At 48.1% G+C, this 71,688-nt stretch overlaps 1 protein-coding gene and 1 long non-coding RNA gene across 3 annotated transcripts; one reads left to right on the top strand and one right to left on the bottom strand.

The window, feature by feature from the left end:
* Positions 1 to 4,677: 4,677 nt before the first annotated feature.
* Positions 4,678 to 49,127, bottom strand: UBE2QL1 (ubiquitin conjugating enzyme E2 QL1). 2 transcript variants are annotated; one of them, XR_011430282.1, is made up of 3 exons: positions 47,753 to 49,127; positions 26,718 to 27,805; positions 4,678 to 6,053 (listed from the first exon to the last, which is right to left on the bottom strand). XR_011430282.1 is itself a non-coding variant. In XM_023625868.2 (2 exons), the coding sequence occupies exons 1-2, from the start codon at positions 48,536 to 48,538 to the stop codon at positions 5,922 to 5,924; spliced, it is 918 nt and encodes a 305-aa protein (XP_023481636.1). In that variant the 5' UTR covers positions 48,539 to 49,126; the 3' UTR covers positions 4,678 to 5,921. The 2 variants fall into 2 exon arrangements, 1 of the variants encoding a protein (XP_023481636.1); XM_023625868.2 differs by lacking the exon at positions 26,718 to 27,805 and having other exon boundaries at positions 47,753 to 49,126.
* On the top strand, positions 41,338 to 46,051 carry LOC138919759 (uncharacterized). The gene is made up of 2 exons (XR_011430283.1): positions 41,338 to 41,676; positions 45,790 to 46,051. It is a non-coding gene; the product is annotated as an uncharacterized lncRNA (long non-coding RNA).
* Positions 49,128 to 71,688: the final 22,561 nt, after the last annotated feature.

Here is a 71,688-nt window from a genome sequence, read left to right on the forward strand (position 1 = left end):
GCTTAGGATCTGTGAAAATCATCACTTTCCAGAATTACTACTCTCTAAGGGCTTTGCAGAGAAGAGTCTCTGTAATTCAGCATCAGATAAGGCTACAGTATTGTGCTAAGCACACAATTTCAATTATGCGGAGAAACTTTAATGGGAATCTTTGGCAAACATGTTTACAAATCTTTATAATGCAAATGGCAGCGGAAGGAGAAATCTTCCAGATCACACTGAGCTTAATTAGATTTGGTTCAGTTACATTTCATTGATTTTTATAGAGAATACCCATGACATGCTTCAAAGTTTTCATTTGGCAAACCACAAATAAATCAAAGCACAGAAGATCAGAGGATACCACACGACACAAAGCTACTCACAATGGGCCACAGAGAATAAAACATACGGAAATCCAGAGAAATCCTGACAAATACCTAACACAGACCGTGCAAGGACGCAACAAACATTCCATAGAAACACATTTATTGGTTCTAAAATCTTGCTTTTCAGAATCACTGTTTTTCTCATTGGGACAGTGCCGCTAGATTATTGGACTCATGCATTCATTGGCTTCCAACTGTCAACATTTCTTCCCTGTTTATTTTATGGCACATGCAATTTTACCCCCTCTCCTTTTGAGGATCACAGACTAGGACAACTTTGGCAAGAGTATACACCAAAGCCTCAATTTGAATTTTGGTGATAGTCTGCAAGTTTCCAGTAGCCCATTGCATACAGATCAGCACCCTGCCGTGGTCATAACGGCAACAACGTCCATGAAATAAAACCACGTCAGCAGAGGAGGCAAGCAGGACTGAGAGCAAGCACTTCAGGTTACAGCAGCTCTATTTTAGCTCTATCAGTGTCAACACTAGGGCTTTCTCAAGATCTAGAGACACAAAGTGACTGTTTGTCTACAAAGTAGGACGGCCACTTAATTTACCTCCAGGAGAAGAAATGGGAAGCATCCTTCTTCAACTCTGCAGGAGAAGCAGGGTGAATTCGCAGTGGGAAGCAGTGCGAGAATTTTTTCCCTCACTACATGCTGCCTTACCGACTCCAGAGGATGACCTCGGAGCCCAACTTCCCCAGTCCACTCTGCTATTTGTCTAGCCCTGCCGTGACCTTGAAAGCAAACATTGCTTCCCCTTGGATCTACATTCAGTTCCAATACTCTGTCTTGATCATGTCTCCTTGGCAGGCACACTTTGCCCCTGTGCTTCTTCTGGAACCAAGCTGACGTGGCTTATTGCCTTCCCAGTGTTTGTTTGACTTTTCCAGTCCGTTGGCCACGTCTTGTGAGAGTCGGATGGCCCTAGGGTGAACGATACTCAATACTATGTAAACTGGAGGCTGCAAAAATCAGAAAGATAAGGTAGAACATAGCATAAAGCTAAGGAATGGAGCTGCAAATTATTTACTGTCTTTGAAGAAAAAGAACTATTGATTGTGATCATGTGAGCTGAGCTCCAAGCCCCTTGCTACAGTTCCCCGAAGCAGTCAGGAGTGGAAACTCTGCCCTTTGCACCAACTTGCGTTTGACACGTAAGGGATCATCTTTGGTGGTTCCTAGCCAGCTTGGAAGACGGACCTGTGGCTCTACTGCCCCAGTGGTGGGCTGAGAAGTGTGTGCTGGGATGTGGACCATGTGAATTGCCAAATGGTCTGTGGGAAGCATCATGAGGGATCAGAAAGCACCAGCAAGACAGGGGCCTTGGCTTCAGCCCTCCAGTTGACTTTGGAAAAGACACTCAACCTCTCTGGGCTTGTTTTCCCACTATAGAGTGAGTGTATAAAGGTAGACTAAGTGGGCTCCCGGATTCAATGGTTCTACCTTCACTCTAGTTGGGAAGGAAGCTCTGCCTCTGTAGGAAGCAAATCCCATTAAAATTTTGCACGCTGTTCGAAAGGTTCAGGCAAAACACTGAAATATGGCTCTTAGGTAAGAGGCCAGCCCCACACGCCATGGGAGCCTGTGAGGTTGGACTGCTTACTGCCTCCTGAAATCAGATCTACGGACAGGGCCCCCACAGGTGAGAAGTGGCAAGGAGCTGCCAGCCTCCCCTCCAGGCCCAGTGTGGATGAGACCATGCCCTCTACCCGGGCGTCCCTCTACCCGGGCGTCCTCAGCCCTTCCCCTTCTCCACACTGTCCTCTTCCCTCTCGCCCAGCCATACCTCAAACCTGACTTACTCAGTGAAATCTTCCCTGGTTACCAATCAGGAAAACTCTGGGTCTGCACAGAGTCTGCACTTTCTGCAGTGCAATTCGGCATTTAGTTATCTTTCATCTCGACTCACTTGTTGCTTGTTCTTGGGTGTTATTCTCGTCTTATGAGTTCCTCCAGGGAAGGAGACACGTCTTAAACGTCCACATTCTCTGTATCTGAGTGAGTGGGGAGATGGTCAATAAAGTTTGGTTGATCGACTTAAGGGGGATGGGGACAGAAAGCTGGTATACGATTACAAGGTCATTGTTTTTGAACCACTGTAATTGTTCAATCTGAGCCTTTATCCAAGTGTGTTCTAATTAAAGCCTGTTGTTGTAATAGAAATTTCCCAGTACTATAAAAACGACATGTAAATTTCCTATGACAACTTTTGGTTTCCCAAGTACTTTCTTTCATAGTTTCGGTCAATTCCCACACCGATCCCATAGGAATTTACAGCCAGGGAAACTGAGGCTCAAGCAGATGAAATGAGCTGCCAGAGTCCAACAGACATAGTGGGCAATTGTCTTTCTATCCCAGGCTTTTTTCACTAGTCCACATATTTTCCTCTCAAAAAGTAAAGTTGAGTTTTGTTAGATGGAGTGAATTTTGGGAACTGGAAAATTTAGGCCTAAACCCTGTTTCCTCTGAGTAATGGATTTTAGAGATTGTGAATCTTCTAAGGACTTTGCGTGTGTGCATGTGTGTAGGTGTGTGGGGACCTGGGGCAATCGCCTTGCTGCTCATGTGGAACTTCCTAGGGCATAAGCAATTGTCCGTCTTCAGAAAGTGAGCCAATAACCCGCGTGCGGTTCTTACCCACAGTGGAGGGGACAGCAAAGAGGAGGGGCGACCAGGCCAGGAAAACGGGTGGACAGGAAGGAGTTTTGCACCGATGGAAAGAAAGCACACGTGTGTCTGTAGCTTTTTCTTCCTTTGGTTCTGTGGCTTCTGGCTGGACTTGGGTTCCTGCAGATCAGTGAGGGTGTGGAGCTGGAGGGACGAGGACATCGGCACCCTCGTCTGACTCCTTCCCTGCTGTCTGTCTGAAGAGGGATGATTTCTCAGCCTGCGTGGGAACATGACCTCAGCCGGCAGGCTTGCTGGCTCTTGGGCGAGCCTCCCTCCCACACGGGGCTCCGGAGGCAGGTGCCCACTTCAGAGGAGGGACGAAACTGCAGGCAGGACCCACCCATGGGAGTCATGGGGGCACGTCCACAGCCAGGCCTGGCTGTTTGACAATACCCCGTGCTTGCCTGTGACACCTCCAGCCACGAGGAAGGGAGTTCTTGCTTCCAACTAAGAGTCAAAGCAACAGTTGAGTTATAAATTATTCCCCACTGCTTTTAAAATGAGAAATTCTTACCCATTTAAATGAAAAAATGGCATTTCACTAAAGAATAGATTTCTTCTATAACTTCTAGTTTCTAACAAGCCTAATGGAAATACCATGTGAAAGAAATCGATTTCAGGGTGTATGGAGAGGTGGAAATGGAGCCAAATATCTCCCCCGTTGCTGTCGGCTGTAACCGAGTATCCCTGCGGATTATAACATCTCCCGGCTGCACCTTGAGTGGGGCAGCCTGTGGACAAGCTCTCCAACCAGCTCCAAGAAACAGCACTGAAGTGACCCAGCTTTGCTCTGTAACTCCAAATATATGCCTATGTTTCCTAAAAGAAAGTTGCTTTTAATTTTACATTAGACAAGGAAAATATTTGGAAAGAAGTAAACTCAGGTGCTTTCCATAGCAAACTATTTCTGTCTTAGCTCTTTAATGCCCACGTGTAATTCCATTATGATGAACAGCATGAGGGTCCAAGACCATCTGCTAAATGCCAGGTTTCCAGGATGGAGAATTCTGCCACAGAGAATCAGATGAGTGAACGCTTTAAGTTCATTGTCATCAAATTTCATGACCCTTATTACTCAGAGGGAACATAAGCAGGAAGTCATGCATTCTCAGTACACTGCCATTTTGGCTGGACAGAGCTGCCTGTGTATTTGGGGCACATAAGAAAGTGGTAAAAAAAATAAAAGCATCAATAAAGGGCAGATTTGGTGAATGGCCCATCGTGCTGGGAGGAGCCGACTCCCATCCTTTGAGGTGAGGTCTCTCAGATCTCTGACAATACTGGAACAGGTCCCCAAGTAGCCAAAACTGCCTGAAGAATTTTCTATAATCAGCAAAGAAGAATTTTTTTTCCTTCATAGTGGTAAAATAAAGTTGGCAACATTTGGATTTGGCCAAATCATCCCTTAATGATTTCGGTTAATTTCTAATTGTCTCCCTGGTCACATCTGGGAACGGTTTTAATCCACTGGCTTTTTGCAAAGACCATGAGTTCCTAAGACTCATTTCCTGTACCTTCCTGCAGAATGCTATCATGGTATTGGTGGGACTTGAAATACTAAATTTTTAAAATAGATTAAATATTTTGAATGGAAGGATAGCCCACAATGATTGGATTCTTGAGGCAGTGTCTCAGGTATGCACGATTTTATTTAAAATGTGTCCAATAAGATTTTCCACTTGGAATGAACATTTTTACCTCTTTCCGCATATTATTATAAACAGTATTTCCTCATCTCATGGAGTTTCTTAGAAAGTTCTAAGTAACTTAACAGAAGAGAGAAATGAAACTGTGTGGAGATTAAATAACAGGAGGTTTATATCACGGTGAGGGGGCTCACGCATCCCAGCCTCAGGGGACACACAAGTGACTACTGGGTAAAGAAATAAACCCGGTCATGCAAATCGTCGTACGATCACTTGGTACCCTTTGGCAGTTCTGGCATTCCCTAGCACATAGAATAAAATGAGTCAGATGACTTCAGTGAATGGGAAATTGTCTTTTGCTTTTGGTGGCGGGTTGACCAGCGGAGAGAAGACAGGAACACGATGTATGTAGTCATAGGAGCATTTCAGAACATCGGAGGAAACTGTCCACATTTGACCCTCCGGTGCTCTGAGCCCCAGGGAGCGCGCACCTGGCGTCTGCACCGTCGTGTGCCCCATGGTGGCCACAGCACCCCCTGCCTTTCATCAAAGGGCGCTGGTTTCTCTGTGGACAGCCGCGCACCGCAACATCAGCAGAGAGAGCACATTTTAACCAAGTGGGCAGTTGTTGTTTTAAATCACCAGAACCTGGCAATATTAAATTTTTGTTTTCATGAGCCAAAAGTCATAGCACAAATGAGGTCTACATGTCGTCACATGGGGCCACAGAAAGACACACGTCTTCAAGTTATGTTGACCTGCCAGGAAGAGAAACAGGGATACAGAGCACAGCAAACATGTACCGGCTATGTGGGGCGTTCCTATCAAATATGAACGGCGCCATTTACATGTAGATGGGTCGAACAGCAGGCGTTGAGTTTCCTGCCCGCTCTTTGGAGCTGCTGTCATGGAAAGAAGCTCAGGGCGATGTGACTGGGGCGGGCAGAGGGGCAGGCAGGCGGGGACATGTCACCATCTCAACATTTGTTCTAAAGTGACTTAGAGATGATCATTCATTTATAATCGAAACCTAATCCCGAACAGCGTTGGCTCCCTCTTTCTCTCTGTAAACACGTCTGTTCATAAATAACTTAAACGTCTCCTTGGCATTCAGGATTCAGTTCTGGCTGGAGTAAAAAAGGATGGAGGATGCTCAGCGTTGAGGAGAAGATGTCGGGTATCTGTGTGTGTGGAGAGGCGGCTTAAGCGTCTAATGAACGTTGCAAACATCAGCCATCAGAGACGGGAGGGGTGACCCAACCGTACTTTTCATGAGTCTTCACCAAACTCTTAAAGGTCGCTTCTGCTTCCTTGCGACTGAAGGATTTTTTTGATTTGCCGGCTTTTCTACAGATGCGCCCCTGTGTGAGAGGAAAAGAAAAACCAGGTTAGAACCCCAGCAGTAATCCTGTTTCCTGCCCTCTTTGTTAAAACCACACAAAACCATGGGAATTTCTGATGTCTGCGTCAATGTGATGTATTGGCCCAGAGAGATAAGGAGCGTTACAGCTTTGCTACAAAACAGATGGGGGAGGCCAGTGGCTGGCAATCCTTTGGGGTGGGGAGAGAGATGCTTGGGGTGCTGTCTTCACAAACCCACAGCCTTGGCCCTCTGAACCTCCTCATCCATGAGGCTGGAGAGCAACCTCTGCTCCCGTTCCCGAGATGGCGCTGGGAAGGCGAGCTTTAACCAAAGAGCATCTATGCAGAACCGAGCGTGTTGTCCCCAAGGCAAAATACTGTTCTAACTTCCTTTCCCTCCCACCAAAGAATGCCTTTCATTATAACTTTCAGCTCCTCTTCGATAACAGCAGACATATATGTTTATCTATAGATGTGCATATTTATATATTCACACTCATATTTTAAAACTCTTAAAATTTAAGCTCAGAAGCAATCAGTGAAAGTCTTGTAAGTCATGTCGCCTGGGAGCCATTTCATGAGAAGATGGTGGAGCCATTTTCCTGGAGGAGGAAGGCTGTCCTCGAGTCGCGAGGGAAGGGCTAAAGGCGAGGGGCCAATGCTTCCTTAGAAAATCCCGGGAGATGGGGGGGCCTGGGGAGAGTCCCCTCATCCCCACAGTGACCAGTGTGTCTGGCTCGAAGGATGGAGGACTCGGGTGTGCAGTGGACAAGAGGGTCTGATTCGTCTTAGGATGGGCACAGAAGGCTCTAGACCACGAGAGAGAAGGAACCAGAGGACCCTACTGATGTGTCCGTGATTCAGGCCATCGCCACCCTTCCAGAGAGCCATGGGGAATGAGGCTTATTTGACATCAGAGGGAACGAGCAGACTGAAGACAGCAAGCAGTTTGGGCGGTGCTGGGCCCTCAGTCAGATAGAATTGTCGCAGCTCTTATGAGTCCAGCCTCAGTCATTCCTCATTACGCCTCTTGATGGCAGATCAGCTCAAACCCTCTCAGCCTCTCAGCCATTTCCTTGCACTTGACTTCCCTCAGCCCTCCTGGAGAATCTGCTTGTCTTCTTGAGTGTCGCATGCATGCATTTTGCAGGTGGGGCAGAAGTGCCTCCGAAAGCCCCGGCTGAGTCTCCTCCCCTGGCAAGCACATGCACACTATTCTCAACAATCTCTTGCTGTTGATGAGCTTTTGCTGACTATCCTCTCTACACGGGCGCTCTGCATGCCCCATGTGGAATATTTTTGTTATAGCACACCTGCGGGCAGGTGTCACCTGTGTTGTAAGGTGACCTGAATCAGAACCAGGCCTCACCACCAGCGGCCTCACTGGGCCACATCACATACCTGTTCCCTTGGACAGGTACTGAGGGCCTCAGGTCTACGTGGCCATAGGTGCGCAAGGTCCACGGAATCTTAGCTGTCTCTGATAACACACTGATAACTCTGGTGGGAAGACAGCTGTACTGGCCTCTTAAGTCTTGGGGAAAATGGCACTCAACCACTAGAAACTGGGAACAGAAGACTGTTTTGTGTATTTAAATTCAGAGCATATGGTTCCTCTTCCACTACTCAGACCAATGCCCAGTTGAGGAGTCAGAAATCCAGGTTACAGTTCTGGTCTGCCCCTCTCTGCCTCTCTCTAGCTGAACTTGTCCATCTGCCGACCAAGAGCAGGACCACGTCTTCTAATATGCTGCGGAGCTCACATCAGTGAGCTGCTAAAAGGGTGAAGGGGGACTGGAAGAGAAGACAGAAAACTGCGATTCACTGACTTCTAGAAACTTCCCCCCATTTCCCCAGGATATGATTCCTAGTTTTAATTTTATAGCTTCCTGCTTTGCTTAGGTGGTGCAGTTGCTCTTGATGAAAAATGACCACCAAAAGCTCATACGTTTATAATCATCACCATCACGGGCTGAGATCAAAGTGCAAAGTTGTTTCGTTAAACACATGCAAATGCATCTTTGCAGAGATGTCAGCATCAATTTCTACATCAAGCAGGAGCAAATATCAAGGGCTATTTTTCTTGCCTAAATTCATATTCTAACCATCTCTATCATTCTTTTCTATAATACCAAGAATTTATGGTATGATTCGAGAATTCTGAGCTAAAAGCAGCCAGACAAATACAGGCTCACGATAATCTTGAATATTCTGTCCATTTGGGCAGGAACATATACTTTGCCTATTCTTTGTGAAAGTCCCAATTGTTATAAAAAACAACAGACAAAACCCCAAATGAACAGACCACTCTTTGTTGCCTTTTCTTCCCGGGAAGAATTATGAACACAAAGCCCTAGCAGTCAGTCAATTCAGCACCAGGAGACAGAGCTTGCTGCAAGCCCGTCGGCGGTCTCCCGCCTTCTCCGCGCTCAACCGGCCCCAAAGAACGCTCCACTCGTCTCCTAGATCTCACAGCCAACTTTGCAGTTAACAAATATCTTTTCATAAACCGCCTGTCCTCCTCTGATTGGCTGTTTGAATATCACCCAGTGAAACAGTGTGCTTGAAAACCATCACTTACATTTTCTGGCTTTGCCAGGGTGCCTGGGCTGTTTTTGCTGAAATGGCCTTGAGGTGCCCACTGCCCAAGAAGAGCAGGATGGCTCCATCCATCCGGGGCTCCTGACGGTCCATGGCCATTCTGATGCTGAGCTGGCTCCCATTAGACCTTCCAGGGCACAGTCTCCTGGAGTCTGGACTTTGAGGGCACCTTCAGCCTAACTCCTCTGACTCTGTATTTCCTCTATAAAGTAGGGACGATACTCGCTTCACAGCATCATTATGAACATCAGATATGACAGTGAATTTGAAAACACTTTGAGAATTTTAAAGTCTGTACAATTAATTAAGAGCTGTTTTTCTTATTCTCATAGCATTCATATTTCTCCCTTGTCTGCTTCCGTTTAACTAATAATCCGAGTCTCTTCTGTAGATTTTCCTTTGAATAACTCTTGTTTCTCCTAAAATACCTCTACTCGTGTTTAATGCTAAAAGACCTGCATGTGACACTTGACTTGACCCACTGGAACATCTGTGTTATCATTTAGAGTTTAGGTAGGTACACAATCTCTCTCTCCCGAGCCACAGAACGTAAACGGATAGTTAGTTATGAGCAACCATAGGATTTCGCCCTAATAACCTTAAGAATCTCACCAAGATATCGACGCAGAAAGAGCTAACAAGAACGCAGTTCTCCAGGGCTGTGTCTGACAAAACAAAACCCTTAGTTAGTGCTTTGGTTTGACCTTTTTCTTTTCTTCTGGGCTTTTGGGGGCCAATCTCAATGATGCATCATGAAAACATCTCCACACAGCTAATACGCGGCCCCAAACTCAAGTCCTCAGTTCAGCTGCCCGATCTCACGTGGTTTTCATTACTCCTTGTGTACATTGAGTTTCAGCCTGGCTTTGCCACTTCTGCATCCCCCTCATCCACTCATCCACTCATTCATTCATTCATCCTGTATGTTGGGTGCTGGGTTTAAAAAGACACAGTGATCCTGGTCCTTGCCCATAGCAGCTTAGAGTCCATTACGGAAGATAATGGAGGTGTTGTAGCTGCTGAGACGGAAGGCGCACATCAGGGTCTCTCAGCCTCGATACTACTGACGTCCTGGGCCAGATGACTCTCCGTTGTGTGAGGGGCCGTTCTGTGCACTGTGGGATGTTTAGCAGCATCCCTGGCCTCCACCATTAGAGGCGAGCAGCATCCCCTAAGTTATGACAACCACATTGTCTCTAGACATTGCCAAAGGTCCCCTGAGAGGTAAAAGCACCCCCAAATGAGGACCGCTGGGGTGGAGAATAAAGACGGCCCAGGGCAAGGGGGAGTCAGTTCCTTCTCTACTTGTTTAGCAAACAATGGCTGTACGTCTTCCCCGAGTTAGGAGTGGCCTGGCTCCTAGGACTGCTGAGCTTTCCAAGGCGGAAATAATTCTGGTCCTTACAGAACTTACAACTCAGAGAGGAGGATGCAGTCTGCTGTGGGGGAGAGCAAAAGAAAGCGTGAGGGAGAGGGTGGTGGTGGATGGCTGCGCATCCGAAAGATTTCCACGTCTAACGACGCTTGAACTGAGCCTTGAAATATAGGTGGTAGGCGTTTACCAGTCCATGGTGGTGAGGATAAGGGCGTCCCAAACCATAGGCTGAAATATCCGGCTGTATTTAGAGAATGATGGGCAGAAATTTGGGGAAGCTGGAGCATGAAGCATGTGCCTGTGTGTGTGCACATGTGTTGCAGTGGGAGTGCAGAATTCAACAGCTCTGGCTTCAAATCCCTGCTCCAACACTCTCTGGCTGTGTGACCTTGAGTGAGTTACCTAACCTCTCTGAGTCTCAATTTCCTCAGCTGTAAAATAAGCATATAATAGCATCACATGACACTGGATTTTTATAAGGATTTAATATGTTAAAACACATACGATGCTTGGCACAGTGCCAGGCACAGGGTGAACACAATAAATGGGGCTTTTTACTTTCTAAACTATCATAGAGGGTCTTATCCTCTGGCAAAATTGGTTTCATTCTGTTCTCTTAAAAAAATGCACTAAACTTTCTGTCTTTCATGGGCTATCCTATAGTCTATTCATTCAGTCACAAAAATGTCTTCAGGCAAATCCAATATTTTGCATTTACATGGCTAATTTCTCAGCCTTTTCAATAATGTCTGTTTTAACAGGTTGACAAATATATTCATTCTATATTTCCCACTTGATTAGGTTTTTCTTCTTACTCCTTTTTTTTCTTTGCAAACATACTTCGGTGGGATTTTTGTGTTTCATTTGACTATGAATGACAAGCTTCTGCTCCTTTAAAAATACTTAGAATTTCTAGACTCCTGGTGTAAAGTTTTGCGGTTTCTTAACTCATTTCCGGGGCTAAATTATAGAGCTTGTTTTCAAAGTCTTTGAAAGTGTAACTGTTAGGCTAAAAGCTATCACAAACCTTAACTCCTGCGACCAACGCTGGTCTCAACCATTTTAGACTTTCTCCGCAGCTCTGGTACCTGGAGGAGAAACGGAGGCCCCGGACAGAATCCAGGCAGACAGACGCTCAGCGCATCTCTGAAAGGAGGTCCGCTCAGAAAGACAGCAACGATTTCATCTTTCCTCTAAGGTCTAATGTTCCAAGCAGATCGACTTACAAGTCCTAGAGGACAAGAAGACTCTACACCGAGGAGCCTGCTTCCCAGAAACAGGTTCCCAAATGAAAACAATGACGCTGAAGCCAGGGACCAGCGAGGGAGGGGCCTCAGCTGGGTCTGGTCCAAGGAAGCATCGAACACAAGAACCGGAGTGGAAATGCGCGGATTTGATTCTGCAGCCCATCGCCGCGGTCTGTGAAGGCGTGTGTGCATGCCTGTGTGCACAAGGGCATGTTTCTGTGTGCGTGTATATGTTTGCATGTGCACACGTGTGTGCGCGTGTGTGGGTGTGTACCGCTGTTGTGGTGATGTTCAAACTGCAGAGAGAGACGTGAGGTTGTTTCTGGACTGAAGTGACCGCGGACGGGAATCCAACAGGAAGCTCGAGGGAAGCCCCAGGCCGCATGGACCGGCTTGGAGGAGGGTCAGTTTACAGCCTGTTGAGGACGCACCCAGCACCAGCCCCGGCAAGGGCGGCGCAACGCCGAGGGGGCTGGAGAGCAGAAGGGGGAAGGGGCAAAAGGACACGGTGGGCACATGCCGTCCCAGCAAAGGAGCCGCCACGGAGCTGACGTGGGGTGTTGTCAGAGTAAAGGGCCCTGTGATTGCCGGTTCCCCACACAGCCTCTGTCCGCAAGCAACCAGCAGGACGGTAACCCAACCAAGTGCCACTCGCGTGCGGTGCCGACCTGCGGGGGGCAGCCGTTTTCACACAATCTCGTTAGACGTTCACGACAACGCTTCACTCGAGGTGGCTTTGATCATGCAGGCTAGTCAGGAGAGTGAGCTTCCACTAATGGGCTTAGTCCCCACCGAACACAGCGCCTCCCCCAGGTCGCAGGGGGGATGACCGGAGGCGCCACGAGGGGCGCAAGACCAAGGAGACACCGCGTCCCGGGCGCGGGAGGCTCGGAATCCGCCGTGGAAAGGCTTTTCCGAGTGGGAGTTGGAGGAAAACGTGCTGGGCCTGGCGGCTCACCTCCAGGCAACCAGGCTTTCCCAAGGCAGAGGCTCAGCGCCACCCTGCCCCTTTCGGCTGGCTGGGCATTGTGGTCTCCGTGTCCTCCGAGGGTTTAATCAAAAGCTCGGCTCAGTATGGCATCATTTGCTTCCATTACTTCAGCATCCCCTAACAGACTCATTCACACACCTTCCCCCAATCCCGCCCCAGCTATTCGTAATTTAGATCCTAGATCTTATCGCTAAGAAGACTGTCAGGAGGTTTCCGGAAATGGTCAACTCAAATACTCACCTCAGAAACAATAAGCTAAGTTGATCTTTCTTGAAGTGACACCTTGAAGACACACTGTTCGTCTTCTAAGTCTGAGATGGGCGCTAGGTTCATGCCCAGCTTAAACGCACAAAGGGTATTAGAAAAGCAAGTTTCAAGGCAGACCAGAACATTCCATGAGAACAAAGGACCCTGGGGCTGGTGTACTAGTGGTGAGGGACACACACTGCCAAGTGGACCGACTGGAGCCCCCCATGAGTGGTTCTAGGTGGACTGTCCTCGATTTAGGGACCCGGAATGAAGCATACACACACCCGTACACATAGATGGAGTTTCTGCTGGAGACAAGCACTGCCACACCGTCGAGATTTCTCTCTCGTGGGATGTTGTCAGTCCACACAGGCTGTGTGTGTCCCCAGGAGGTGGACAGACCACACACAGGTGGTTCGGTGTCCTCAGAAAGATGGCTGGGTGAACTCTGGTGACACCGAAAAGGCAGCTGAGACTCTCTCCCCATCAGAACACAATCTGTCACTCCACACATACCCTGGAGCGTCACATTTGTGGCCTATCCATTCCTAAAGACAAGCTTGGGTCTCCCAAAGTCGTTGATATGGAAGGGACTGTACACAACAGGTTAAACACGCATTTATTTCATGGATACTGAGAAGATTGTCTGACGCTATAGACAAGGTTTGACCTGTTGCCCAGTTATACAGAGAGAGGGTGGTGGCAGGTGTGGGCGGGCACAGCAATGGGCGATACAGTGCACCCCCCAGGAGGAGGGCAGACAAGCTGGAAACATCTGATACCTCTGCAGGAGCAAGTGTTCTCTAGATCAGAGAATCTCAAACTGGGCACTCCGGACATTTGGGCTGGATCGTTCTTGGTTGTGGGGCTGCTCCGTGCATTGTAGGATGTTGAGCAGCACCCCTGGCCTCCACCCAGCAGATGCCAGTAGTAGCCCCGTGCCAGCTGTGACAACCACAAATGTCTCCTCATATTGCCAATGTCCCCTGGAGGGCAGAATCACCCCTGTTGAGAACCGCTGCTCTAGATCTTGCAGGGAGCATGCTGTGGGAGTGCAGATGGAGCACTAAACCCGGCCTGGGGGCCAGACAGGCAGGGGAGACTTCCTGGAGGAGGTGGCTCAGGAGCTGGAGTTATAGGACAAGCAGAATGATCCAGCCAGAATGCAGGACGGGAGGCCATGAGGAGCGTGGGGAATATGTGTCTGTGCTCCCGGGAGGGTAGATGGGAGGTGTATTAGTTCCTGGGGCTGCCAGAACAGAGTGCCATGCTGTGTGGCTTAAAACAACAGAACTGTATCTTCTCCAAGTTCTGGAGGCCAGAGACCAAAACCAAGGTGTGAGCAGGGCTGTGTCAGGAGGCTGGAGGGGAGACTCTGTTCCACGCCTCCCCACTACCTTCTGGAGTTTCGCTGGCAATTGTCGGCATGCCTTGGCTTGTAGACGCATCACCCTGATCTCTGCCTTCATGTTCATGTTCATGTGGCGTTCTCCCCATGCGTCCCTCTCTGTCCAAAGCTCCCTCTTCTTACCAAGACATGGGTCACTGCGTTAGGGCCCATCCTAATCCAGGATGACCTCATCTTAACTTTACGTCTGCAAAGACCCTATGTCCAAAGAGGGACACATTCACAGGCAGGAGGAGGGTTAGGACTTCAACGTATCTTTCTGGGGGACAAACTCTCCCCACTACAGGAGGAAAGGCTGACAGGCAGGTCTTCAACCCCTCCTGCAGCAGCTGGACCCCTCCTGTGAGTGGCCCAACAGCAGGTCAGGGCTTCTTTTGGGATGGGTCACTTGGGAGGTGTTGTGGCCATTTAAGTGTGGGGTGTTGGCCAGTTAGGTTGTTGTCATGGTCCAGAGAAGACGGGTGAGGGCCTGGCCTGGGGCACAGGCAATGGGGGTGGAGGGGAAGGGGCTGAGTCCATTGGAGGCGATGTTGATGCCGGCAGGGGCCTGGGAGGGATCTGTCACTATGGGTAGGAGACCCAGGGCACTCCAGCTTTCTGACCCTGGAGGAAACCAGAACTTGAAAAACTCTTCTTGGCCTCATTTTCTAGCAGTCTCTGCATGCACGCACGCACAGACACACACACACAGACACACACACACACACACACACACATCTGGTTCTTTAGAAAAGTGCCACTTAGCTGTGAACAAGTCCCTAACCTGCATTCCCCACAGATTTATTAAGTGTCCGCCACCCAACAGACCTCGCGGGGGTTGCTGGAGAGTCCAGGTGAGACCAGGTGAATGAGATGTGCAGGGCTCAAACCAGGAGCCTGGCAGCAGTGGGTGAATGAGTGAATGAATGCATGCAATCAGCCAGATTCCAGCTCCCTCCCCCGGCAGGACCACTGACCAATTTTCCTTGGCATTGACATTCATCAGGGCAAAGTGTGAGAACAGTGCCCAGGGTGCAAAGCCACTTCACTCAAGAAGGAATGTTTCCTTTGTGGAGCATTCTAGAATTTTCTATTGAGAAATCTTATGTAACCACAGACTCTCTGTTCCAGTCTCTAAGATGTTTTCCCAATTATTAGGTAATAAATGTACTCAGATATTTTCTGTTAAGTTTGTGAACCTCTCAGGATGACTAAGCCAGCACCAGTTTTGTATAAACTTGATAATATTCAATAGGAATTAAAGTGAAACCACTTCATTTAATATTATCATAAAAATCCTCAGGCCTCTGGCAGCACCAAAAGCACAGTTCATGGATATTTCTGATGCTTGCAAAACACAAGCATCTCTCCCTTCTACACTGTGAAGAAAGTTCCAGCAATTATTGAATCTCTTTTGAGACAGATTGTAACTTCCTGGAAGAAGCAAGCAGGAGAAAAGGAACTTTATGCTAAAACTTTAAATTCTATCAGGTAATTGTTTCAAAATTATTTTTTTGGAGATTCCACTAATACTTACACGTCTGCTTAAGCGGCCGGGTCCCGGTGGGTTTCATTAGCTGCACTGGAAGACGGTAAGTGACAGCTAGACATACTTATTAGGGGGACCGGCTGCTCTGTGGCGTGCCTGCCATGTGCCAGGGATGTTCTCTGGATGGGGTTTGAACACACTCCTTAAACCCTCCCTGAAGCCCCGCCAGGTGGGCTTTGCTATCATCAACCCTGACTTACAGATAAGGAAACTGTCACAGAGAGGCCAATAATGTGCTCGAGGTCACAGGCCAGCTCTCAGAACGTGGAGAAGGGTCACGGATGTAAGGAAACAGGATGCTCATCATTCACTCCACAAAATGCTGTCCGCCCTGGCCTTCCCCCACCGGACACTGGTGCTCTGTGGTCACTGAACCGCCTCCAGCCCTCCACACCCTCTTTTCAGCACGGAGCTCCGGGCCTGCCGTCCCATAGTCAGCAGAGTTTGGTTAAACCACAAGCTGATCAGGGCACTGAATCTGCCTTCACCGCCAGGAGCCTGGTCTTCCCGCCACCGTTGTGGGGACTCTGTGTCCTCCTCGACACCAGCACCTGTGTGACGGAGCAGGCATCTCCTCGGTGAGACATGTGTCCACTCGCAGTCCTGCTCCCTCAGATGACTGCGATCTGTGGCTTCCATTTTTGCTAGACAGAGAATGCAAAAGGAATCTGCTGCTGACTGGCCAAGCCAAGGAGGCCGTGTTCCACTTTCAAGGCTGAAACTCTTCTTTAGCACAAAACAGCCCCTCGTTCCATGTTTTCTACACAGGAGCTGATTCCAGCTGCCCCCGTGTGGGGCTCCGGAAAAGTCCCAGGAGCACACCCTCTGCCCCTGGCATCACAGGCAGGCTCACGCACCACCCACACGGTGGCACACCTTCACTTACATGAACGCTTCTCCCCTGGGCCCGGCTCCGTTTGGACAAACACGTGCTCACCCTACGAGTCACAGCAACCCGGCCTTCCTGCTGCTCTGCGCCTGCTCTACGCTCAGTGAGGGATCGGCAGGAAATGGTGGTGTTTTCCTACCCAACTTGACCTCTTAGGTCAGAACCCAGGCCAACTCTCTTCCCTACACATTTGACCTTCCTAGGGCGCCATATTTTCCCTTCTTCTTGGAACACGTTTTTAAAGGACGAGAATCAAGCTTCTTCCCCACAGCACACCACTGGATTTTCACCCACCCGTTCATTCTTGGAGGCTTCATCCTCACTACAGCCCTCCTTTCTGGGGTGGGACCCTGCTCACTCCAACCTGCGGCCATCCCCCCACTGCACACCCCACGATGCTCGAGCCTGCCTCCGTCCTACCACACAGCCTTGACTGAAGGATGAGACACAGGGGACACAGAGCCCTCATGCTGCTGCGCGTCAGGAGGAAAGAAGGGGTACCCCGGTGGGGGCTTTGTGGGAGGGGCTTGGGCTTCTTGTCCAGGCTGGGCAGAGCCCCTGGGCAGTTGGGAGAACGGGCAGAGTTGTTGGTTAACCATGTCAACCGATAGAAAGCAGCTATGCTGAGAAGGGTCACTCACTCCTGTAAGCTTGTGGGGGACAATCCGCCTCCGGGTAGATGCCCTTCGGTTTCCTGAGGATTTTATGGCCCTCCTTAACTAGGTGATCCAGACACTCCCCACTACCCACTCCCATCGACAGAACCAGTTCTGTGTTCACACAGACAGTAGTCATGGCAACGCCATTGAAGGGAACTCCCAAGAAATGAGGGGGACCAAGACTGTCACTACAAACAAGACAGGATTCAGCGCTGGGAATTAATCTGTCAGCACAAGGGCAGCCACGTTCCACCCTCTGCCCCTGCTGGCCTGGGCTTCATGAGTCTGACAAAATAATCCCAAACTGGGTTGTTCTGGAAATATTACACCAAGAAGGAACACAAGACGTTCACAGGCAACCGAGGTTACATATGCTTTCACTCCTGAGACGACTCCTGGTTTCAGGAGGCACGTCTGGCTTTGTGATTGAAGGTGACATTTCACAGCTTCACTGTCTTCCCCAAACAAGATGATTTGTAATGACGAAGAACATTCCCACCACATAAGGCAGTTGGCGCAGGAACTCCGAAACGCTAAGGGAAATTCTGCAACGTTAAATAAATAACACTAACGAGATTTTGGAATCATTGGAATTCTTGAGATACATTTTCTGGAAAAATTCAAATGTGATATGTTACGATTTGGGCACAAATTCTCTAAAATATATATTACTTTTGAGATGAGTGTTTTTGCAGTAAAAACAGAGTAATAACAAAGACTACGTGTGATTGTTTATCTCTTTACTGCTTTTTTGATTTTTAATAAAGGAGTGGCGCTTGTAAAGAGGTGACCTTTCATTCCTTTGCCCTGGAGATGCCCCCATGCCTGTCTTCCTCCCTGTTCTAGCAGGACGGGTCTGTGGAGAGGCCAGGGTGTGTCTCCAGCTTGGTTTCCTTTCTTAAGTGCTGAGGAAAGATGGAACCCACTGTTATGGAGAAATGGATGAAGCCTCCCAGAACAGCCCTGACTACTTGATTTGTTTCCAGAGAACCACACAGACTTGGTCACCAGTCCACTCCATCTTTGCTTTTCATATGTCTTGTGTGGGGACTCTGGAATTCACATCGTCAGCCACCACCTCAGTCCCAAATGTCAGTCCACTTCCTGCCAGACACTTCCACCAGGCCAGCCACTGCTGCCTCTGCGTGGACACTGCTAGGGTCAAACTCATTGCCTTTGTGCCCCAAGAGTTTCTCTTTAACCTCTCTGTTCTGAATGAAGCCCACCCAACTTTCTAGTCAACCATTTCTTCAAAGTCTGGAACATCACCAAGCGCCCTTCCCTTCAGCCAAGGAGGCCTGCTGGCAGAGGGTGGCCCGTCAGGTTTCAGAGGTGGAGGTAGGGGTGGTAGTCAGCAGGGACTCCTGTCACACCTGTCCTGGGGGCAGAGACTGGGGCAGCTTCCTGTGGGTCCCACCTTAGCTCATCATGTCTGCAGCAAAGTGTGAGGGCACTGCCTCCAGCGTGAGGGGTGGCTGATGAGTGCATGGCTGAAACCATGAGCTTGGCCTAAGATGGCAGCTCCTCCTCTATGGGTTTGACTGGGAGGAGGTCACTCCTGGAACCAAGCTCTGTTGGTGAGGCCTAGTGAGGCCTGGTGGGTGCAGAGAGGTCGGGGTAGAGAAGCACAGGGGCTGGGCAGATGGGTAGATGCTGACTCAGTCTGAGGCAGAAGGCTGTAGGGGTCTAGCTGGAGTGTGGGAGGGCGGGGGAGAGTCTGCCCCGCTGGCCCTCTCCCCAGGGGGAGTAAGTCACCCTCATGTGACCGTGGGCCTTCAGCACTGATGAAAGCTGGTGGTCCCAGGGCTCACGGGTGAGGTCACCCCAGTGAGCATGGGTAGAGGTGGAAATTTCTGAGTCCCTGGAGTTGGGGTCACTGGTTTCTGTGGGGAAGAGATGTTTCCACCTCTCTACACCAGAGGGGGCCACTCCTGCCCTGTGCATGGCAAGTCATTACTGGTGGCCACTAGTGTCCAGCAGAGACCACTGCAGTGTGCTTTAATGGGTCCAAAGTACAGTTTCCTAATGAGGAAACTAATTAGCCAGTGGGCATTGCTAACAGGACATGACAGAAGGTCACCGCAAGTAATGAAAGGAGCTGAAAAAGTACTGCCAGGAGCACATCACGCGCTCATGGGGCATTTCCTTTCCTGCAGCACTTTCACACACACAATGGGAAGCTTAGAAATGGGTCTAGTCCACTGGAGGAAGCCGCATGTGACTCTCTAGCCGTCCCCCAAGAGTTTCCGTTTCATGGGACCATCCCATCACGAGTGGGGGCGTGGCCCCGCCCACGCTCCTTCCCGAGCCAGCTCAGCGGCTCCCTGACCCCAGCTGCGCCAGATGTCGTCTCACAAAGGGATGCTTCCCCCACTGGGAAGGTGGGCCCTCCAGGTGCTGAACAACTTTTACTAACGTAACACCTCATAGGAAGCTGGAAGGCTGCTTGGTACGTTTGCCCTGAGAACAGGATTTGGATTGTCTCGCGCCCTGGTTGCTAATGAGGCGCTAATGAGGTGCAGGTGGTGGATGCAGGAGGCGCCTCCCTGGGCCGGCAGACACGCTGCTCCCGCTGCTCCTCCCGCTGCTCCCAGAGTGAAGAGGAGGTGAGGGGAACCAGCCCTGGGGATTTCCAGACACTCACCCAAGACCTGAACCGGCCTTTCACCATCCTGAGTTCGATGACCCCGAAGTGCTCTGAGCCATTTCAGTGGGTGTGATAAACTTGTCCTAACACAAGTGACCTGAATGCGCTTTGTTTAAAAAAATGAGGTGTATTTCATGAAACATACTTTCTGGCAGGTCTTTTAGTGAAATCCAGCACCCATTACAGGGCATGCTCTGGAAAGCCCACTCATTTCTGCACCATGAGCATGTGCCCATTGCATGTCAGCAGTTTGCTTTTGTGGCTGGAGTCTGTGGCTCTCAGTCTCTCACCCTTGCCTCCTCTGGCTGCCCCCTTGCTCCCACCCCTCCATCACCCCCAGCCCCTGCCTTCCTGCCCTCCACCTTCCACTTACACTGGTTCAATTAAGAGCTCTGAGCACTGACCCCACCTGGCCGTGTGCTATGAGTAACTGGATAAAACTAAAGGATTGAAACCATTTCAGGGCCCCCCATCACCATCCCACCTTCCCAAACTGACCAGTGTACAGGCGACAGCTCCACTGTAGATGAAACCCAACACAAGCTTTTTCTGTTTGCAAAAAAATGCAGGGCAAAGATAGCGCATAAAATAGTTTACTTGGTGTTGAGAAAGCAAGGGGTGGGGATCTTTCTGGAAAATCTAGTGTTCTGTTACCGCAAAACAGTCTTAAGACTATAATCAAGAAAGGGAGTTTGTTTTAAATTCAAGTTTCTAGTCTCTGACTAAAACCTTAGAAAACTGAGTGACTGATTTTGGTTGACCTAATAAAAAAATTAAAAAGTGATTTTCTATCGGCAACTGGGATGGCTATTATTACTCTAAGGTCATTACTTTGGGGATGTTCTGATTTCAACTCTTTTACTTGTAGAAGGGTGTTGCTATACAATCTTTTCTTTTTGATTAAGCAAGAATTATAATAAGTAGGGAAAATAATTCAATCAGTGATTTTTATAAACATCACTGGGAATATTCAGACAGTACATACTTTCTAATACAATACAGGTGAAGCTTGTGCCAGCCACTGTTCTGAGGGCTTTACTGGTATAAAACCGCTCAATACTCACCTGGGGGGCACTGCTGTAACCTCCCTCATGATGAGGAAACTGAGGCACAGAGATTAGTGGCCCCAGGTCTCTCAGCAGGTAGGTGGTGGACTGGAACCTGAACTCACAAAGGTGTGTTCAAGTGCATGCTCATAAATGCTCCATTCTACTAGAGAAAACAACGACGAGTGATGGAAATACAAACAGTGGGTGGCCCACGCCCAACTGTGCCTAGACTATCAGGAGCTTTGCACAATATTGGTGCAATTGTTAAATGAGCATTTCATAATCACATTTAAATGCTAAATAAATTTTTAAGCAAGATATCTAATTGCGCCAGTCCCTTTAAAACAAAAAATGTGACTTCGCTTTATTTATTTATATGAGACTATTAGGTCCTTTCCTAGCCTCCTCGCCTCCCACTGCATACCGAATCAGGATTAGATTTCCCTCATTTCATCATTTCCCAAAACTAATTTTCCTCTTTTGTACAAGGGCATTGAACTTTGGGGCCAGAAGAATAAGTCTTTCCCTTCCTCCAGTCCCTTCCGTGATGGTACTGACTTGGGGTGGCACATGGGAGGGATCTTGTCTTTAATCGAAACCGTGTGAGTGCTGAGAAGAGCGGCCGCAGACCTTGCAAGGATACGTGTATAACGCATCCTTGGTGCTGAAGGAGCTCACTAAAGCACAACTGGCAGGTGTTATAATGGAGATGGAACTGCCAGGTTTACTTCTGCTGTGCCCAGGGTTCCTTCTGCCGCGCAATGCTCTGTAAGTGAAACATGTCTTACAGCTTGATCATAATCCTTGCAAAGCTTCCTAGCGTTTCAACATCATTTTCCAAGGACCTTCTCGTCTGCATCTCACTCCTCGGTGTAGCAGACAAAGCAACTATTATCTACCCTGATACAGGAGCGGAAACTGATGCCGGGGGTGGGGAACATGGTCACGCCGCTAAGAAACGCTGGAGTCAGGATTTGAAGTAGGACACAGATTCCTAAGCATTCCTTCCACATGATTCAAGACACTAAGCAGCAGCTTCCTAGAGTCTACCAAACCCCACAGATTTGGGGAACTTTAGGAGTGGGACCAAAATGAACCTCTAATTTCTACGTTATTAGCTACATAATCTTCCTATCAGAACTGCAGCATGGTGAGTCCAAGAACTTTAGTTTTCTTTCTTTCTTTCTTTTTATTTTTTTAGCTTTCAGATGTACATCATAATATATTTCGAATTCTGTGTAGATTACATCATGTTCATCACCCAAAAACTAATTATGGTCCATCATCTCACACGTGAGCCTAATCACCCCTTTTGCCTTCCCCCTTCCCCTATGGTAACCACCAATCTAATCTCCCTTATTATGTGTGTGTTTGTTGTTGTTTTTATCTTCTACTTATGAGTGAGATCATACGGTATTTGACTTTCTCCCTCTGACTTATTTCACTTCAAATAGTACCCTCAAGGTCCATCCATATTGTCACAAATACAAAGAACTCATACATCTCAACAACAAAAAAACTAACAATCCAATTAAAAAATGGGCAAAAGATCTGAACAAAGATTTCTCCAAAGAAGATATACAGATGGCCAACAGGCATATGAAAAGATGCTCAACATCATTAGCTATCAGGGAAATGCAAATCAAAACTACAATGAGGTATCACCTCACTCCGGTCAGAATGGCTATAATTAACAAGACTGGAAACAGCAAGTGTTGGAGAGGATGTGGAAAGAAGGGAACCCTTGTTCACTGCTGGTGGGAGTGCAAACTGGTGCAGCCACTATGGAAAGCAGTGTGGAGATTCCTCAAAAAATTAAGAATAGATCTACCATATGATCCAGCTATCCCACTGCTGGGTAGTTTTCTTTCTCAAGATCAGGTTGGGTAATTATATTTAGTCAATATAATTGTACACAATAACAATTAACGCAGCCAAGAAAACTTGGGCCAAATGGTGCCTCTATAAAGACGCAGCTTTGAAGAAAGAAATGAATTCTGGGGATAAGTTTGCACATACAATGCAAATAAACATGTTTTGCGGATACATGACTTTATTTAAATGATGAACTTGGTATTAAGCCTAATAAAAATGATTTAAATTTGAACACAAATATATTCTCAAGATATGTAAAATGTGATAAAAATTAAATGAAGCAATTTATATAAAATCTCTGATTAAACAATATCATGCATCAAATATTTCTAAGAATTCTTGGTTTCCAATTTTCTGGGAAGAATGAGAATGCCTCATTGGCTGTCAGTTGCTAGGCTACTATAAATAAAGGAAATTATATTTCAATTTTGGATACTTAATTTTAACCATGGATATAACGGATGGATCTATTCTATACGGGAAGTTCAGGTGGGCAATGGTTATTTCTTTTATTCCAAAAGTCACCTATTTTCACACATCTGTGAACTTAGGGCACCAACTTGAGGTGAAGAAAACCATTTCTCATTACATGTCGTGATGAAAACTTCAGGCTACGGCATCTTCACTCACTGTCTGGGGTACTCAGTCCTCATGGCAAGCATCGCACAGCACACACCCAGCTCCCAGCGGGTGCCAGGCATGCGTCCTGAGGAATGAATGTGGAATGTGGTAGAATTATTGGCACTGATCTGAAGGGTCCTTTATGTCCCAGCTAGAATTCCAAAGAAAAGGCAGTATATATGGGTCAGCATTTCCCAAAACGTGTCCCACACAGTATTTGACACGTTAGCTCATCTACGCCTCACCCAGGAGGTGGACATGCTCGTAATTTTGCAAGTGATCAAGTGGAGAATGAAGGGGCAGATAACTTCTCAGTGGCAGCAGAGGTAGTAAATGGCAGTGTCCCCCAACAATCTAGGCCTATTCTTGGCATTGGAACCCTGTGATGCATAATTTTGGGAAAGGGGGCACAGTAGAACTCGTGCCTGAACCTGCACAAAAAATATCAGCCCACTGTTGGCTCGAAGAATTTCTAATGTCTCTGCGTAGGGCAGAATATCCCAACCTGGTTAGACCATAGAATACCCTCTTCCCATCACAGCACCCCGTGCCCGTGCCAGTCACTAAAACGGCCTCAGACTGAGTGCTCCATGCTGGAGAGGTGATCTCCACGAAGTCACAGATGATGGCGGTGGACAGTTCCCGTTAGATATCACGTGTGCAGGTAACATCGGTTTAGCCCTGCAGGCTAACAGCACTCAAGTTCCAATAGGTATCTTTCATAGGGTGAACATTTTCAGAAAACTGGAATTTCAAAGTAAAATCTTTCATTTTTACCGAAAACACCTCTTGTAGTGTATTGTTACATTGCAGTCAATAATGTTGTGCAGGGCCTATTATGACAGGTGCTAATTAGATGTCAAAGGGAGTTAAGGGGTAAATTATCAAACGCCCTTTTCCTAGGAATGGAACAGTGATCTCAGGTATATTTTGCAGTGATATTTTAATGGTATAAGGACAATTTTTCAAATTAATTTTCCTAGCTTTATTATTTGATATTTACGTTGGCTTGAGTTAAGATTTAAATATACAAAAATCAAGCTTATTTAATCTTTATATTTGACATGGCAAAAATATTAATTTTGCTGTGGCTTTATTTGCCTGCCTCTGGTGGTATTAAGCGTTTTTTTCTGTGCCACTGGAATGCAATATCCTGTTGACCTCATTATTTGTAGATGAGAGAACGGCCTGCACAGAAACTCCTAAAGGCTTAGCTATTTCCCTTAAAATGACTCTTTAGATGTATGATTGACATACAAAAAACTGCACATATTTAATATGTACAAGCTGATGAGTTTAAGACACAGGTATTTTTGAGGAACTTGATGCGGTAGAGGGCATGAGTGCTGCACAACTGCCAGGTGCTTGCTTATACTTTTTGCCTCCCTCGCGATCGGACTGTGGCCCTGTGGCTGGTTCTGGCCAGTGGACTGTGAGCAGAAGGCAGGCGGGTCCGTCCTGGGTGGGGGCAGCTAGGAGATGATGTGCTCGCCCATTCCCAGCCCCTGTTGCGGTGGACTCGGGGGCCACACGCTCCCAATGGAGAAGCTACTGGACGGAGTGGGGGCACCAAACCACATCACACCCTGTACAAGAAGGACACGTTTCTTGTGCTATCCTGAGATTTCAGGGGATGCACTGTGGTGGAGACCCGAGCTCACGACACGAGTAACATTCTTGACAAATAAATGAAAATTTTACACAGAACATTAATGATCCACAAAGAGCTAAGGAGAGCAAAGAGGGGATGTTGCCCTACCACATGCTGGACAGACCAGGGGCCCATCATCCGAAAGACAGTATACTGTTTCTGCAGGAGCTGGCGGATAGATGAGTGGAACTGGAGAGAGAACCAGGTTCACAGGGGCACTTGTACAGGATAAAATGAAAAAAAGAATAAAAGGCAGAGGAAAAGGTCCAGGTGGTTCAGTAGATGTGGCCGAGGAAACCGTTTGCTGCATGGAGAGGCTGGGCTTCTACCACGGCACGCACAAAGGACGTGGGTTCAACTTAAAATGCAAAAGGTAAAGTTAGGAAGCCGATGGAAGGAAACCTACGGGCACATCCTGTGACGTAATGCTGAGGATACGGTCTCACATACAGCTCTTGCCATGAAAAGATGGATGAATGCAACAACTTCAAAAACAGATATATTTTTTTCAATAAAGGATGACACAGAGAGAGAGAGAGAGAAAGAGAGGGAGAGAGAGACTGACGGGTGGGCTACGATCAACCTAACTCTCTCTGCACTTAAGATAAAAAGTCACAATAAAAATGAGGTGTAAATTCATCTATATCTACATAAATACATTATGTATTTATGAAATTGGATAGTTTTCCTATGTGTCAATAATAATTGTTTAGAAAATACAATGAAAACAAGACCTCGTTGACGCTGTCAGCAAATAGTCCACGCCCCTGCGGTGGGCGGCCTCTAACTTGGCCCTAACGCACGCCCTTCCTGGCGTTCACAGCCCTGTGGGATCCCCTCCCCTTGAGTGTGGGTGGGACCTGTCACTTGCTTCTAATGAACAGGCTATGGCAGAAGTGATGGGATGTCACATCTGAGATTAAACTACAAAAAGACTGTGGCTTCTGTTTTGGGCGCTCTCTCTCATTTTCTCACGGGCTCCCTCCTGGGGGAAGCCCGCTGCCCTGTTGTGAGTTGCCCCAAGGACAGGCCCATGTGCAAGGAACTGGGGAGGCCTCCAGCCCACAGCCGTAAGGAAGCGAGTGCTGCCAACACCATGGGAGTGACCTCGGAAGCACATCCTCCCATCAGGCCTTCGGATTCCTCAACGAATCTAAGCCCTCATCTCCAATGTGACTGTATTTGGGAACAGGGTCTTTAAAGAGGAAATTAAGATTAAAAAGCTCATTAGGATGGGACCCCAATCCTATAGGTCTGGTGTCCTCATAGGAAGAGGAGATGAGGACACAGACACACGCAGAGAGAAGACCATGTGAGGACACAGGGAGGAGACAGCCGTCTGCAAGCCAAGGACAGAGGCCTCAGGAGAAACCAACCCTTCCAGAACCTTGATCTTGGGCTTCAGCCTACAGAACTGCAAGGAATAAAGTTCTTTTGTTTAAGCTGCCCAGTCTGTGGCATCACCTTTAGGAAGGCAATTTGACAACGGGTATCTGATCAGCATGTGGAGCGTCCAGGGTCCTTTGATCCATAACCCACTTCCGGGAGTTCCCTTCATGGTCATACAGGCACAGGTGGGACGTTCAGGGAGGCCTGTGTGGGTTGTTTATAAGAGGGAAGGACTGCTCAGAGGACAGCTCAGTAATCCAGGGCACCACCACACCGAGGGGGCTCGACGGCCGGTTAAAGAGTGAGCTTGATCTAGATCAGCCGACCGACAGATGGCCACAGCGCACTGGGGAGAAAAGATGTCCAAACGTCTGACCGTCACGAAGAGCATGATCCCGTTACCGTGAAAAGTGTTATACCAGTGTAATTGTGTGTGTGTGTGTGTGTGTGTGTGTGTGTGTGTGCGTAGAAAAGCAGTTGTTACCTCTGGCAGGTGGAATCCTGGAGCACTTCATTCTCTACTTTGCACATTCTGATACTCCATGAATTCTGTACAATAAGTATGTAGTACTTCTATAATCAGAAGGAACTTTTAAGAGTTAGACATGTTAGACAGAATAATACACAATAGTACAATTTTGCGGACGTTCACAAAATCTGTGCTTTTTCTTGCCTCTTCATGAAATACTGAACCACTGATATTCATGGCAAGAATCGAAAAAATTAACGATAATGGCGATGACGATAAAAGCTATGCTATCATTATACAATTGGCTCACCGCAGGTTCTGACTTGAGTGGACCAAGTGGAGACGGACAAAGACACATTTCCAGAATGGCCCTCTGGGGAGGACAGGGCTTCTGGGAGCCCATCTTTGGTTTAGAGGAGAGTCATCACACCGTATCCTGTCTTCTAAGGACCTTCGAGTGTCTGGCCTCAGCGCCGGTGCACAGTAACAGACCTGAAACTTGGGCCCCGACCACAGCAGCTCCCTCATCATTTGCTATGACCACCGTAGACCAACACAGGGTCTTGCCTGAGGCTCTCTTATAAAACGTCTCCTGTTTCCACTTTCACTGCAGAGGGCATTTGATTCCAACTCAATAACTGTTGTTAAATTGAACCGAATTAGAGCAATCTACTTCTCTAATAAATCATTATCATCATGAGGGCAGATCAAAGTTGGCAGTAACTGAGAAAATCCATTTGTTATTTTTCATTTAATTGGCTTTTTGGGGTTAAATGCATGTAGTGGAAGGAAAAAAACTCCTACAGATCATTTTAATTATGATACTGTGAAAGTCAGGGATGTCATCCTGAAATTAAAATGCAAATATCTAGGTGTATACTGTTTGAATAAGAAAATTATATCAATACTCTAAAGGTATATTTTTATTTTATAACAAGCTTTGGAAAATACACATTAAGGACCCAGTGTTATGACATTTTGTTAGACTCTGATACTTGTGAGGTTTGTGGAAAAATCCCTCCACTCATGAAACATCTGGGGTCAGCTGGCCTCGGTGATCAAGCATGGAAAAGATGCCGAGGGTCATCTGGTCAGCTCTGCATCTGGACACACAGAAATAACATAACTGTGAGGAAGAGATGCAGGGAGGGCTCAAACAGCGTCGCTGCCCTCTGCCAATGCTGCTGATGAAACCAAGTCTGCCTTGCTCCAGGGGTTCAAAGTTCCAAGCAGAACAGAGACAGGAGGGACTGTGGAAGGTGGACTGGAGGGTACAAGAGGAGTCCAAGGACGCTGGAAGGAGAGGGGATGGCCGTGGGTATAAACGGTTAGCCTCTGCTGGCAACCGTCACGAAGGGCTGTCCTAGCCTGTTCCCAGGTCTTGGTGGCAGACTGGTGGAGATATTTGGGAACATTTTAATGAATATCTCTACTTTTGAGTAAAACAAGAAGCATACAAAGTGCAAATGGTGGAACTAAACTGTTCTCCCCAATTAAGCATGCATCAGATGGAGCTGATGCATCACCCGCATTCTCGCTGAGCACTTGTTTCAAACCCTTTGATCAATAGGATTGCCAATTAAGAACTGTTGCTGATGTACCTATAAATCAAACGAGTAAAATTATCATAAAAAATGGAATTGAGGGCTTTCAGAAAGCATCCTACATCTAAGTTTGGTAAGGAGATCTAAAATGATAAAAATAACTTTTGATTAAAAACATGTTTCAACTTGGGTGTATCAGCCTAAAAACCAATTGGATTAAAATAAGTTCACTATAATTTCGACTTCAGTGGGTCCACTAGTGCAGCCTTCCAGGATCACCGATGCTCAAGCTGTCGTTTGAAATAATCGGTCAACCAGTCAGGCCCTCTGTCTTGTGGTACACCTGGATGCCTCCCCTGCCTGACTGACTCCATCCCCTCTGCACCCTGGCTTTGGCCCGTCCTCTTTCTCTGTAGACCCCAGACAAGAGCTTGGAACAGGGCTTCCCTTTTCCTGGCCACCTGCTCCCAGGGCTGAGACGCCTGGGCTTCCCTGAAGGGAAAAGGCAGACGCAGGCCCTGGGCAAAGTGGAGAGGAAAGAGAGTGAATCAGAGAGAAGCAGCAGGACGGACGACTAGTCCAGGGTGGAGAGGGACCTCTGAGACAGTGATGGCCGGAAACAAAGGAGAGAAAGGAGCGCTCTTGTCACCCTTGGACAAGTTCGAAGAAGCAGCATGGGAGTAGGGGTGGGGAGATTTACAGAGACTGCGGAAAGGGAAAGTGGGACAGAAAGTCACAAGGCATGGAGGGAGAGAGGCAGAATGGAGAGAGTGCCATGGGGCACGGGTAGAGCCCCCGCTCACTGATTTTGATAGAAGAAGGGGAGGAGCCTGTGGCAAACTCAGTGAGAAGAGACTCTTCCGGTGGAAAGGAAAAGGAAAAATAATGGCAATTATGATCACTGGGAAAAAGTAGAAAAGAAGAAGATTCTGGGAAACCTAATAAAAATAAAGACACCTGGAAAACTTAAAGTTCATGATGGAGAAAGTGTCGATGTTGCAGGAGGGAGAGGGGGCTGATGAGCTGGAAAAAAGTCCCATTACTAAAACAAGAGACCCAGGGGCAGCCAGGGCCCAGGGGCCCGGAGAAGGGGATGGGTAGAGACCCCCAGGGCAATGGCAGGAAGAGAGGACCTCTAAGATCAAAGTCACAAGAGGGAAAACTAGCACGTGCTGTGAATGAAGGTTCCGCCAAGGGCTGAACTATGTCCTCCCAAATTCGTATGTTGAAGGCCTGACCCCCAGCACCTCCGAAAGCGACTGCATGGGGAGATGGATCTTTACAGAGGGGATGGAGGTAAATGAGGTCATTAGAGTGGGTCCTGATCCAAGAGGACTTGTGTCCTCATAAGAAGAGATTAGGACACAGACAGGCAGAGGGAAGGCCATGTGAGGACAGAGGGAGAAAACGGCCATCTACATGCCAAGGAGAGAGGCCTCAGAGGAAACCAACCCTACTGCCACCTCAGTCTTGGAATTCCAGCCTCCAGAACAGTGGGACATAAATTTGTGTTCCTTGAGCCACCCAGTCTGTGTGGTTCCTTGTGATTGCAGCAGCCCTCCGATAATCATACAGGCTGCAATAAGAAAAGTTGCAGCTGAATGGAAGAAGGGAAGAGGGGAGAGAGAGAAATAGAGACAGAGACAGAGAGAGTGATGGAGAGAGACTGACAGGAGAGAATGAATTTACACAGTGGCATAGAAGCCTCCAATCACGGTAAGACCACAAAGAAACAAGAGAAGATATTTACAGAGAAGTTCTTCAAGTAACACCCTTCACATTAAAATTACTCGACAAAATAGACACCTAGCATGCTGACTGATCATCTGAGCACAGGGAGAAGGGACCCTCACTCACTGTCTGTTGGACTCCAAACGCAAGCCTCCATGCCGTGTCCACCTGGCATGTTTTCTGACAAATAGGAAGACTGCATTTCAAGGGCAAATGGTTAAAAAACAAGAACTCATAAAACCAATTCTTAAAACACCATGATCAATACATTTGGTGTTTAGAGAAAAGCAAAAAATTCAAATCACGTGAGATGCACACAGTGCTGGGAGTGAAATTATTTTGCTACTCAGGGACTACCAGAAAATGCCTTTTGATCAAGTGTCCCTTTGTTGCTAAAAATGTCCACTTTCCCGGCACTGCAATTACAGTGCACTCAACACCCATAATCTTTGTTTGATGATTCATGATCCTGCGGTACCTGAAGGTCATCAACTCAATTTCATTCTACAATGGCTGAAGACTGCCTACTAGGTGCAAGGGCTGGGGCAGGCCCTAGGGGCCCACACACCCCCTGGGAGCCCCACCAAACTGCTCCTCCTGTCGGGAGGTGCGCCTGCTGTGGGGATTCACAGCACGGCTCCCACGAGGAAGCAAATGCCACAGCTGGCTGGAAGCAGAGCGCTCTGGAGTCTGTACAGGGAAGGGAGCTCTCTTAGCCAGAGCCTGGGCAGGAGGAAGAGCAGAGGCTTCAAGGAGGACATGACCTGGAGATGGGCCCGGAAGGATGGGTGGGATTCCAACAGGTGACTTGGCCTTGGGGTGCTGAAGGGGGAGCTGAACATTTCCCTTGGCAGCTCACTGAATCCTCACAAGGACACCAGGTGGACTCTTGCTCCAGTTTACTGAAGAGGAAATAGGGAGATGAAGGTATGGGTGGACCCACGGCTAAGACCCTGAGAGTCTCACCACCTTCCACCTCTCTGCCGTGCCCAGGGACCCAAGGCAGGTGGGGAGGGAGCAGAAGGGGGATGGCGGAGCAGAGGGAAGGATGGAGGAGCAGAGGAGAGGATGAGGGAGCAGAGGGAAGGATGGGGGAGTAAAGGGGAGGATGGGGAAGCAGAGGGAAAGATGAGGGAGCAGAGGGGGAGGACGGAGGAGCAGAGGAGAGGATGGAGGAGCAGAAGGATTGGGGAGCAGGGGGAGGATGGGGAGCAGAGGGGAGGATGGGGGAGCAGTGTGGAGGCTGGGGGAGCAGAGAGGAGGCAGCCTTAGGGCCTGCACAGCAGAGGGAGAGATTCGCAGCAAACAGGAAGGTGATAAGCACATACATGGGAATGAAAAAGGTGTATTAGGTAAAGCCTCTGCACAGTGGAAAAAAGAAAGATTTGAAAATAGGGATATGATGAGTAAAGGTCCCATGTTCACTGCAGCCAAATACAGGTTCAATTTCAGGTTCATGGGTAGTGTTCCGTGCCTACACTGGGGCTGGGGTTTGCAGACCATGTTCTTAGGTTCCCGCAGTGATTCCAAGCAGCAGTGAGCTGGGGGTCCTCCAGGTGTGGCCTCCCCCTTCACCCCACCCTGAGCTGCTGCATCCTGGGTCTTGGGGAGTGGGTGGGGGGCACAAGAAGTCCCATGGAGCCCCTTATAACGAGTCAGAGTCTCCACGGGCACTGGGAGCGGAAGGCAAGGTGGAGAACACTGGGTCACGAGACAGCGACTTGGTGAGTTATTTTTTGCTGGTTTCCTGGTTTTCTGTTACAAAATTAAAATATTCACTCTTATTTAGACCCAATCTAATTATTACCTGCCACTTCAGCTTGCTCTGAAATTTCAATATGAGTATCTGTTATGAAAGAGTCTAAGAAAACTAAGAAGGCAGTCACATTTGAAAAGTGCCAAGGCAAGCATGGTGGCACAGCAGTTAAGTGTGCAGGTTCGGCTTTGGCGGCCCCGGGTTTGCAGGTTAGGATCCCGGGTGTGGACATGGCACCTCTTGTCAAGCCATGCTGTGACAGGTGTCCCACATATAAAAGTGGAGGAAGATGGGCACAGATGTTAGCTCAGGGCTGGTCTTCCTCAGCAAAAAGAGGAAGAGTGGCAGTAGATGGTAGCTCAGGGCTAATCTTCCTCAAAAAAGAAAAAAGTGCCGGCTTCTGGTGACCGCCCCTCACAGGCAGCAGAGGAGGATGACATTATTAATCCATCAGAGGTGGGGCTTCTCATCAGGGCACCAGGCTAGGTGGCCTTTCAGAGTCTGAACGCCTGACCGCACTTGTCTAAAATACCAGAGCAGAAACAGCTGCACCCAAGTCCAGACGAGTCTGTTTTTCAAACATCACGAAGGCTTCGACAGGCCGACGGCGGGTACCCAAGGCCAGTGTGTACTCAGCACGGTGCTGGGCAGCCCGCGGGCACAGCCAGGGCACAGCGGCCTTGCCAGCGCTGAGCTCCGCCTGGGAGAGCTGCATAGCGCTGGCCCGTGTCTCTCCCACCTCCACGTAACCAGGCCAGTCCAGCCCGAATCGAGAGCAGCAGCCCAACGTGGCCAAGAACCCTCATCCATGCGGCAGCGAATCAGCTACTTCTGACCTTCCGAACCTCACAAACAAATAAACGGAGACTATGTGCACTGAAAACTTCTGGAACTGACTGGGAGCTGGTTCCCACTCCTTTTCCACCGATGAGACAGGGACTCATCACCTTGACTTTGGACTTTTCTCTCCTGCAGGATCTAACATCCTTGTTCCTATTGCAGAATTTAAAACCATGATATATTGTTAAGAGAATTTACTTCGGATGGCAAGGGATTATGTCAAATGTTATCGCAGCTCAATCAACATCATTGAAATCTGGGTTTACAGGAGAAGGTGTGCACTATGTCTACTTTTTCCAACTCTGCTTAATTACGTGATTCTACAGATTTGTTTAAAAAAAAAAACCCTTAGAATATTCTGGAACAAAAATTCAGTTTAAAATCACAGCACAAATGCTTAAGCCTAGCTGGGCTTTGGGGAATCTTTGGATCAAGGCCAGGTTCCGGGTCCCTTGTGGCTTCCAGGGCCTGAGGCCCATGGAGTGTGGGAGGGGGCAGTGGCCACACCACAAGCCAATAGCTTTTGCAGTCCATACCTGCGTGGACAAACAGAGAGGGTGTCCCATCCAAGGCCCACACTGAGGAAACGCTCCGCTCCTCTTCATCTATTCAGGTGGCTCTTTCTTTTCCCTTCCAATCACTACCAAACCCGTATTCTTTCCCCAGACCTTCTCTAGAATCACTATTATAAATTTAACATATGGAATAAGTTCAAAGTTTGCAAGAAACAAGTTTGAAAGGGTTTACTCACCCAACCTCAGAGGGAAACCTTCTAGAATATTCTGAAGTATTTTCTAAAACTATACCCATCTGTAAATATTGTGACACTGACTTAGAAGAAGAGCAGGAAGTGATATAAATGTGACTGGCAGGAGATGAAAATGAAGATTGGGTACAATGTAGCAATATTCACTGTAATTATGCAGGAAAAAAACATGAAAAGGAAAAGAAAATACTGACTAGCAAATAAATGGATGATTTAGAGATTCCTCCTTCTGAAAGGTAAGATTACTTATGAAAAATTCTCCCTTCTTTTTGTCACTCACTCAAACTATGCTTGGCTTATGAGACTAGCTAATATCACAGTATTATTCTCATTAAGACCAAACAAATGACAAAATACCAGGCTTTCACTGTAGGTTTAGGAGCTGGAAATGTCAGAAGCAGTTCCTTGTGGCAGAGGTCTTAACATTGCCCTCAACGTTTTTGGGCAACTTAATTTAATGGTACAGTAGGTGGAAGGTTCCATTGAGTCTATGGGGACTGCCCCACAGGAATTCTGGGTGAGGCCATTCTGTCCTGAGTGCACGCTAAGTGAGGATGGTCTCTACTTTCTCAAGTCCTGCAACAAGCCCATTCTGCCCAGCCCTTCATGGTGGACCCTCTTTTCTCTGCTCAGTGGTCTCTCAAACTTGGATACACGACTGCTCCTACCTGATGATGCTACAAAATGAGACAATATAGAGGGAAGAAGATGCCCTTGGAAATTCAGCTGAGCCCCTAGTTCCTACTTGGGAAGTAACAGTCTGGTTCAATCATGTTACCCTCAGGAGCTGGAAGAAACAGGCACTTTCCTCGCCCCTCCTGTTTGCCAGCCCATCTTGCTCCTCTTGCTTGAATGCCTCCTTGTCTTGGACTTCCAGAAAGCCATGCATATGGAAGTGCTTTGTGCACAGTAAAGCTGAATGTGAACTACTCTGGGACCTGTACGGCTCTCATCAGCCCATCTCAATAACAGGTCCCTAGCTGGCATCTGCTGGCAGAACCCTCACTCCTTTCCCCATGCAGATCCATGCCTCATAGGTCTGCCTGCTGGCTGCATCCTTCATACACTTCCTCCCACACTCAGGTTCAGAGATCTGGACCACAGGTGTCTTTCTTGGTTAGGTCCTGACCAACACCTAGTTCTGAAGTCGCTGAAGGTCGTCTGGTCACAGGGACTTGGAGGGACCGTCTATCCCTTTTTCAACAGGCCTGAAAGAGTTAACCGATGGTCACCTGCCCTTGTGCAATCTACTGGCCCCGTCAAGGGCGATAAAGTCAAGCGATGAGTAACAGTTGCAGCAGAGCCAGCTGGGCTCATCCTTTCCCACAAAGCTGGGACGGCCCTGTGGCTTATCCGAATGGGAAAACCAGCCAGCCTTGGAGACTCTAAACGGTATGTGATAGGGGCCAAGGGCAGATTGAGGGCTTTTAGGGTAGGGCGACTGAAATGATCTCAACCAAAAGATTCGATGACAGCTAAATAATTAGTTTACAAGAGGGAAAAAGAGACACAGATAAATGTGGAAAGATAGTCTGAGCAACGCTGGGTAGAACTGTTTCTTTTTGCTGACTATGATGCTGAAAACATTACCAAGCTAAAGCGGTAGTTATGGCAACACCACCCAGGCCCATAAACTGATTTAGATATTGTTATAGACTCCATTTCCATGCAGAAGATAACCTCCCTTCTTAGAATGATAAGAACAGCAGGCTGAGAAACACTGGGGAGAGGAGAATGCTTCATGTCGAATGATCTCAGAGGTTGAATTTCAGATTTCAATATTGCTCAACTATGGGAAAATCACTGAGAGCACAACAGCATGAAAATCCTGGAGCGCCAGTGAACTGAATACCATTCCCTCTGCTTATGAGAACGCTGATCCTAGCCATCCGAGCCTGGAGGGTTAGAAAGAACCCTAGGGATATCTAGTCACTCTCCTACCAAATGCAAGAAGCATTCCCCTAGATTGGGGACCAATGCTCAGGGCCCTAATTGACCGAGCAACAAAGAGAAGGTGAGCCAGGCGTGGGTGTTCCATTGCTGATTCACCTGCAACCGTCATCATATCATCTAATACCACAGATGTTTCTGAGACAATTCAACAATTCCTGCAGGTTGAACATTTCAACTAGATTTCTTTTGAATTCTGCTAAAGAAAAGGCCTTTCTAAAGGGGTTAGGAAGGCAAGGTATAACTGATGACCGTGAAATTCTCCTTCAATTGTACGGAGGCAATTCATGTTCATTCTGCGTGGCCCGGGATAACTGCTGGAGAACACAGTGTTTTACAAAATTTTAAATTTGATTTCCGGACCAGCTTTTCATCTTGAAACAAAATGGTAGCCAAAAAGTTTTCAAGTGGACATCACATTCTGTGAAAAGAAAGAATCTCAACAATATTTAATGGCTACCAAAGACATTGGGCGTGCATTTAGAGACAAAAGAGGTAAATGTTTAAATAATAATATTCTCCTAGGGAATTTTCTAACTTAGCAGCAGCAAAAGAAAGTTAAGCTAATGTAAAATACTACTAACGAATAGGATTCTTAAGAGAGTAAAGATGCGAAGGTGAAAAAACAGCCGTCAAATCTGCGGTTGCACAATAACATGATCATGGTCATCATCAGAAATCAACTCCGGAGGATGCAAAATGACTTGATGATAGAAAGTCAACAGAGGTAATGACAAGAGTCCACAAGGAGAGGCAGGAGTTTTGAGGGGGTAAAAAGGAGGCTATACTGTGATTTTTGTGATTATTTGTAAAATTATGGCAAAGTATAAAAAATTTGAGCAAGCTGAATGTCAACATTGCCATGAAATACTAATAGCTATGAAGGCAGATCCCTCGTGTCATGGATGTTGAATGTTAGCCCAGTCCTGGGTCTTTGGTCATACTTTCCTTGTGTATTTATTTCAACAAATATTCTACTTTAGAATATTTGTTTAAGAGAAGGAACATCTGTTGATCACCTCCTGTATGCAAGGCACTTGTAAACATCACGTCCTTTGAGCATCATGGTTCACCTCTGAAGTGGAGTCACGCCCCTCACCTTCAGGGGAGGCACCTGAGGCTTGTGGAGGTGGTTACCTGCCCAGCAGAGAAGCAGGCTCGGGAGGATGGGTGGTATTGGGGCCCTGCCCTGCTTCCAGGCCCATGGCTTTATTGCAACCCCACCTGACAAGACGATGATAGAACTGAGAGAACTATTGGGCTCCTCAACCTGTTCCCAGTGGTTCTGGCCATGAGCTACACAATATGCTTTAAGATCTTTGCCAACACAGCCATCAACACTTAGGGCCATGCACTACCGGGAGTTCTCAACCTGGGGCCACACACCCGCAAGGGTACATGAACTTGGATGGGAAAAATGTCTTTGTTTTCACTAACTCCCATCTGCAATTCAGCACTTCACTTAATTGTGATTGAAAGTAACAAACCAGAGCAGTATTAGCAATACCTTCACATCGTCACCAACAGAAGTCCCAGATTTTTTTTTTAACTTTTTTTTTAAGATTGTATTTTTTCCTTTTTCTCCCCAAAGCCCCCCGGTACATAGCTGTATATTCTTCGTTGTGGGTCCTTCTAGTTGTGGTATGTGGGACGCTGCCTCAGTGTGGTGTGATGAGCAGTGCCACGTCCGTGCCCAGGATTCGAACCAACGAAACACTGGGCCGCCTGCAGCACAGCACGCGAACTTAACCACTCGGCCATGGGGCCAGCCCCCAGAAGTCCCAGATTTTTAAAAACCACATTACGGTTGTTGTGGATATCCTGAAATGCCATCAGTGCTCATTACTACATCCAGCTAGGGGTGTTGTTGGACCAGACTCTAGATCTTGATATTAAATGTGTTAATAAAGACGTGCTTTTTAATTGCATTTTTAGTTCATCACGTTTTTTTTTTTTAAATGTGATAACCGTATTTAAATATAATTACTTTCCTTTTAAATCCTATGAATTTTATTTTGTGTATTTAAAAACATTATTCTGAAGAGGGGTCCACAGCCATCCCCAGATGGCCATGCAGTCCTCCAGCTGGCCTTGTGAGGTCACAGGTGGCAGGAAGGGGTTCTGGGGTCTCCTGTTCCTCTCTGACTGATCGGTGAGAATAAGCAGCAAGAGACCTGCATCTCTCTTATCTACGAAAAGGCAGATGCCAGGATTTCCTTTTAAATAAAATTACTAAAAGAGAAAATCATCCTAATTCAATCCAGCAGAGTTCAAACTCACTTTTTATTAGATTAGTTTTATTTATGAATTGTAATAATTTCCTTTAAGCTTTATCAATTTTACTGGTTGATCCTACAGCTAGAGAAACTGTGTTTTATGAGCTTTCGAAGATTATGCTTCATAATATACATTATAAAAGTGATGAAAGGAAAACCAAACAGGTCTACGTGGCCAAGCAGGTCTACGTGGGATGGGATGGCAGCGGCCACCCTGGACCACTCATCTTTGTTAGTTTCAGGCACCTTCACGTTGGAGGAAGGTATTTCCCGGGAGTACCCTAACCCGACATAATCTGCTTTCCCCAGGCCAAGCTGGAGGGGGCCTCCAACCCCAGGGGAGTGGTCTCCCATACACATAAGCTTCAGGAGAAGCTTCGACGAGGAACAGCCCCCTTGCACAAAGTGAGATTAAAGAAATTATTATTAATTTAGCATTTTGATGACTTTTAAAAAGTTAAATTTTAAAGGCTTATTGTATTCAACTAGTTACAATTAATTTAAGCTTGTAACAAATTCAACTCCAAGTTTCTCCCATAATATTTCTGCTATTCCCTGGCTAGGAAACAGAGTGGAGTAGGGTGTGCCTTTTTTTTTTTTTTTTTTGAGGAAGATTAGCCCTGAGCTAACTACTGCCAGTCCTCCTCTTTTTTGCTGAGGAAGACTGGCCCTGAGCTAACATCCATGCCCATCTTCCTCTACTTTATATATGGGACGCCTACCACAGCATGGCGTGCCAAATGGTGCCATGTCCGCACCCAGGATCCGAACCGGTGAACCCCGGGCCACCTAGAAGCGGAAAGTGCGAACTTAACCGCTGCGCCACCAGGCCGGTCACAAGTAGGGTGCACCTTTAATCATAAAAGACTTCATCACAGATTAGCCTTGCATTAATTAATATTTACTTTGTACGATTACATCCAACTCCTGATTGGTGTCTCCTGGGAAGCAAAATGCGCACTCAGTGTGACACTCAAAAGTGGCCCTAATTCACATGGATCAGTAAGGCGAAAAGAACCATCTTAATATTATGTCACAAATGTCCAACTTAATAAAGGAGTAACAGTTGCTTTTTATTATAACCATATATTATAAATTCTGTAATTCCATATTCTGATTTTTGGAAATTTCTGACTTTCAAGATCAATAAATGGAATGCACCCCCCCTTAAACAACATTTCTCTGGAAATTTCTCCTTGAATTCCTAAGTGAGCTTTTTAAATGAACACATTTCAACTCTAAGTACAATTTAATCTATTATAAGATAGTATTTCCTTATCTTTCTCATCAAAGAACTCAATAAAAAAAATATTGGGAATGCTTACCAAATATTTTGATGGAGAATTAGCATTTATTTTACAGAAATTATTTTTAAAGCAGTAATTTCTTCAGTCTGAGTGGTTTTACCAATGTAACAGCTATGTTCAAAAGCATTTACTTCTTGAGTTTGGAATCCTTAAAATGCATTTCCCTTTTGTGTATAGAAGAAATAAGGCAGCGATAATTATCTTTCGCCTACCATCTTAAAGAAGTAAAACATTATTCCATTTTACACCATAGATACAATGAACTTATGTTGAATTTGGACCAATAAAGTTGCCCAACTTTGCTGATAATTCTCTAGCACGTGTTAGATTGGTGGATACCTTATCCCCCCCTTGGGCATCAATTTGGAGTGCTGTAGCAAAACCAAGCACAACATCATTGCAAAGACATCCCTGAGGTCCACAGGTACCCATGGGGAGCAGCCAGGCTGCATGTGCTCCTTGGCTTGAGGGCTTCCACTTGCCAACTCCACAGCTCATCGAAACCAAGTGGCTCTGGCACTAGACTGCCTGGTGGCAACTCAGCTCTGCCCTTTCCTAACCACCTGCCTCAGGCACAGATTCAACCTCAGTGAGCCTCAGTTTCTGCCTCTGTAAAATGGGAATAACAGCAGCACTCATCTTATAGGCTGTTGCAACCAAATGACCGAAGGAAAGCATTCTGCAAAGCAGCTTGCCCACCATAAGCACCTGATACACATGCACAACCTTCCTTATCATATTGCAAAGAGGGGCAAAGCGAAGGGGATGGGGTGTCTGCTCAGATAAGCAAATTGTGTGACAAACACATTTACTGGCACACACCATGTGCTGGGCATTGTGTGTGGGGAAGGGGGAATACAGCTGTAAATACGTAAATGCAGTCTAACAGCATATGCATAGAAATGAACGTTTTCTAGGAAATTCAGAGGTGGTTCAGACGAGGGAGTCCTTGCTTCATTGTGGGAGGAGTTGAAAGGCCCTTTGCAGAAGAGTTTGTGCATCTCAGCGGGGTTTTGAAGGATGGCCCAGGGCTTGCCTGGTGAGTGGGGGTAGGAGGTGGTTCGGGGAGAGGGCTTCCCAGATGGTACAGATCTGTGAGCTACGGAAAGGCTGACAGAGGGACCTCTGTGGGGGCCATGGCGGGGCCTGGGTTGGGGAGAGGAGTGCCACTATGGGTGGCCAGGGCTCGGGGCCTTGGGTTCTATTCTGTGAGGGTCACAACCAAGGGTGTGAGAAAGCTAGGTCTGTGTTTTAGAGGAAACAGGAAGACAGCAGCAGGAAAGACGGAAGGGGACAGAGAGAGACTGGATGGGGGCATTGCGGGAATCCAAGCAAGCAGGAGGTGACAAGCGTCTAATGAGGCAGGAGTGCAGGTGGAGAGGAAAAGCGAGGCTTGAGAACATGAAAGGAAGAGTAACAGTTAATCCTGCTCCCTGACCACGCCCAGCCCTGCCGGCTGGGGAAGCGACAAGTTCAGGCCACCTCTCCTGGCTTCCACAGTTATGCCCTGCCCTCCTCTTCTAAACCTTTACCACCTAATTGGTCCCTAATCCGCCTCCTCCCCCAATTTCTCAATCTGGGTTCTTGATCCTCCTGCTCAGCTTGCTTCCTCCTGGCCTCCCAGGGTAGCTGACCCTGGAGACAACCAGGAGGTAGACTGGGGATGACACACAGAATGGGGAAAGGTCACCCCGGGAATGCCAAGAGCAAAGTGGCTACAGTGCCCATCATGGTAGACCCTCAGCAGATGGGTGCTGTGTGGATAAATGAATGGATGAAGTGTGTGACAATGAGGAAAAAGCAGTTAAACCTTATCTTAGTTTGCTGACTTGCTGGTAGGAAAGTGTAGAAGTTACTGGAAATAATTCTACCATTACAACAACTCCTTTGTGTGTTTTGGGAAATGCCTGGTCTTTTCATTTACTAGCAATGAAGCAATCTTCAGAAAAACAGGATGGCCCTCAATGTCAGGGTCAAGTCTCACCCACCTGTAAGCATCGCTCCCTCTAGGAACTTCACACAGAAGATCTGAAGACCCTGCTGACCCCAGGACCCCAGCTCTCCCAAGTACCTAGGGGCACACACAGGCCACTGTCACTTGTTAGGTCCATGTATATTCAACAAATGGGCACTTACCCCAATACTAAGCAAGATGTAACTGCCAAGCTGCCTAGCACGTCAAAGACAAATATGAATGGGTTTTGCAGCATCCTCACTAGACAGTTCTCCGTGGCAGGACCTTATGCATGTCTTATTCACCACTGTGTGCCTAGTAGTGTCTGGTACACTGTAGGCACTCAATACCTGTGCTGTGTGAATTAGTTAATTATCCACAGCTCTGGGCGGTCCCTGCACCCAAGCCCTCACAGCTGCGTCTAATCAAGAGGGGAGTGAACTATTTCAAGCACATTTCCTTTTTCAGAGTTCACACTCCGTCTTGGTCTACGCACTCTGTCCAGGGAGGAAGGACTTGGTTTCAGGACAGCCTTCTCTACCAAAGGAGAGCTTCTGGGGGGCTCGGTCAAGTTGACATAGACAGTGAGTCCAATAAAGTGGGAGCATGGAAGCACAGGGGGCGATTACAGCTACCACTACCTGAAGCTCGCTGCTGTGCTGCTGGTGGGAGGATGCATCCAGACGGCGGACTTGGAAAAGACGAGCAATTACAGGTCCAAGGCGACTTTCTCAACCCAGGCCATCCACTGGAATCATGCAGGAGCTTTTCCAACAAGCCTATACCAGGCCCTGACCCTAGACCCACGATGTCTGCATCTCCGAGGGTAGGACCCTGGCACTGGAATAAGGTAAATACTCCCCAGGGCGTTAACTTACCATGAGGGCTGAGAACCACTGGCAGAGAGGAAAGGGGTTACACCTGTCATCCACCCTCCTCCCCACCTCCCCGCCACTTTATCAACGCAGCAAAAAGCTAGGATCCAGGAGATTTGAAATGTGGCTCAAAGAACCCACTATTAATGGCTGCCTTTATTTATTTATTTTTTTTGCGATAAACACGAAAGCCATTTCAATCGGTTCCTTAGCTGCCCCCAAAGTGGTACTTCTGATGCTGCCTTCCTTCTAAACCTGGATTCACACGCACCTGTTCCTGGGGATGAGGCCAGGTGTGCTGGGCTGGCGGTCTCATGCTTTAGGACAAACTTCAACTTATTGTTCACTTCGGCACTTTCCATTAAAAAACAAACAAAACCCCCAAAACTGTGCTGTCCCTTAAAGAAAAAACCCTCATAACCTTTAATAGAAATCAGAAAAGTAAACAGAAACGTATTTACATCCTCTTATTGCAAGTACACATTCTCAAAAGCCGACAGCTCGGGGTAAAGTAAGTCACTACTATTATTAACTGTCCTGCCAGCCATGGGACGAGTGCGCTGGCCAGGGAGCCGTGGGAGCCCGCCAGGTTAGCATCGGCTATTTTTAGGAAGCAGAGTCCCATCCGCGTCCTCCTGGCCGCCCTACTTGATATCAGAACAAGCTGTTTTTCTCTCCGAACAGTCAAGCCCACGGACACCTCAAGCTGCAGAGTCATCCTGGGTGGGTAACTATCTCCCTCACCCACACCCAGCACGGGACAAACCGACACAGTGACTCCTGAGAACCCCCACAAATCCAGTCCCCTCGGGTGAGTCACACACATTACCACCGCCTGGTTATCAGAGTTCACGCCACCGGTTCGCCCAGCTTCCCTCCATCCCTCTGTCCCCAGCTGCACTCAAGCCTGGCCATGCTAGGCCTTCTCACTGTGGTCCTGTGTTCACACCGACGGGCTTCACTTACGTTGCTCTGCAAACCAGTGACAGACTCTAGAGAAATGGGGGGTTTAACTGGTTAAGAAATTCCTGTTTGGGCTATTGATGGGCTGCCTCGTGACCCTACAAAATTCACATGTTGGAGTCCTACGGCCAGCACCTCAGAAGGCCGACTGTATTTGGAGGCAGGGTCTTTACAGAGGGAATCAAGTTAAACTGAGGTCATTGGGGGGTGGCCTATCCAATATGCCTGGATAGAAGAGGAGATGACACAGACATGCAAAGAGCGAAAACCATGTGAAGACACAGGGAGACGACGGGCGGCTAGAGCCAAGGAGAGGGGCCTGGAACAGATGCTCCCCAGCACCCTCAGAGGACCCAACCCTGGCGTCACCTTGACCTCAAATGTCTGCCTCCAGAACTGTGAGACAGTAAATGTCTGTTGTTTACGCCTCCTAGTCCGTGGTACTTTGCAACGGCAGCCCTAGCAAACGCATACGGGGCTTTTAATGTTGTGTTAATTCTAACAGTTTAGGAGCCAAGAAACTTTAGGAATCCCCAAGGCTGTCATCTGTGTCACTTTTTCTGATAGGACCTGGTGATTTTGCAGTCATCAGAAAAATGCTGTTTCTAGGCCTCGTCCTTTGGAAGAAGTTCTGAAGATGGGCTTTCCATGTGTGCACATGTGCGTGCGTGTGCGTGTATGTGCACGATTCTCAGGGACACCCACGGTGCAGAGCCCCTTAAGCCCTAAAGCTGATCTCACAGATGCACCCGATCATCATACAAAGCTGATTTGCAGAGCCCTTTACTTCCTCTTCACATTCCGACAAGTGGCGACATCTGCCAGTTTCCTTTATTCCAGAATCCCAGAAACTAGGGCTGTCAGGCCAACACAACTGTCCTGGAGCCGCTTACCAATTTTGGATTCAAATACTAAGATCTGAGGATGTTTTAGTCCTGTGGTTCTCAGTCTTCTGCCGATGGCTGGCTGTGTATCTGATCTCTGTGGACAGAAATGATGCTCACACAGGCCACAATTAACAGACGACTGCCTGGACACAGCCAGATGCTCAGATGGCCCCGGGCTTGACTTTGCCACTCCTGATGGCTGCGGGCTGGTTTTCAGAGCCATGCTGCTCAGTGCTAGATTCCAACACGAAGTTGTATTAATTCACCTGACTGCGTGGAGCTGCAGGTTCCTCACCTGGACAGGGGCCACTGAAATAGAACCAAGTGAGCTGACACAGCCTAAGTGCTCAGCTGGCCCAGAACTTGGCACAGAGCGAACAGTCAATGGGAGCTGCTGCTGCTGCCATGGTTACCAGCAACGTCTTCATGCCAGTTGGGTCTGTGGTTGGCTCTGAAGGGACAGATAAGGAGTGAAGAACTGTCCTTCAAGTGCCATCTGGTTCCCTGCTCCTGGCGAGGTCTAACTAATTAAAAAGGGGACAGATAGGAGGTAAACTGATGTGCAAATAGAACTCTGAGTTAGGGCACCCTCAAGCGGCTTTTTGGGACCCTTTTGGTCATACAACTGCAAGAAGAGGGTGTGTGTCCAGTCATCCAATTATCCCAGGCTCCAATCCCGCAGTATGAGCCAGGGATCTCCAAGGCCCCTCCCTGACAGGACCCTCCCGCCTCGCTGTTTGTCTGGCCAGGCTTACGGAAATCTCTGCAAATGGAGCTTCAGTCCTTAGGCCCCTGCTAGGCGCAGGCACTGTGCCGACCCTGTAGGTGACTTAGTTTCAAGACCAATGTCTTACAGCTTTCCACTGTCAAAAATCCTATAGAGGAGCAAGGATGTCTTCTTTGAATCAGTAGGTGATAAAGGATATAAACAATGGCCTAAACTTTTAACATTTTCACCAGTTCGTTTTAAAAGTACAGGAATTTTCATCCAGTTGCAGAGAACCAAAAAGAGTGACCTAAAATGTCTCCATTTAGTGAAAAGAGGGCTTAGTAACAGACAACAGACCAAGAGGCAAGTCATGTATGCCGATCCCTCTACGTGGAATATATCACACAAGAAACTGATGTTAATTTAATTCAAAACAACCACCATCCATAAAGCAGCCCACAAGATTTCAACAACATGGGCCAATAGTTGGTAAAGGCCTCGTAAAATGACTGAATTTATCATATCATGTCATAAACCCAGACTTTTTATCTTGTACACGAAACAGTTAAGCAGATCTTTTCTTAATATTACCAATGAAACCGTAAAAGTATTTTACGATTTCTCTAAAGATATAGAAACAAAACCAACTTACTATACCCTCAGTTCAGAAAGTTAAGCTGAACAGTTATGAAAGGGGAAAACGAGCCTTTTCTAACTTTGTCGCTGAAGAAAAACGAATCCTAAAGAAGAGATGCCAACAGATGGAGGAATGTAACTGGACGGAACGATTCTTCTAAAGTAATTACTGGTTTCGTGGCAGTCCCGGTCCCCCTGAATACCTAATCAGGTATTCTGATTGCTTTCCCAAAACCTATACCCTTAACTATGGAAATAATTTGGTAAGTACACTACATGCAATGAACAGTCTGTAGGAAGGGAATTCACAAAAGAAGGAAGCGCACAGACCAGCCCAGGCTCCTGAAACACTAATGACTCCTTTTGTGCACGGAATCCTGAAACACTGGTGACTATTCGCATCCCCTAACCTTACACGGCACTTTCAACAGTTCACATACCCTACATTACTCTCATTTGGAGGTTGAAGTAAGCATAGAAAAGGCAAAGAAACTGAATTAGTATTTTAAAAAGTTGCCAAATTCTCACCTTCATTTCAGATATTTTATATACCAGCATTTAGTATTGGTAATATAACACAGTATGCTCAGTGGAGGACCCTGAGTTCAATTAAGATTTTGAAATTAATAAATAAAAATGTTGATAATTACTATCAACAATGAAGTCTCTAACTTGCCAACTGTATTCAAGTCTCTCAATTTTGATTACAAAGAAAAGGAGTATTTACACGAGGACCTGCCCATTTTAACAGAAGTACATGGGCATCAAGAGAACTATTATTCATAGCATTAATGTAAACGTGGAAAATATCTTATTTACTGACTTATCTCTTAGAAAAAACTTCCTTATTTCTCATCTGAAATCTTTATTTTGTTGCATCTTTCAAAATGCAGGCCGTGGCCCAGGTGACCTCTAGGATTTCTTCCAAATCTAAATGTCACGATTCTGTGATGCCAGAAGCCAAAATGACATTCCTGTACCCTGATCACCGAAGTCAGCTTCACTGTGAAGAATAAAAGAAAGTCAGAGACTGTTCCAGGGAGTTCTGATTAGCAGTGATTTAAGAAACGACTCACAAAGGCATTTCTGCATAATATTCTTCCACATCATTTGTATAAATTCTGTTCGAAAAATAAACTGAGACCCCCACCCCCACCCCCGTGGCTTGTATCAAACCAGAGGCACCTGACACCACAGCCAGCATGGAACTGTAGGCTTCGGAATGAAGCCTGACGTTACAGCGTTAAACCTCGCCCAGTGAAAGATGTCTTTCCCCGGCTGTTACGTCCAGCCTATTCCCAATTCTAGAAATAAGCAGAACCGGAGCCCCAGAAGACACATACTAGCAGGACAGTCACAAGGCTAGCCCTGGTCATACCAGACCTCGGTCAGGAATTAAGCGCCCTTCTCCACTGGAGTTAAAACGCTATCAGTTTGGAATCCCAGGGGTTCCACCGCTAGTGAAATTGGCAGAACAAGCATTATTTGATTAGTGTGAAAGATCCTGCAGTGAAAGAGACAGACACAGGTGACAGGGACTGACGGTTTCTGATATGCCTGCCATAGAAAGATCAAATCGAGGTCATTCAGGGTCTTTAAACAAAACAATGATTCTCTGTAAATCTAAAAGATGCCCATATAAAAAACATGAGTTTATTAAGTGATGTTTAATACTGATTAAGGAAAGCATTGACCAACTTGAACACGATCAAGAGCCTATGATGTGAGAAGACAAAACCATCATGCCTTGCCCGCAGCCAAGTAGGAACATATCTCAGCAGATTTATTCCTTCTCTGCTCTCAAGGTCTCTGGGGTTCCTTTTAGGTAAAGCCGCCATCTGGTACAACAGGGGAGAAGACTCAGGCGTCAAGCTCATCCCTTATTTCAGTACTTACTTAGAAGTCCTTAGCCCTGATAGACGATTTAGCCCCTGGGGGCATGAGAAAACCAACGGAAGAAATAGGTCTGAGAGAGACCAAGACATTGAACAGCGACTCCAGAGGCGATAGTCGGAAGGGGGGAGGTCCCAGGCATTTCCTTAACGGAGTTTGGCCTTGTCACTTAAGGAGCCACTCAGCCCACACCTCTGCCTCTCCAGTGAAATTTCTCAAGAGCAAAATTTTCACCTTTGCACTAGATGCTGCTCAGAAGGAGAGCAGAGCAGGCAGGCAGATTCACCTGCAGGCTGCTGGCCCTCTGCAGAGCACCCCCACTCCAGAGCACCCACCTGAGAAGTCTGGGGAGGAAACCTTTGTGCGTATGCGTGCGTGTGTGTGTGTGTGTGGGGGGGGGGTATGATAAACTAGGCTGGACATTTAGATCCTGAGGTACGCATAAAGTTCCACCTTCACAGAGATTAGGGGGAAAGGAGTGGGGAGAAGCAGACTAAGGGGAGAGGTTGGGGAGAGGGGAGTCAGGGAGGCTGAGCGGTGGACAGGGAGAGGGAGAGAGGCGAGATGGTGGAGGGCGAAGGGCGAAGGAGGGGTGCATGGAGGAATGGAGAAGGGGATAAAGGACAGAAGGTAGAGAGGACAGGAGGGCGAGAGGGACGACAGGGGTGGGGGTGAGGGGGAAGGGAGAGGAGGGGATGGGGCAGCGCAGGAGAGAGAGAGCAAAAGAAAGACGGCGGGGGTGAGGGGTGGAGACCCGGAGAGACGGGATGGAAAGTAAGAGAGGAAGAAAACGCTCAGGGAAAAAAAGCAGCGGAGGCACGAGGAAGGTCTCCCAGTTGGAGGCTGGTTTAGAAATCGCCCCGCGCGCGCACGAGCAGCCCGACCGGGAGCGAGATGGCCGGAGGGGCCAGCCCGACGCGGGTGGGACCCCAGGCCGCACGCCCCCGGCCCCTCCCAGCTTACCTGGCCCTTAACCAGGCTGGCGGCGAACTGGCGCATGACGGCCTCCACGGTGTAGGCGCTGGACCAGCCGCGCGGCGTGAGCAGCTCCATGCAGATGGCGCCGCCGTCCAGCACGTAGCCGTTCTCCAGGCGCGGGCTGAGCACCCGCATGAAAGGCGGCGAGAAGGGGAAGTTGTCGGGGAAGGTGAGGTTGAGCAGGATGAACTCGGTGTTGGTCTCCTTCATGTCCTGCCACAGCACCGAGTCCTTGTCCACCTGGTGCAGCTTCACGTTCCAGTCGAAGAGGCTCTCGTCCACCAGCTCCACGGAGATGAAGCGGTCGCTGAGGCGCGCGATGTCCTGCAGCTCCTTCATGAGCCGCCGGCTGCGCACCTGCGTGCAGTGCTGCTGGCGCGCCGCGGGCACCAGGCTGCCGCCCGCCGCCGCCGCCGCCGCCGCCCCCGCCGGGCCCGGCCCCGCCCTGGCGCCCGCCGCCCGCTCCCGGGGGCCCCCGGCGCCCGCCGCCCCCGCCGCCCCCGCCGCCGGCTGCGGCGGCTTGTCGCGCGGGGCCAGCTCCGGAGCGCGCTTGCCCTTGCCCTTGCCGGGCCCGGGGCTCGTGTCGCCCGCGCCCCCGGGGGGGTGCTGCTGCTGGGGCTTGTGGCCGCTGCTCTTGGCGCCGCCCTTGCCGCGCAGCGACGCGCTCTGTTGGCCGCTGCCGCCGCCGCGGTGGTTGTGGTGGTGCTTGGGGTCCTCGGTGTCCCGGTTGTGCAGGCGGATGAGCCCGATTTTGCGGAGCAGCGTGGCCATTTTAGGCTCGGCGCCGGCGCCGGCTGGGGTCTCCCCTCGGCTCCTGCCCCCGGAGCCCGAGAGCCGGGGCGCGAGGGGCGCGGGGCGGCGACGACGGGCGACCACTCAGCGGAGCGCGGCGCGGGCCACCCCAGGCGCCGGCGGCCGTGGCGCAGCGGAGGGGGCAGCACGCGCGCTCGCCGGCCGCTGTGTCGCCGCTGTCATATGACGGGGCCCGCTCTCGCTCGGGCTCCGGCCGCCCGGGGAGGGGAGGCGTGGAGGGGCCGCGGCGCGGCTGGCCGTCCCTGGGCCGGTCCTTGGGCGCAGCCCCCGGAACCCGGTGTCCGCGGTCCTTTGTGCGCGGCCGCAGTTGAGCTGGCCTCGAGTCCAAGCGCCGCGCCGGGGCGCGCAGAGCCGCCCGCAGCGCCCCGGAGGCAGCGAGGTGGCCGCGGGCTCGTGCGGTGCGCGCCGGGCGGGCCGTGCTGCGCTGGCCGCTACCGTGGGGCCCCGGCCGCTGCCACTGCCGCTCGCGTCGCCGCCGCCGCTGCGGCTGCTGACATTGCAGAGGCGGCTGCTCCGTCTGAGCCGAGCGCGGCGCGGAGGGGGCGGCCCTGCCGGCCGAGGGGGGGGGGCGCGGGGCGGAGCCGCGGGCTTGCCTGCGCCGTGCCGCCCCCGCCGCCCGCCAGCCGCCCGGCTCCCGCGGCGACACGCGCACGGCCGCTGGGGGGAGACAGCAGCGCGCGCCGGCCGGCCGGGAGTGGGGCTGCGGGGTGGCTGCGCGCCGGGCCGAGCAGCCCGCAGAAGCCCGGGGGAGGGTGGGGACCAGCGGGAGAAGGGGCGTGCGCGGGCGCTCGCTAATGGGGGTCTCAGAGGCTCCGGGTTCTTCTGCCCGGGACCCGGGTTCGGCGCGTCCGCGGGCCCAAGCCTCTGACCTCGCTTAACCTCGTTAGAACAGTCCGGAGGGGAAGGGGTGCCGGGGAAGCGTGGAAAGCAACCTGTTTATTGATACCCTCAGACCAGATGGAGCCCAGCGTCCCACACACCAGTCCTGGGCCGGCGCGGGGACGGGGGACTAGTGGACCAGCGGCGGGGACCCTTTCATAAAGACTGATCAAAGAATCAGGGCCGGGGAGGAGGATGCGGGAAGCGTGCCCGTCACCAACCCCATAAAGAATAGCTCCCTGGAGTCACGACTTTAAAGGGTGAACGTTTCGCGAATTCACCCTCTCTATCGCGGTCCGGCTCCTCTCCTGTCTGCCACTCTAGAGGGTCCCTGCATCTCGAAAAGGGGTCCCCAGAGGAGAGGACCGCCAAGCACTGGCTTTCCAGTCGTTTCCAAAAGGCTGCAGGGAAGCGCATCCAACGCTGGCGCCAGCGGGTGCTCAGGGCGCGGGGCGGGCCCCTCTGCGGCCCCCTGGGGTCCCCGGCACCCGCGGCTGACCGCGCGGAAGAGGAGGGGATGCTCCTTCGACCTGGATGCTTTCATCCCTCTCTTCCCTTTCTGCCTTTAACCCATTGAAACTTATTTTTATCTGGTGAAATTTCAAGCACAAGCCTGTTCAGAGCCCCGGGAGCTGGAAGAATCTGGGAATGGGTGAAGCTTCGGTGCTCGCAGGAAGCGCGCTGCCACGCACCTTCTAGGACGTGTGGCCGAGCCGCGGAATGGCGAGAGGTGGCGTTGACAGCTTTAGTATAGGAGACACCACCCCGCAAACCTAAAAGGCTAACGACTCTACGCTTCACCGCTGTTCCTGGTTTGGCTTTCAACATAGGGAGCCTCCAAGTGCATCCGCAGAGCGCGTTCATTCTGATCCCGTCGTGATGTTTTTTTTTTGAAAGTCTTTACCATTTCACTTTTCCCAAATTGTTAAGAATTTTCACTGTGAAAAATAACTCTTCAGGCCTCTTCGGAGACGACGACAGACCTGACCGGCCTGGGGTTCGATTATCTGGGTTGTCTACCAGGAGAGCAAGGTGTCAGCATAATCCTCACCAGCTTGTGGCAAGTGAGCAGCAGGTGCCTGCACCCGGGGACACCGTCCCTTGGAGAGGTGACTCTGTGCAAGGAGGCCCGTTCCTGGAGGCTGTTTTCCAGTGGGTGGAACTGGGCAGCGAGGTGGCCCAAGCAAGACCAGTGGTGGTGACCAGTTGGCCCCTGCAGCTGACTGAAGGTCTATTTGTCCTGGTCTCATGGGTTTTTCTGGTGACTCCCTTCTATCCAACTCTGCCTTTTTTTTTTTTTTTTTGAGGAAGATTAGCTCTGAGCTAACATCTGCCACCAGTCCTCCTCTTTTTTGCTGAGGAAGACTGGCCCTGAGCTAACATCCGTGCCCTTCTTCCTCTACTTTATTTGCAGGACACCTGCCACAGTATGGCTTGACAAGCGGTGCATAGGTTGGCACCTGGGATCTGAATGGGCGAAACCCGGGCCACTGAAGCAGACCGTGGGAACTTAACCGCTGTGTCACCGGATGCCCAGAACTCTGCTTTTTAAAGACAGGTTGAGAAGGAAGATGACAATGTCTGTCTGTGGAGTATGGGAGTTCATTTAATCTACGGGAAGAGAGGGTACGAAAAGATGACATTGGTGGGGATAGGCAGGCATTATGGGTTTATCATTTCACAGCCACAGAAACTCTCTCGGCTTTTGTCTGACCCATTTTACTGGTGAAGAAACTGAGTTTAGTGTGGCTCAGCAGCTGACCCAGCTCGGCCTTGTGCTCCCACTTACACTCTGGTCCCTGTGCCTCCAGGGCCTGTGCCCCAGGCAGCACACTGCACCACCTTGTCACCGGGGATGACGAGGCTGCTGCTGGTGTGTCATCATCCCCACAGAGCCAGCGCACCTGGGGCGAGGCCTCGGAGAAACGTTTCCTACCTGAAGCAGGATGTCATCCAGTGTGGCTGGGATCGGTTTAACCCAAATCCCAGGTAGCTGTCTGGAGGCCTTTATTTTTGGAATAGAAGTATTGCTAGGGTGATCATATAATTTATTGTCTGAATGCAGGGTTTTTTGAGAATGAAAGGATCACGATTAATATTGATGGTGGGACGAAGGGCCAAAGCAAGTCGGACGAACACATGAGACCGTAGCCATCTTATTATTATCTACCTCTCACACTTACAGCCTCTCTGATCACCTCTTCAAAGGGCTAAAGCGAGATGTTCCTTAAACATTGGAAACAACCTAAATTTACAACAAGAGGGGAAGTGTTAAATAAATTACACCGAATCCACTTGAGGGTGTATCGTGCAGCAACAGCATTAGAGTTATGATGATTATATAGCAAGATTAAACTATTTATGATCTACATAATAATTTTAAGTGAGAAAGCAGAGCACAAAATTATATCCACACGATAGCTACAACAACACAATACTATGCATAGGAAATTGACTAGAAGGAGAAAAATTTAAATGGTAACAATTATGGTGTGAGTACAGGTAGGTATTCTCAACCTACTCCCTCCTCAATTCTCCAGCCTGCTTTCAAACATTTGCACCAGGATAGTGGGGGCAGGGGTGGGGAGAAGGGCCTGTGTAGTTTGTAACCCCCCCCTCCTTCTCCTATCCCAGAAGATTCTAGAAAGCCCTACTTCACCAGAGGAATGAATGGATACCTAACTAGCCCCACAAGGTGTAGAGGTTACATTCTGTTGATATAGTTATTCTCTTTTATTTGACCTTCAAATACTTTGAAAAGGAATATATTGTAGTTATAATAAAAAAAATCATTAGCAAATTTAAAAGAAATTAGCTTATTGAAGATTAAGTTTACAACATTGGAAAAGATGAATTGAGAGCATCTAGTTAAATAAAATAATCTCTAAGGATAACTGTGGGCCTCCATTCACAAGTAATGTTGGGGTGGAGTGGGGTATAGTTAGGGAATGTCTGCAGAGGGGGCCTGTGCCAATCTCCATGAGAGGAAGACAGGGCGGGAGGAAGGGACGCTACTTGTTACGCTCTGTCCACCATCTGGGAATTGCATCGTACCTGCCAATGACTCTCCCATGAGCCTTTGAATCAATGGTCCCGGGGGCCTGCTGCCTCCAGTTGCAGTTTTTATAAAGAGATGCAGAACCGAGGTTTGCTCATCGATTCTCTCCCTCAAAGGACAGCATCCCAATTTTTCCAGTTGGTCCTGTTTCTTCATGAGCTCCATCTCATGAAGTCACTAAGGCGTCAACCAGACCACCTCTGTTACCTGCCCACAGTTCATACACATTGTTTATTCTCTTGAACGAAGATGTTAAGATCACTATCAAAATTCGAAAATTCACTGCAAGGCAGCATAGTGTGTATCTCTGATGTCACCAGGTCACATGGCACATTCTGCCACTCATTTATCCATCGTCAAAGCTAGCACTTAGATGGCTCTTGCCACATCTCAAGCACCTTATGTATGTATATAAAGCCACTTAATTTTCCTAAAAACTCGATTAAGTACATACCATGTTTATCCCTACCTCTGGATGAGTAAACTGAGGCACAGAGAAATTAAGTAACTGGTCCAAAATAATGCAGTGAACAGTCAACAGAGCCAGGATTCAAACCCAGACAGGAAACTGGCTTGAGGTGGCGCTGTAACCATTGCTCCGTGAGCACCTACTGCACACAGTCCCTGCGGGGCTGCAAAGGCGCTCCTGCCCCCTGGAGCTGAGGATCTCGGGAGGACATCTTCATCACCTCTGAGAGCTCCATAGAAAGTTGCTCTAGCGGTCACTAAAGGAAAGAGCTTGAGGACATCAAGGAACATTCCATACTCACCTCTGCATTTGCTCAAAACATATGATGGACACACATTTTGGCTGTTATTCTTTAATTGAAAATTCAGTCTTTCATTTTACAGCACAGATCTCTGAAGTCACAGCAGTCAGGGTCTTAGTCACAGAGGAGGTCATGGGGGAGGGAGCCTGGGATCCCAGTCCTGATGGCTGTCCGAGGCTGCCCTCACTGTGCCACATTCCACAGGCTCTCACGCCTTTATGGGGTGAAGAACAGAAGAGAAGGAAGAGGGAAGGAGAAGAGGGTGAGAAGAGAGAGGGAAGGAAGGGCGGGAGCATGTGGCCAGCACTGGCAATCTGAAATAGACAGTGGAGGACACTTATCATGCTTCTGGTCTCCTAGCACATTAGCACACCCTTCCTCGGTTTGCAGAATTGTCCCCCGTGACAAATTGGATTTTCCAAAGATGCTCATGCTGATAGAGTGAAACCATCCCACATATTCTTATTACTTATTACTGTCATTCCTTTCATGGAGAGGTGGGCTCTGTGATCCTTCCTGTCGAGTCTGGATGGAGGCTGTGACTGCTCTGATCAATGGAGTAGGAGCAAGCGATGAAGCCACGTCACTTGCAAGCCTGGGTTGTAAAAAGACAGGGCTCTGACTGCTTTCTGTGGGGATGCTTGCCTGGGGGACCCAGCCTCCGTGTTGTGAGGAAGCCCAAGCCACACTGGAGAGGCCACATGTGGGTGTCCAGCCATCAGCCCAGCTAAGGTCTTTGCAGACAGCCAACACACACAGACACGTAAGCAATGTGTCTTCAGATGATTCTGGCCCCCAGGCTTTGACGCTACTGGCTGAGGCCCCAGACATTGGGGAGCAGAGACAAGCCATCCCTACTTTGCCCTGAGTAAGTCCCCCACCCAAAGAAACTGAGAGGTAAGAAGGAACATTGTTGATGGAGGCCATCATGTTTTAGGGCAATTTGTTATGCAATAATAGATAACCAATACAGCTTCTTAGGATTCTCACTTCTGTGAAGCCAGAAACTTGCTTTCCCAGCCTGCCTTGCAGCTGGGCACAGGCATGTGACCTGGTCTCAGTCAAGCTGATGCAATCTGATGCAGAGCTGAAGTTGGGTTAGAAGGTGGATCCTGATGGGGGTTCATCGTGGTGAGTGGACCTGGTGACCCAGCTTTAAAGGCAGCAGTAACCACTCCTCGAAGGGCTTCGGGGCTCAGGGTTGATGGTTCTGTCTGTAGTGCTGTATTGTGGCTGGAGCAGGAGCATCTCCCTTGGGGTGGTTCCATGGTATAATTTAAGTGTCATTCAGCTGTGTAGGCTCCAAACCAAGTTTCTGACCATCTTGGAGATTCTTCGAGTGACACCTCTGCATTCCTTTTTGGTTGATGAACTCTATTGTTGGTAAGCAAGAACTCTGACTTACACAACTTCTATCCAACTTAGTCTGCCCCTGCTGGAAACAGTGCCCACACAGAGCACATGCTCCATGGGTCCTTCCTTACTTACTATCCATCACTCCCCCTCTCATGGGACCCTCATGCTGCCCTTAGTTCTCAAAGCCCTCACTTCACTGACCACTCTGGCTTGCTGTTTTCCATCCAAACCTAACTCAGGATGGCAAGTGGGTTTCATCTCCTTGCCAAGTTGGTCACTAGAAGCTGCCAGCGGTGCTGAGTTGAGAAGGATTGCTGTTGGGCTTAGAGGAGAGTGCGGTCATCAGTGAAGGGTGTCTGGTGTAGGTGCTGGGCAAGTGGCAGTCCACACACCAGGCTGTCTTTCATTTAACTTCAAGGATCCTGGAAGAAAACACCTTGGTTAAACTAATTCATCTGAAATTTTAAGTAACATATAATTCCCTAGGAGTATTTATATTTTAAAATAATATGTCTTGTATTAGTTAGAGTGCTGGTGAGGTTGCTTGAACAAAAAGTAACCTAGAGGCTCCCATAAGAAGTTTACTTTCCCTGCCTGTAATGGGACAGGCAGGTGCCACGTGGGACAGGCAGGTACCACGTGGGACAGGCAGGTGCCACATGGGACAGGCAGGTGCCACATGGGACAGGCAGGTGCCACATGGGACAGGCAGGTACCACGTGGCTTCCACGGCAGCTTCAGTTGCTGCCTTTTGCTGATCCTGGAAATGACTGTAATTAAATGCCCCAGAAGTTACATACACCACCTTTGCTTATATCCCATTCCACACCCAGCTCCAAAACAGCCCTGGGAGTGTAGTCTTGCTCTGGATAGCAGGTGCCTGCTTAAACTCACTAGGCAGAAACGGGGAGGTATGGCCTGTGGGGCTCAGTTAGAAGTCTTTACTGCATGTACTTTCCTAGCGGATTTTTAAAAGCTCAATTTAGGAGAGTAAAACTGTAAAATGAAGGATTTCAGATCATGCATGCATGCAATTTTTTAATCTTTTTAGTTATGTTTTAATTTTTTTCCTTTTTCTCCCCAAAGCCCCTGGTACACAGTTGTATATTCTTAGTTGTGGGTCCTTCTAGTTGTGGTATGCATGCAATTTTTATTAGGTGTTTCCCCTAGTTTGCACCTGAGCAATTCTCCACTCTGTCCTTCAGATTGAGACACAGGTTTCTGCCAGCGTAACACCTGCCAGATCCTTAACACCATCTTACAATTTCTTTGGAGTATAAGCTCTCTTCTGTTGCGTCAGACATGGCAATTGTCCCAATGGGGTGAGCTGGTCTCTGATTTGGTGGCAATGAGGAGCAGTAGGTGAGTGTTGAGGAGAATAGGCTTTCCTTTGCAAGGCAACTTCCTTGGGCAAGATAAGAATGGAGTCTTCCGGCAAAGGAAGGCTAGCATTCTCACTCAGGAGAGGAGAGACTACCTCTGCTGATAAGGGATGCTCAAGCTGTTTCAGTGTTGTAGGTTCTCAAAGTTTTCTGAGTGAACCCAAATGGACTTATTTCATTGTCGGGGTGCCACCATATCGTGTTCCGCCTGCTCTGACTCTTCTTGAGCTGAGAGTTCTGATCTCAGAGCTCATTGTTTTCCTCCTGCAAGCTCTCCACTGCATTCAGAAGCAGCCCATCCTGAGCCCTCCCACCATCACCCTCATTCCTACCTTAGCGGTCAAGTGCATCAGCTTCTCGCTCTCCCAAAGCTTTCCTTTCAGTATGTCCTCCGTCTCAGGCAACCACAGGTGGTGACAGTTACAGAATTGTGATGCTGCTGCTTTAGACTAACCACTGCGTCTCCATTTTCCACTGGCATTAAGGCCGTCCCTGTGCGCAAGGTCAAAGCTGCAGACCATCATCTCAATCTTCAAACCCCCTCCTGATCCCAAGCCCTGTATTAGACAAGGTCTCATCAGACACACAGAGACGTGCCAAGGGTTCAACAGAAGAGATTTAATTCAGATAATTGGTCACAAAGGTGATGAGATGTTTGAGAAACAAAAGAAGAAATGGGGAAGCTGGAGAAGCCGAAGGAAAGAGGAATATTCCCCTAAGATCTGGGCTGCTAACCTCCTGAGCCAGTACCCAGGAGCCTCCAGGAGGAGCTGCTGCCAGCGCTGGAACGTCTGCAGAGGGCTCTCCCCACGGGCTTCCTCTGTCCACAGCTGCTTCCCCTCTGCCGCCACTGCAGCAACAGCCAGGAGCTGGCGGAACATCCTAACTCCCGTGTCAATTCCTGACCTCCAAGCAGGGTGGTCCGATCCAACCACAGGTCAGTTGGTGGACCACCTGGAGGACCTCTGTCAACTGTCACTGTGACAATCTCTGGGTTCCTCTTGGGCTATACTTAGCTTTTTGAGCAGAGAAGAAAGGACCCAAGGTGGCTTTTGCAATTATGGAATATAGATTTTCTCTGGCAGTTGAAGGAATGCTTGTGATGAAATGAGTCATGCATTCTTTTCTGAAGAAGAAACTGTTTGGTCCTAAAGAGATTTCCAGAGATAATAATCTCATTTTTCCTGTCCTTTTCATCTTTGCTTGAGGCAAAGACAGTTACTTTCTGGTTGTGTGGCAGTGTGAAATGACAGCTGATATTGTGTGTCAAGGTGGCATCTCAATTCAGTGCTGCCTTAAATATTAGGTCTAAATATAGGTCCAACTATAGTATTCTGAGAAGGAAAGTCAATTCTGCTTCCTGGCACAGCTGAGGGGTGGTGAGTGAAATATTATAATTAGTTGAAACCGAGAACATGTATTATATTTATCTTATACATTTTCAAAGCATTAAAATATAATGGAATCTTCTGAACCTTTTTGCTATTTATCTTACCAGCAATATATGACAGTAAATGTCTTATTGCTCTCATGTCAGCTTTGAAAAATATAATTAAAAATCAACTCTGCAAGTTTGGTACTCAAAAATAGTATCTTATTTTCAAAATTATTTTAAATAGAGGATTAATTTACATACAGTGAAATGCACAGATCTTAATTGCACAACTGAGTGGCTTTTGGAAAATGTATGCACCTGTATAACTTACACCCCGATCAAGATATGGAATATTTTCCATCACAAGAAATTTCCCGTCTTCCTTTCTAGAGCTCCACCAGAGGCACTCTCTGCTCTGATTTCTATCACCATAAAGTAGTTTTGCTTGATTTTGAACTTTATGTGAATGAAATTATGCCATGTGTACTCTTATATCTGGCTTCTATCAGTATATAATCACTATATGATCGCAAGGTGAGATTCATCCATGTTGTGTGTGTTGGTAGTTTGTATGAGCTGTAGTATTCATTGCATGAATATACCACACTCTGTTTATCTATCTACCTGCTGAAGAACATCTGGATTGCTTCCAGTTTTGAATGTTGTGCGTATAGCTTCTCTGCATACTCATGTACAAGTCTTTTTGGACATACGTTTTTTCTTGTCTTGGGTACATGACAAGGAGTGGAATGACTGCATCAAAGATTAGGCATATGTTTAATTGTACAGCTTTTCCAAACTGATTGTACTATTTTATACTCCCACCAACATGACTGCTAGAAAACAAGAAAGAGGATCATCTGTGGGTGTGAGGATCAGTGGAATCTCTGAAAGACAGTAGCAGACTGGAGCAGACTGTCAGAGAAAGTAGCCCAAAGAGTCCTCAGCATGAAGGTTCTGCCACAGAGGCTGGAGCTCTTTCAGAATAGGCGGAGATAAAGAACAGGACGAGGACTCCGGAGAGTCACCGAGGGATCCTGCCTGTGCCAGCAACGGGCCCCCTTGGAAGATGCACCCAAACTCAGGAGAAAGCCTGGGTGCAGCTTGAGACCCAGGATGAACTGGAAGCTGCTCCCCTGGAGGACCACTCCTTGTGGAAGCGGGCCCCTCATCCTCCATCATGGAAGACGAGAAATTCAGCATCAGCTTCCCACAGCCGGTGAGCAGGGGTTCCCGAGTCATCCCATATTCGCAGAGAACAAAACACCACCAAACGTTTGAGGAAGAACAACCCTAACCGAAGAACTAACATCTGAGGAAACAAAGCTAGAAGAACAAAAAAAGAGACTTCAATATATACAACGAACATCTTCAAGGCAACGTGAGGTACAATTTAGTCTGCTCTCTTTCAGTGGATGGCACTTCTGCATGCATTCTTATGGAATAATTGCAGACGTGCATAAATGAATTAACCCCGGAATGAGTATGTAAAGAGAAAAGCCTGAATCCTGATGGAAGCAGTCCCCCCCAGCGATGCTGCCTCGCAAGGAATGTCTCTGTGCAGCCTGCCCTGTGCAGCAATCCGGGCACAGCAGGCAGGGAGGGGAGGCAGGCTCGCTTGAATCGTCATTTTGTTGTTGTCGTGGTGGTGATACGTGGCCCCCCACTGTCCTACTATTTGCTTTTTAATCAGGAGATTCTCAGTGTGTCTCAGCCTGGGCAGCTGCCCGTGAAAATCCCACATGGCTTGGAGGGATGTGACTGCCCAAACAGGCGATACGTGGAAGAGACAGCACTGCTGACTGCCCCACATTGGAATGAGTCGTGACCGCTTGTTGGCAGCCAAGACCTTGGCAGTACCATGGGAGCTCTGAGCTCAGACGTTTTCCTGGAATCCCTGACGTGGGGTTTAGGGGAAGGCTTTATCCTTAGGGTGTGATGAGAGCCCCCACCCCCCACCCCTGAGACAGACAAATCTGCGGACAGGAGAACCCCAGCACCAAATTCTTTCAAATATGCAGAAAGGGCTGAGGTTGGAGAGCAATACACTAAATTCTAGCTTAATTTAGTGTGAGGGTTATCTAGGGAAAATAGATGAGAAAAGCCAGGGACAAGCATGATGGCGACTCTGATGGAACGCGGAAGCCATAATTAAGGTGTGTGGCTGTTATTCTCCCACAGTGATTTTAGAACCTGATATTGTTTGGAAGTGCAAGAGTGTTTGTCTAACTGGATGAAAGCAAGATATTAGGGGCATGGTGCTGGTGATTCAAGACATCCAATATTTATTTCAGGAGCAAATGCTGTCTTGGGATTACCACGGCTGACTCTGAGTTGCTTCTGTACCTGTAAACCCATATCTGGCTTTCATTTTGTCCTTTATCTGGTTAAAAAATATGTTTTAATTGTATACATTTCTCAAGGAAATGTGTGTGTTTTAGGCAAATGGGGACTGTAACATATACACACATAACGACAAGAAAAATCTATAGTAATTCATGTGAAGTAAATGGACCGCTTTGCAAAATGTCTAAAATGGCCCATTTTCGTGTTTGAAAAGGTGGTACATTTTGGTGCACATTGAAATTGTGACGATCCTTATCTCTTGGCCTCAGACTTGCACCTCTCTGTTGAAACCAGCTCATGAGTCAACAAACAAAAGTGGATGGCCTGTCTGCTATTTCTTTGGGCACGCAAGCAGGGAGAGTGCGGCCTTCCCATCTCAGCTCCTTCGCTGTACCCCACAGAACTCCCTGGCACTTGCTGTGATGGGACACTTGCTGGTCTAAGTCAGCTTCCAGCTCCGCCAGTGCTTCTTGTCTTAGCACAAATGGCTCCGGGCAGCACTAACCCTGTCTGCCCAGAGGGCAGGTGACTGGTGTGTGAACACCCAGAGTAAATTATTGCTCAACCCCAAAAGGGTTACACAGTAGCACTGACCTTCCTGTGTGCAGGCCACTGAGATATTTTCTTATTTGTCCTGTCCTTATCCAGGGTAGTCCATTCTATTATTCCTTTTCTGGAAAATGCAAAATTGACTTCACTCCTATCTAATCGGCTTTGGCCTGCAATATTAAAATTCTGCCCCCTGTCATCTTCTGCTAGTGCCGTGTAACCCCCTCTTCCCCTACACACCGTCAAACATTTGTTTCTATGAAACATTTTATAGGTAGGAAAGCATTATTTTGAACTACAGGTGGAACGCTCAATATCAAGCCATCTTTTAAAGAAAGGGAATGAGGCTCTGCAATCTTAGGAGTAATCAATTCTAAGTTGTTCTTCAAATGGCAGGAACTCCCCCTCTCCTGCCCCCTCCCCATGGGGTGTGGCCAAGCCCAGAGGCCACCCCCATCCCAGCCTGCCCACTGTGCCCCAGCCTGAGTGGCAGAACAGCCAAGAACGTCACTGCCGCTCTTTGCATTCACAAGTAGCTGGGGAGCAAAAGCTTGTAAGACCTCCTTCTGAATCTATCACTTTGCAATCTCATCTTTTCTGAGAAAATATTCTATTTTTTTAGTGCTGTTTTTTTCATCTAGGCAGCAATATTTTTCTGGAAAAGAGATTTTATTCAGAGTTAGCTTCTGCAGAGTAAAAAATTAGGCAATTTAGAAAGATAGATATTGCTTCCTCCAAACAGATAACTTAAACAGATAAGCCACGAGTTGTACACATATATTTTTTTTAAAAGCAATTACCATCTGCCTGATAGAGAAGAATAACTCTGTTGGAATTGAGGTTTCTTGTGTAGCTTTATAATTAGGATGCCTCGGAACAGGATAATATCCTTATCAGAATTCAGGAAGAATGTCTTCTAATATTTTCCTTTTATTTTCAAACTCATTATATAAACAATGTTTTGGTTTTCGCATAGAGGAATTTGGGATGTAGAATGTTGTCTTGCAGGGCAGAACATTTTAAGAATCTACTTATGTTTTCTGAGAGGTCCAGGAGCCGTTCAAGCTGAGATCCCGAGGCTTTTCCCCTGAGAGCAGTCGTTTGACTCGGCCCGTACGTACGGGCTGACCTACCTGCCTAGCTAGTCCTGGCACCAGGGGCAGTTCAGGGCTGCCTGAGAAGCAGGTGGCAGCCACCCTGTGGCCCCCACTGTCCCCTCCCTCCTGCCAAGTTCCTCCATGAACTCGGTTTGGCCTCTCCCCCACGCTGGCCTTCGTTTGTTCTCTGTGCTTGGAAATGACCCCTCCTTCCCCCCTCATTTCACGCCATTGGCTCACCTTCCTCAGTTACTGCTGGCCCCCCAGGGGCCGGTTATTTGGATTATTCAACCATGTATACCCAAGCATGGGTTTGGGCTGTATCCCACCTCACCCCTAGACGCACAGTCACAGTTTTCCCCTTATGGGCAGAATTGTGTCCTCCCCCCATTTGTGTTGAAGTCCTAACCCCCAGGGCCTCAGAATATGACTGTATTTGGAAGTAGGGTGTTTTTTTGTTTTTATTTTTTTTCCTAAGAAGACATAGAATCCTGACTTCTTTTTTAAGGTAGGCTTTTTTCTGGTGAGGAAGATTGGCCCTGAGCTAACATCTGTTGCGAATCTTCCTCTGTTTTTTTTCTCCCCAAGCCCCAGTACATAGTTGTATATCCTAGCTGTAGGTCATTCTAGTTCATTCTAGTTCTTGTGTGTAGGTCTGCACCCAGGATCTGAACCGGTGAACTCTGGGCTGCTGAAATGGAGAGTGTGAACCCAACCACTCTGCCACTGGGCCAGCCCCCTGGAAATAGGGTCTTTATAGAGGTAATTAAGGTAAAATGAAGTCATTAGAGTGGCCCCTAATCTAATACAATTGGTGTTCTTATAAGAAGAGGAGATGAGGACACAGACCACATGTACAGAGAGATCACGTGAGGACACAGCGAGAAGATGGACGTTTACATGCCCAGGAGAGAGGCCTCAGGAGAAACCAACCCTGCCCACACCTGGATCTCGAATTTCTGGCCTCCAGACTGTGAGAGAATGGCACTTTGTTATGGCAGCCCTGGTAAACTGTCACCCCCCTGCAGAAGTCCATTGGCCCCAATGAGCCTGCCCTGCGCAGTGCACAGGCCGGCTGGCCGTGGCTCCTGTGGTCAACCTTCTCCAGCTGGTTTGCAAGCACTGTGTCCCCAGGGCTGACTTTTAAGTCTGCTAGAGCACAAATCATATTTGTCCTTAAAACACAGTTACGTGCAGTGAGTCGGTGTCCAGACTGCCACACAGCAGCCTTTTGAACCTTAATATATGGAATTATTTCCTGGCCATTCATGGTGTGCCTTCTCCGGCAACCCCTCAGACACAATCACCCGCTTAAGCCCCACCCCTGGAGGGCTCACCAGCTTTCTGTTCTGCTGGTACCGCTGGGCGCTTCCCCTTGGGCTCGTCCCGGGATGGGGTGCTGCAGCTCTGGGTGAGCCCCCAGAGCGGACCGAGGACGAGAGGGGGCAGGGAGGAGGGGTGGGGAGCTGAGTGCTCAGGACTGCCCTCACCCCTCTATGGGAAAGCACGTCATTTTAATAGGTGGTTTTGCTTGTTCCTTTCTCCCAGCGGGTTATGGACTGCCTATGAGGCAGATCTCACCTTCTCCTCTTCTGTGGCCCTCAACTCCTAGCAGAGCACCTGGCACCTGTATTGCACCCAGGGAGATAAAACCCCACCCAGTGAGACAAGCCCCACCCCCTTGCACTGCTAGTGAAGGATGGGGGCGCTTAGGCCCCAAGGGCTCTGTAAGAGGAGGAAGCGGGAAGGGCAAGCTCAGGGAGAGGAGTGGCCTGGTGAGCTGAGGCTGGCACCTGTGGGGTGTGGAGAGGCTGGCACCTGTGAGGTAGAGAGGCTGGCACCTGTGGGGGATGGAGAGGCTGGCACCTGTGGGGGATGGAGAGGCTGGCACCTGTGGGGTGGAGAGGCTGGCACTTGTGGGGGATGGTTGGCAGGTTGGCATCTGTGGGGTGTGGAAAGTCAGCTTTGTGGGCCAGAAGCTGCTTGCTCCCCCATCTCCCAGCTTGATGAGCCTCAAAAGCACGTGGAGTCTGAGCCCAGGTTTCAGAGGCAGGCTAGTGAGTGGCAACGCCTCCTGGAGAGCTTCGGAGAGGGAAACAGAAGCAGTGCTTCGGGCCTGTGCTGAGCTGCATGGCCCCAGCTCGGGCGGGGCAGGTTTGGCTGGGATCCACAGATTCCCACACGTCTCTGCCGACCCTCCAGCCTGGGAAGCTCTCCAAGTGAACGCAGAAGCAAATGATGAGCCAGCTCAGGCGTGGAACCAAAGTGAACTATTTTTAAAAGCAACACACAAAAGCTGTGCCTGTGACGTCGTCTGTGTGTGGAGTGGAAAATGTGACCCATTTTTGTGACGATTTGCAAACGTCACCAAGTCTGAGGTCATGAGGACCTTTTGTAAAGGTCTAGGATTTGCTGAATGTTATAAAATAGTAACATTTATAAGTATTTAGATTTGGGACTAGTTTTAAAATACCCAGATTTGAAAATGGTCTTAAACTAGAAATACGTAAGTGGAGAAAGTCTTGAAACCATGCCTGAAAATATTACCCTGTCTTCAGAGAGATTTCCTCTAATCAGTGGCTGAAATGTGTTTCTGTATCCCTAAATTGACAATGCAACGTCCTGCCACTTCCTGAGCTGAATTCACCCTCTATCAGTTTAATTTTTCTTACTTCCTCCCTTCTCTCTCTTTTCTTTTTTTCCTTCCCTCCCTTCCTTCCTTCCTCTCTCCCTCCTTCTCTCTTTTGTTCTCTCAGCTAAGAACCCTGAACGTAGAAGTCGTCAAGCCTGGAAAAATCCATGATCCATTCAATTGAATTTTGTCTTTGACCAGAGCACCAAGAATTTCAGATTAATTCAACAAACAATTGTTGACTGACTATTGAGGAAGATTCACGGGATTAGGCCTAGTCTCAAGGTAGTTTCCAGAAGGATGTGATTGTTCTTTCTGATGTCAGTTTCAGAAACGTGCCCCAAACAGCCTACTTTCTCAGAAGAATGCCATTAATAATGTTATTGATCAATTTATATAGCATCTTGTGAGGCTGCATTTATTCTTAGCTTGTACCAACTTTCATGAGTGTTGAATTCCAAAAGTTTACTCACAACTGTGTAAGGCCACCCTTCTTTTAGGCAACTTAAGGTCCCTCATCAATAAAATGAGGATGATATCTACCTCCCAATGATTGTGATGAGTGTTAGACATAATAAATTTTCCAGAATTCCCAGCACATATTAGCCACTCAATAAAGATTTGTAGATCCTCCCTGAGTCATCTGAAAGACATGGATAATGCTCCTCTTTAGCTTTACTTTCATTTCAGATGTCTCAGCCTTCATTGATTCAACCCAGAGTTTTTCAGCTTTGAAACTATCAACATTTTGGGCCAAATAATTCTTTGTCACGGGGGCTGTCCTGTGCATTCTGGGATGTTTAGCAGCGTCCCTGGCCTCCACCCACTGATGCCAGCAGCACCCTCTACCCCATCTGTGGTAACTAAAAATGTCTTGAGTCTTTGCCCTGGCTGAGCACCACTGCTTCAACCTAAAAGGATGCAGTTTCTAGTTATGAGACTTCAAGTACACAGCAAGTCTGGAGATTTCTCCAGATGCCACAATTACAGTTCCCTATCTTGTCTCTATGTTACCCTGTCTTTGCCAAGAGAGGAATAGATACTTTTAGCCCAGGAAAGAGACACTTCCAGAACTACTTTGTGACTGAGTAGTGTTAAATTAGAAATTTGGGTGAAAGCTTGTGTTTTTCAGGCTATGGCTACCCCTAAATAAGATAATTGATACTGGGAATTTGCTGCATCCTTAATTCCTCTGACCACTCAATTTTACTTTGCTTCCAGAGAAATGTTGGAACAATTTTATCAACTGTTATCAAGCATGATAACCTTTATAGTGCTTGTATATTACCAATGTCATTTAATTTGAGATATATGTCTATATATCAATAGATCCATCTATCCATCCATCCATCATGCATCCTTTCATGTATGCATGCATCCATCCATACATCCACCATCCATCCATCCATCTACCATCCATCCGTCCACCATCAGTCCATCATGCATTCTTTCATGTAGGCGCACATCCATCCATCCATCCATCCATCCATCTGTCAAAGACATTTAGGGGTGATCTATCTCAAAAGACAAAAGTCTAAATGTCTTAGTCAAGTGCAGAGAAACTTTAGAGTGTCCAATATAATATACTTTTAAAGATTTTATATATATATATATACATATATAAAAATAATTGTATTATATTATAATTATATAAAGTTATTATGATTATTATATAATAATATAATATGAATACAGATAATCGCACTTAAGTGTAAATAGTTATAATATGTAATATATATTATATATTATACAACATTGTTTACATACATATATATACACATATGTTGTTATAAATGATATAATTAGAATAGGATGCTCTAGATATATGCTTCCCAGTAAAGTGGCATTAGGCACAGAACTTGCACATTTTAGGAAGAAGAAAGACGTAATTCCTGTTCTCAAGGACACTTTAATCCAATAGAGCACGGCATGGAATTAACATGTCATATTTTTAATAAAAAAGTAGCCTAATATGGGAGAATTATTAAGTATATATTTTCTTGTGAAGTCAAGAGATGGCTCAGTAATAAAGAGGCTGCTATTTTCCTTATTAAAACTTATTTCTCTTTGTTCTTGGAGTCAGCGGTTTCATTGTGCTGAGCCTCAGTTTACCCACTTATAAGTTGCTTTCACTTCTATCTATTGTTGGAAGTTTTTGCTGGATCCCATTCCATGAAGAATGTGGGACTCCTATGTTGGTTGATATCCCCACATTTACTCCTACTGTCCTTCATTGCTTACACATTTCAAAGTTATTTCTTAATCTCTCGCTTGCCTGAAGGATTTTTTTCCTACTGTGTGAGTGTTTGAGTTCAATGGATTGAATTTGCTGAGCTAGTGTTTGTTTGAAGCTTGATAAATAGGATGTCATTTAACCAAGGTTTTGCCATACAAAGAATGCGAAAGGTTGAAGAGTTCCAGCAATGTCAATGACCACAGCTCACTCAATGTCACAGCTACACTTACAGATGGTTTTATTAGAAACCCCCTTTTACTTGCCAATTCCCATTTTCACAAGTTGTGGCTTATGTCTGCAACTCTCCATATTTAATCTAATTCCAGAGTCAAATTACTCTTGGGTTATTTGAGTCAAGTGAGGTCTGCTGATACGCAATTTTGCAGGTATGAAAAATATAGTGCTCACTTTTCATACAGCATCTCCCCTTTCCTGTCAAATGACGAATCCTAGCGAATCGAAATTTAACAGGAAAGTAGCATGTTTACACACTCAGAATCAGCAGATGACATTTAAAACTCTTCCTCTTAACCTGAGGAAGCCACATAAAGGTCTCATTCATTCACTCATTCATTCATTCAATGAATGAACACTTCTTAAATGTGATAGAGACTATTGTAGACTTTTATAGTTAGAAGAAAGAAAAGAATAGGACTTTAGGGGTGTATATTCTCGTTCGGCCATTCTCAACCTGGCTACACACAGACTCACCTGAGCTGGCGAGTGGGGCTATCTTGGGAAAAACTGATGCCTGCTCCCTGAGGGCCAATTAAACAGAACCTCTTGGGTAGGGCTCACACACGGGTGGTATGTATCCAGGTTGAGATTGCCGGCCTGGTCAGACAGGGTGAGCAGTCTCCTGCTGCGCTGAGGGCTCCAGCAGAGGTGGGGCATGCCACCAGGAGGAGGACGGATTCCGCCTGGCAGCGCAGAGTGGCATGACTATCACAGGCGTGCATGAGCTCATCACCCTTGTGAGTGGCAGCCTTTCCAACACCGTTCCTGCTTGTATTCGCATTAGGTAAGCCCTTCTGCGGTCGTGCTGTGGACAGCACCTTAAATGGCCAGTGGGGCCGAGTGAGTGGCAGGAGCAAAGCACAGCCCTGTGTGGACAGAGCTCTCTTCCAGGGCCTTTTACTGGCTCTGAAATCCCAAGGGCAATTCGCTGGGCACAGGGCAGGTTCTGAGAAGGACAACCTGCATCGCTTGGCACAACAGTCCCTTGAAATGAGGACGCTGGCAGCGTCACCAAGGGTCACTGTTGGTCTATACTCCAGGCCTTGGTGGTGAGTCAGACACACAATCATCCTAGATGAGGTCAGAGAGTTTCCTACAGGATTCAGGTACCTGGCTGGGATGGTGCAGCCATCTAACCACCACTGACCCCGTGAACAAGGACTCCAGACCGGAGTTCCACTGAGAAACAGGGCTGCAGAGATGGGCATCTCTGGTCACTGTTTAGAAGCCTGCTTATAAAAAAATTCATCAGAATGCCCTCCTTCCTCTGTTTTGTCCTCTAGATGGAAACGTTTGGGCAATTAATGACTATCAAGAAGATTGACAGATATGCAGCTGTCTTATAAAACTAACCCTTTCTAGGACACTGGAGGGTCCAAAGTATTCCAAACGGGGGCCTGGTGGGATGGAGAAGCATGGCTGTAGATAACTATATATTTCTGGCGTTAAACGTTTTGTCTGTTTTCTAAGTGGCCTTCTCTTTGTCCCTCCTTGGGCCTCAAAGTGTGAGTCCATATTTATTTTCATGGCCCTCATAACCTCTCCCTGGTGAGTGCTTTTTTTAGTGGAAGAAGTTGAGCCAGCAGCTGAGCGATAACTCAGGGAGTCTGCTGAAGGAAAGACAGGGCAGCTGGCCAGCTGTGATAAACGCGAGCACAGACCAGCTGGCCGGCACCCACACTGCTCCCCCAGTGGGCCAGGTGGGCTCTGCCCTTCGCTGGTCCAAGCCACAGTCCCGGGTCTTCTTGGAGACGTCTCCATCCCCGCAGGAGTGGGCCCATCCAAGTTCTGCTCTGGACAAAACAGGGGATCTGCTGCTGAATTGTGGGGAAAAGGCACAACTCAACCTGTAACAGAAGGTGAGAGAAAATAAAACGCATGCTTGTAGAAAAGGTGACAAACAATGAGTGGAATACTAAGGAGATGGTGACAATGAACACAATCTTGGGGACCAGTACGGGGCCCTCTGTTGGTGTAATATGCTGATATCAGAAGCCCTGTACTTACTACTGCTGTCCCAGGAAATGCACGCCAGTCCCCAAGAGCGTGGTTTTCCATTTGTCAGTATGGTGTTATGTCATGCACATAATTTAAGTTGACAGAGTTTGAATGTCCTGATTTGTGGGGCCAAGTACACGGTCTATCTTCCAAGTCAAGTTTTGGCTAGACCGAGAAGTGGAACGGGGTCAAGGTGAGGGAGCAGAAACAGTGAAGGAGGAAGCGATGACTTCATCTGCAATTTGGAGGTCAAGCACATGCTTCAAAGTCAGGGTCTGGAACCACGTGGGTGCCCCGGGACCCCATCCATCTGTGGTCCCTGTGACAGTGCCCATTGTCCTGAGAGCTGTCCTCACAAGAAGACAGCATGAATCTACCCTCTGGATTTGTGCAGCACAACTTCCCTATGCTACACTTCAAAGGCAAGAAGTTCTGTATTTAGAAAAACTAGAAAACAAACATCCGATATAGGATCTCCAATACCATGATAACGAGGCTTAGAAAAACAACTGCAAAGCTGAAAGGCTGCACTTGTCCGTAAATTCAAAATATAAAATCGTGGAAGCCAGCTTCTGGATGACACGTTTGTGACACAGGGGTTTCTGGTTTTCTCTGGCGGAGCTGTCAGCTCTTAGATCTCATTAGAGCTAAATTAAAGCTAATGTGCTTTAATTACAGGGATAAAGAGAAGCAACTGGAAGCAGAGGTCGGACCAGGAAAGCGCATGGCCTTTAGAATTCGTCAGACCCAGTTTTTAGCCTCATTCGACAACACCTAGCAGTGTGAACAGATCGAATCATATAAATGTCCTCCCAGTCACTTCCTGCAAGCGGGAGCAAGTTTGTGGAGGGGTTAACTCTGGGAATGGGGACAAAGGGCTTTTAATGTGCCTGGTGCTTAGTAGGGCCTCAACAAATGCATTTATCAAAAAACAAACCAGTGAAAGCAATGTGTCATGGGTTGAATTGTGTCCCTCTAAAAAGACATGTTGAAGTGCTAACCTCCTGTATCTCAGGTGTGACCTTGTTTGGAGACAGGGTCTTTGCAGAGGTGATCAGGTCAAAGTGAGGTGTCTTGGTCAGCTCTCACTGCTGTAACAAATTACCTTGAACCAGGTGGAATAAACTACAAGCACGTATTTCTCGGAGTTCTGAAGGCTGGGGAGTCCAAGATCAAGGTCCCAGCAGACCTGGAGTCTAATTCGGACCTGCTTGCAGACGGCCTTCTTCTTGTTGAGTCCTCACATGGCAGAGAGCAGAGAGAGAGGGAGCAAGCTCTCTCACGGCTCTTATTGTACGGGCACTAACCCCATTCAGGAGGGCTCCACCTCATGACCTGAGCACCTCCCAAAGGCCCCACCGCTAAACACCATCACAGTGGGGATTTAGGCTTCAGCACATGAATGGTGGGGCACGCAGACATCCTGTCCACAGCACGAGCTGATTAGGGTGGCTTCCAATCCAATGCGACTGGTGTCCTCGTCAAAGGAGGAAATTTGGATTCTGAGACAGGCAGGCACAGAGGGAGAAGGTAGCCATGCACAAGCCTTGGGGAGAAGCCTGGAAGAAGATTCGTCCAAGCATCTTCCAAGGGAGCACAGCCCCGCTGACGCCTTGATCTTGGACTTCTGTGAGCCATGTATTTCTGCTGTTCGAGTCACCCGGTTTTGTGTATGCTGCTATGGCAGCCCCAGGAAACTCATCCACAGGGGCTGGGGCATCATGAAAGGGGGGTCAGTGCACAGATTGAGCATATGCCGCACTGGTTGGGGGCTGTCCCCACTGTATGATCTACATGATGTCCAGGGCAAGGGCAGCATCACGTCCATAAACCCCACGGCGCTCAAGGACCAGTGAGGAGAAACAGTCAATGGGAAGATACACTTTTCAGCAGCTGCCTTGTTACTTCTTTCTCTACTTTTATTAGTTAGATCTGTAAAAAGACTGGAACATCTTGAAGATGGGGAAAGCACTCTAGTGCAGCGTAGCCACTGAAAAATCCCCCAAAAAGAAGAGTTTTGAGTGCATCTGTGACATCCCGTGCTGTAACAATGTATAATTATACGAGACATTATTAAATTGTAAAGCGTGAAGCTGGAAGAACGTGTACTTGCGTAAGCGCAGGCTCCCGCTGGGGTAATTACGCGCCTCTCTGTCGGCTGACATTGAACTTACAGGGCAATGTCATCTGGGCTCTTGCCATCAAGGTTAATGTGAGACTCGTCAGAAAACATGCCAAGCGACAGAGTCAGCGTCGCAAAGAACACTCGTATTATTTGCCACTTGATGTTTCGTTTGGGCTATGACGTGATGAGATTGATTGTTCAATTTTAACGAATGCCGGCTGGAAAGGTAATGATGACTTATTTCCTTCCTTTCTACCTTCTTCCATGACTTTCTTTTGGTCTCTTTGATACAGCTATTTATATACTTCGGCTAATGATGATCGGCTTAGTTGAATGAGTCTGGAGTTTGCCAACACTGTAACCACTGAGAACCCGAATCTGTGGGCCTGGGGCAGGGTCACACTTTGGGGAAGGGGGATGTCCTGTGTGTTGTAGGACATTTAGCAGCATCCCTGTCCCCTATCCACCAAGGCCGGCAGCAACACCACCTCACTGGTGACAACCAAACATGTCTTCAGGTGTTGCCAAATGACCCCTTGGGTGGGGGACAACCTCGCCCCTTGTTGAGAACCACTGGGTTATTGGAAGGGGTACAGGATGTTGCAAAGATAGGGGAGTATGGTCAAATCCGAGTGACATCTTCGGCGCTAGTGCCCGATACCGGACGCTGGAGTACTGAGGAAAGCAAGAGCAGTTTATCTCCAGACAGCTCCGCTTTCCGACAATCATCGTGCTTATTTCTCCAGGTTTACGTGATGAAATCAAACACAGAGTGATGATAAAGCAGAAACAAATGCTGAATTAGTCTGCTCAGGCTGCCATAACACCATACCACAGACAGGGGGGCTTAAACAACACAAATGTATCTCCTCACAGTTCTGGAGGCTGGAAGTCTGAGATCAAAGTTGGTTTCTGGTGAGACCTCTCTCCTCAGCTTGCAGACGATGCCTTCTCGCTGTATCCTCACATGATGTTTTCTCCTTGTGAGCATCCCTGGGGTCTCTTCCACTTCTTATAAGAACATCAGTCCTAGTGGACTAGGGTCCCACCATATGACCTCATTTAACC

The sequence above is a fragment of the Equus caballus genome, chromosome 21, assembly GCF_041296265.1.
Source record: "Equus caballus isolate H_3958 breed thoroughbred chromosome 21, TB-T2T, whole genome shotgun sequence".
NCBI lineage: Eukaryota > Metazoa > Chordata > Mammalia > Perissodactyla > Equidae > Equus > Equus caballus.

Bases quoted from the DNA above. Each gene is read 5' to 3' on its own strand.
- UBE2QL1 (XM_023625868.2), bottom strand. From the start codon at position 48,538: ATGGCCACGCTGCTCCGCAAAATCGGGCTCATCCGCCTGCACAACCGG. The intron at 6,054-47,752 runs GTAAGCTGGGAG...CCTCTCACACAG, and splicing joins CCAGCCTGGTTAAGGGCCAG to GGGCGCATCTGTAGAAAAGC.